The sequence below is a fragment of the Pavona decussata genome, unplaced genomic scaffold (genome assembly GCF_977016875.1).
Source record: "Pavona decussata unplaced genomic scaffold, jaPavDecu1.1 SCAFFOLD_87, whole genome shotgun sequence".
NCBI lineage: Eukaryota > Metazoa > Cnidaria > Anthozoa > Scleractinia > Agariciidae > Pavona > Pavona decussata.
The window spans coordinates 4,690,219-4,762,307 of NW_028145504.1; the positions used below are offsets into that span (position 1 = coordinate 4,690,219).

Sequence of the window (72,089 nt, forward strand, 5' to 3'; positions counted from 1 at the left end):
GGTTATCTATAGCGTGGTTAAAATAAAATAGTTTTTGGTGGTTATTTATACCGTGGTTAGGATAAAACAGTTTTTGGTGGTTATTTATAGCGTGGTTGAAAGAAAACAGTTTCTGGTGGTTATATGTACCGAGGTTAAAATAAAACAGCTTTTGGTGGTTATTTTTACCGTGGTTAAAATAAAAGAGTTTTTGGTGGTTATTTATAGCGTGGTTAAAATAAAACAGTTTTTGGTGGTTATTTATACCGTGGTTAGAATAAAACAGTTTTTGGTGGTTATTTATAGCGTGGTTAAAATAAAACAGTTTTTGGTGGTTGTTTTGTACCGTGGTTGAAATAAAACAGTTTTTGGTGGTTATTTGTACCGTGGTTAAAATAAGACAGTTTTTGTTGGTTATTTATAGCGTGGTTAAAAGAAAACAGTTTTTGGTGGTTATTTGTATCCTGGTTGAAAAAAAACAGTTTTTGGTGGTTATTTGTACCGTGGCTAAAATAAAACAGTTTTTGGTCCTTATTTATAGCCTGGCTAAAATAAAACAGTTTTTGGTGGTTCTTTATACTGTGGTTAGAATAACACAGTTTTGGGTGGTTATTTATAGCGTGGTGAAAATAAAACAGTTTTTGGTGGTTATTTATAGCATGGTTAAAATAAAACAGTTTTTGGTGGTTATTTTGTAGCGTGGTTGAAATAAAACAGTTTTTGGTCGTTATTTGTACCGTGGTTGAAGTAAAACAGTTTTTGGTCCTTATTTATAGCCTGGCTAAAATAAAACAGTTTTTGGTGGTTCTTTATACTGTGGTTAGAATAACACAGTTTTGGGTGGTTATTTATAGCGTGGTTAAAATAAAACAGTTTTTGGTGGTTATCTATAGCGTGGTTAAAATAAAACAGTTTTTGGTGGTTATTTATACCGTGGTTAGGATAAAACAGTTTTTGGTGGTTATTTATAGCGTGGTTAAAAGAAAACAGTTTTTGGTGGTTATTTGTACCCTGGTTAAAAATAAAACAGTTTTTGGTGGTTTTTTGTACCGTGGTTAAAATAAAACAGTTTTTGGAAGTTATTGATTGCGTGGTTAAAATAAAACAGTTTTTGGTGGTTATTTATACCGTGGTTAAAATAAAACAGTCTTTGGTGGTTATCTATAGCGTGGTTAAAATAAAATAGTTTTTGGTGGTTATTTATACCGTGGTTAGGATAAAACAGTTTTTGGTGGTTATTTATAGCGTGGTTGAAAGAAAACAGTTTCTGGTGGTTATATGTACCGAGGTTAAAATAAAACAGCTTTTGGTGGTTATTTGTACCGTGGTTAAAATAAAACAGTTTTTGGTGGTTATTTATAGCGTGGTTAAAATAAAACACTTTTTCGTGGTTATTTATACCGTGGTTAGAATAAAACAGTTTTTGGTGGTTATTTATAGCGTGGTTAAAATAGAACAGTTGTTGGTTGTTGTTTTGTACCGCGGTTGAAATAAAACAGTTTTTGGTGGTTATTTGTACCGTGGTTAAAAGAAAACAGTTTTTGGTGGTTATTTATAGCGTGGTTAAAAGAAAACAGATTTTGGTGGTTATTTGTACCCTGGTTAAAAATAAAACAGTTTTTGGTGGTTATTTATAGCATGGTTAAAATAAAACAGTTTTTGGTGGTTATTTTGTAGCGTAGTTGAAATAAAACAGTTTTTGGTGGTTATTTGTACCCTGGTTGAAATAAAACAGTTTTTGGTCGTTATTTGTACCGTGGTTGAAGTAAAACAGTTTTTGGTCCTTATTTATAGCCTGGCTAAAATAAAACAGTTTTTGGTGGTTCTTTATACTGTGGTTAGAATAACACAGTTTTGGGTGGTTATTTATAGCGTGGTTAAAATAAAACAGTTTTTGGTGGTTATCTATAGCGTGGTTAAAATAAAACAGTTTTTGGTGGTTATTTATACCGTGGTTAGAATAAAACAGTTTTTGGTGGTTATTTATAGCGTGGTTAAAATAAAACAGTTTTTGGTGGTTATTTGTACCGTGGTTAAAATAAGACAGTTTTTGGTGGTTATTTATAGCGTGGTTAAAAGAAAACAGTTTTTGTGGTTATTTGTACCCTGGTTGAAAAGAAACAGTTTTTGGTGGTTATTTTGTAGCGTGGTTGAAATAAAACAGTTTTTGGTGGTTATTTGTATCGTGGTTGAAGTAAAACAGTTTTTGGTCCTCATTTATAGCCTGGCTAAAATAAAACAGTTTTTGGTTGTTCTTTATACTGTGGTTAGAATAACACAGTTTTGGGTGGTTATTTATAGCGTGGTTAAAATAAAACAGTTTTTGGTGGTTATCTATAGCGTGGCTAAAATAAAACAGTTTTTGGTTGTTATTTATACCGTGGTTAAGATAAAACAGTTTTTGGTGGTTATTTATAGCGTGGTTGAAGTAAAACAGTTTTTGGTCCTTATTTATAGCCTGGCTAAAGTAAAACAGTTTTTGGTGGTTCTTTATACTGTGGTTAGAATAACACAGTTTTGGGTGGTTATTTATAGCGTGGTTAAAACAAAACAGTTTTTGGTGGTTATCTATAACGTGGTTAAAATAAAACAGTTTTTGGTGGTTGTTTTGTACCGTGGTTGAAATAAAACAGTTTTTGGTGGTTATTTGTACCGTGGTTAAAATAAGACAGTTTTTGGTGGTTATTTATAGCATGGTTAAAATAAAACAGTTTTTGGTGGTTATTTTGTAGCGTGGTTGAAATAAAACAGTTTTTGGTCCTTATTTATAGCCTGGCTAAAATAAAACAGTTTTTTGTTGTTCTTTATACTGTGGTTAGAATAACACAGTTTTGGGTGGTTATTTATAGCGTGGTTAAAATAAAACAGTTTTTGGTGGTTATCTATAGCGTGGTTAAAATAAAACAGTTTTTGGTGGTTATTTATAGCGTGGTTAAAAGAAAACAGTTTTTGGTGGTTATTTGTACCCTGGTTGAAAAAAAACAGTTTTTGGTGGTTATTTGTACCGTGGCTAAAATAAAACAGTTTTTGGTCCTTATTTATAGCCTGGCTAAAATAAAACAGTTTTTGGTTGTTCTTTGTACTGTGGTTAGAATAACACAGTTTTGGGTGGTTATTTATAGCGTGGTTAAAATAAAACAGTTTTTGGTGGTTATCTATAGCGTGGTTAAAATAAAACAGTTTTTGGTGGTTATTTATACCGTGGTTAGGATAAAACAGTTTTTGGTGGTTATTTATAGCGTGGTTAAAAGAAAACAGTTTTTGGTGGTTATTTTTACCGTGGCTAAAATAAAACAGTTTTTGGTCCTTATTTATAGCCTGGCTAAAATAAAACAGTTTTTGGTTGTTCTTTATACTGTGGTTAGAATAACACAGTTTTGGGTGGTTATTTATAGCGTGGTGAAAATAAAACAGTTTTTGGTGGTTATCTATAGCGTGGTTAAAATAAAACAGTTTTTGGTGGTGATTTATAGCGTGGTTAAAAGAAAACAGTTTTTGGTGGTTATTTGTACCCTGGTTAAAAATAAAACAGTTTTTGGTGGTTTTTTTTACCGTGGTTAAAATAAAACAGTTTTTGGTAGTTATTGATTGCGTGGTTAAAATAAAACAGTTTTTGGTGGTTATTTATACCGTGGTTAAAATAAAACAGTCTTTGGTGGTTATCTATAGCGTGGTTTAAATAAAATAGTTTTTGGTGGTTATTTATACCGTGGTTAGGATAAAACAGTTTTTGGTGGTTATTTATAGCGTGGTTGAAAGAAAACAGTTTCTGGTGGTTATATGTACCGAGGTTAAAATAAAACAGCTTTTGGTGGTTATTTGTACCGTGGTTAAAATAAAACAGTTTTTTGTGGTTATTTATAGCGTGGTTAAAATAAAACAGTTTTTGGCGGTTATTATTTAGCGAGGTTAAAATAAAACAATTTTTTGTGGTTGTTTATAGCGTGGTTAAAGAAAACAGTTTTTGGTGGTTATTTATAGCGTGGTTAAAATAAAACAGTGTTTGATGGTTATTTATAGCGTGGTTAAAATAAAACAGTTTTTGGTGGTTATTTATAAAGTGGTTAAAATAAAACAGTTTTTGGTGGTTCTTTGTACGGTGGTTAGAATAAAACATTTTTTGGTGGTTATTTATAACGTAGTTACAGTAAAACAGTTTTTAGTAGTTATTTATACCGTGGTTGAAGTAAAACAGATTTTGGTGGTTATTTGTACCATGGTTAGAATAAAAGAGTTTTTGGTGGTTATTTTTACCGCGGTTCAAATAAAACAGTTTTTGGTGGTTATTTGTCCCGTAGTTAAAATAAAAGTTTTTGGTGGTTATTTGTACTGTCGTTGAAATAAAACAGTTTTTGGTTGTTATTTATACCGTGGTTAAAACAAAACAGTTTTTGGTGGTTATTTGCACTGTGGTTAAAATAAAACAGTTTTTGGTGGTTATTTGTACCGTGGTTGAAATAAAACAGCTTTTGGTAGTTATTTATACCGTGGTTAGAATAAAACAGTTTTTAGTGGTTATTGATACCATGGTTAGAATAAAAGAGTTTTTGGTGGTTATTTATACCGTGGTTAAAATAAAACAGTTTTTGGTGAATATTTGTACCATTGTTGAAATAAAAGTTTTTAGTGGTTATTTATACCGTGGTTGAAATTAAACAGTTTTTCGTTGTTATTTGTACAGTGGTTAGAGGAAAACAGTTTTTGGTGGTTATTTATAGCGTGGTTAAAATAAAACAGTCTTTGGTGGTTATTTATACCATGGTTAAAATAAAACAGTTTTTGGTAGTTATTGATTGCGTGGTTAAAATAAAACAGTTTTTGGTTTTTTATACCGTGGTTAGAATAAAACAGTTTTTGGTGGTTATTTATAGCGTGGTTAAAATAAAACAGTTTTTGGTGGTGATTTATAGCGTGGTTAAAATAAAACAGTTTTTGGTGGTTATATGTACCGAGGTTAAAATAAAACAGCTTTTGGTGGTTATTTGTACCGTGGTTAAAAGAAAACAGTTTTTGGTAGTTATCTATAGCGTGGTTAAAATAAAACAGTTTTTGGTGGTTATTTATACCGTGGTTAAAATAAAACAGTTTTTGGTGGTTATTTATAGCGTGGTTAAAAGAAAACAGTTTTTGGTGGTTATTTGTACCCTGGTTAAAAATAAAAGAGTTTTTGGTTGTTTTTTGTACTGTGGTTAAAATAAAACAGTTTTTGGTAGTTTATTGATTGCGTGGTTAAAATAAAACAGTTTTTGGTTGTTATTTTGTACCGTGGTTGAAATAAAACAGTTTTTGGTGGTTATTTATAGCGTGGTCAAAATAAAACAGTTTTTGGTGGTGATTTATAGCGTGGTTAAAATAAAACAGTTTTTGGTGGTTATATGTTCCGAGGTTAAAATAAAACAGTTTTTGGTAGTTATTTATAGCGTGGTTAAAATAAAACAGTTTTTGGTGGTTATTTATACCGTGGTTAGAATAAAACAGTTTTTGGTGGTTATTTATAGCGTGGTTAAAATAAAACAGTTTTTGGTGGTTGTTTTGTACCGTGGTTGAAATAAAACAGTTTTTTGTGGTTATTTGTACCGTGGTTAAAATAAAACAGTTTTTGGTGGTTATTTATAGCATGGTTAAAATAAAACAGTTTTTGGTGGTTATTTGTACCCTGGTTGAAATAAAACAGTTTTTGGTGGTTATTTGTACCGTGGTTGAAGTAAAATAGTTTTTGGTCCTTATTTATAGCCTGGCTAAAATAAAACAGTTTTTGGTGGTTCTTTATACTATGGTTAGAATAACACAGTTTTGGGTGGTTATTTATAGCGTGGTTAAAATAAAACAGTTTTTGGTGGTTATCTATAGCGTGGTTAAAATAAAACAGTTTTTGGTGGTTATTTATACCGTGGTTAGGATAAAACAGTTTTTGGTGGTTATTTATAGCGTGGTTAAAAGAAAACAGTTTTTGGTGGTTATTTGTACCCTGGTTAAAAATAAAACAGTTTTTGGTGGTTTTTTGTACCGTGGTTAAAATAAAACAGTTTTTGGTAGTTATTGATTGCGTTGTTAAAATAAAACAGTTTTTGGTGGTTATTTATACCGTGGTTAAAATAAAACAGTCTTTGGCGGTTATCTATAGCGTGGTTAAAATAAAATAGTTTTTGGTGGTTATTTATAGCCTGGCTAAAATAAAACAGTTTTTGGTGGTTCTTTATACTGTGGTTAGAATAACACAGTTTTGGGTGGTTATTTATAGCGTGGTTAAAATAAAACAGTTTTTGGTGGTTATTTATACCGTGCTTAAAATAAAACAGTCTTTGGTGGTTATCTATAGCGCGGTTAAAATAAAATAGTTTTTGGTGGTTATTTATACCGTGGTTAGGATAAAACAGTTTTTGGTGGTTATTTATAGCGTGGTTGAAAGAAAACAGTTTCTGGTGGTTATATGTACCGAGGTTAAAATAAAACAGCTTTTGGTGGTTATTTTTACCGTGGTTAAAATAAAAGAGTTTTTGGTGGTTATTTATAGCGTGGTTAAAATAAAACAGTTTTTGGTGGTTATTTATACCGTGGTTAGAATAAAACAGTTTTTGGTGGTTATTTATAGCGTGGTTAAAATAAAACAGTTTTTGGTGGTTGTTTTGTACCGTGGTTGAAATAAAACAGTTTTTGGTGGTTATTTGTACCGTGGTTAAAATAAGACAGTTTTTGTTGGTTATTTATAGCGCGGTTAAAAGAAAACAGTTTTTGGTGGTTATTTGTATCCTGGTTGAAAAAAAACAGTTTTTGGTGGTTATTTGTACCGTGGCTAAAAGAAAACAGTTTTTGGTCCTTATTTATAGCCTGGCTAAAATAAAACAGTTTTTGGTGGTTCTTTATACTGTGGTTAGAATAACACAGTTTTGGGTGGTTATTTATAGCGTGGTTAAAATAAAACAGTTTTTGGTGGTTATCTATAGCGTGGTTAAAATAAAACAGTTTTTGGTGGTTATTTATATCGTGGTTAGGATAAAACAGTTTTTGGTGGTTATTTATAGCGTGGTTAAAAGAAAACAGTTTTTGGTGGTTATTTGTACCCTGGTTAAAAATAAAACAGTTTTTGGTGGTTTTTTGTACCGTGGTTAAAATAAAACAGTTTTTGGAAGTTATTGATTGCGTGGTTAAAATAAAACAGTTTTTGGTGGTTATTTATACCGTGGTTAAAATAAAACAGTCTTTGGTGGTTATTTATAGCGTGGTTGAAAGAAAACAGTTTCTGGTGGTTATATGTACCGAGGTTAAAATAAAACAGCTTTTGGTGGTTATTTGTACCGTGGTTAAAATAAAACAGTTTTTGGTGGTTATTTATACCGTGGTTAGGATAAAACAGTTTTTGGTGGTTATTTATAGCATGGTTAAAAGAAAACAGTTGTTGGTGGTTATTTGTACCCTGGTTAAAAATAAAACAGTTTTTGGTGGTTTTTTGTACCGTTGTTAAAATAAAACAGTTTTTGGTAGTTATTGATTGCGTGGTTAAAATAAAACAGTTTTTGGTGGTTAAATATACCGTGGTTAAAATAAAACAGTTGTTGGTAGTTATCTATAGGGTGGTTAAAATAAAATAGTTTTTGGTGGTTATTTATACCGTGGTTAGGATAAAACAGTTTTTGGTGGTTATTTATAGCGTGGTTGAAAGAAAACAGTTTCTGGTGGTTATATGTACCGAGGTTAAAATAAAACAGCTTTTGGTGGTTATTTGTACCGTGGTTAGAATAAAACAGTTTTTGGTGGTTATTTATAGCGTGGTTAAAATAAAACAGTTTTTGGTGGTTATTTATACCATGGTTAGGATCAAACAGTTTTTGGTGGTTATTTATAGCGTGGTTAAAAGAACACAGTTTTTGGTGGTTATTGGTACCCTTGTTAAAAATAAAAAAGGTTTTTGGTGGTTTTTTGTACGGTTAAAAATAAAACAGTTTTTGGTGGTTATCTATAGCGTGGTTAAAATAAAACAGTTTTTGGTGGTTGTTTTGTACCGTGGTTGAAATAAAACAGTTTTTGGTGGTTATTTGTACCGTGGTTAAAATAAGACAGTTTTTGGTGGTTATTTATAGCGTGGTTAAAAGAAAACAGTTTTTGGTGGTTATTTGTACCCTGGTTGAAATAAAACAGTTTTTGGTGGTTATTTGTACCGTGTTTAAAATAAAACAGTTTTTGATGGTTATTTATAGCATGGTTAAAATAAAACAGTTTTTGGTGGTTATTTTGTAGCGTGGTTGAAATAAAACAGTTTTTGGTGGTTATTTGTACCCTGGTTGAAATAAAACAGTTTTTGGTCGTTATTTGTACCGTGGTTGAAGTAAAACAGTTTTTGGTCCTTATTTATAGCCTGGCTAAAATAAAACAGTTTTTGGTGGTTCTTTATACTGTGGTTAGAATAACACAGTTTTGGGTGGTTATTTAAAGCGTGGTTAAAATAAAACAGTTTTTGGTGGTTATCTATAGCGTGGTTAAAATAAAACAGTGTTTGGTGGTTATTTATACCGTGGTTAGAATAAAACAGTTTTTGGTGGTTATTTATAGCGTGGTTAAAATAAAACAGTTTTTGGTGGTTGTTTTGTACCGTGGTTGAAATAAAACAGTTTTTGGTGGTTATTTGTACCGTGGTTAAAATAAGACAGTTTTTTGTGGTTATTTATAGCGTGGTTAAAAGAAAACAGTTTTTTGTGGTTATTTTTACCCTGGTTGAAATAAAACAGTTTTTGGTGGTTATTTTTACAGTGGTTAAAATAAGACAGTTTTTGGTGGTTATTTATAGCGTGGTTAAAAGAAAACAGTTTTTTGTGGTTATTTGTACCCTGGTTAAAAATAAAACAGTTTTTGGTGGTTTTTTTTACCGTTGTTAAAATAAAACAGTTTTTGGTAGTTATTGATTGCGTGGTTAAAATAAAAGAGTTTTTGCTTATTATTTATACCGTGGTTAAAATAAAACAGTTGTTGGTAGTTATCTATAGGGTGGTTAAAATAAAATAGTTTTTGGTGGTTATTTATACCGTGGTTAGGATAAAACAGTTTTTGGTTGTTATTTATAGCGTGGTTAAAAGAAAACAGTTGTTGGTTGTTATTTGTACCCTGGTTAAAAATAAAACAGTTTTTGGTGGTTTTTTGTACCGTTGTTAAAATAAAACAGTTTTTGGTAGTTATTGATTGCGTGGTTAAAATAAAACAGTTTTTGGTGGTTAAATATACCGTGGTTAAAATAAAACAGTTGTTGGTAGTTATCTATAGGGTGGTTAAAATAAAATAGTTTTTGGTGGTTATTTATACCGTGGTTAGGATAAAACAGTTTTTGGTGGTTATTTATAGCGTGGTTGAAAGAAAACAGTTTCTGGTGGTTATATGTACCGAGGTTAAAATAAAACAGCTTTTGGTGGTTATTTGTACCGTGGTTAGAATAAAACAGTTTTTGGTGGTTATTTATAGCGTGGTTAAAATAAAACAGTTTTTGGTGGTTATTTATACCATGGTTAGGATAAAACAGTTTTTGGTGGTTATTTATAGCGTGGTTAAAAGAACACAGTTTTTGGTGGTTATTGGTACCGTTAAAAATAAAAATAGTTTTTGGTGGTTATCTATAGCGTGGTTAAAATAAAACAGTTTTTGGTGGTTATTTATACCGTGGTTAAAATAAGACAGTTTTTGGTGGTTATTTATAGCGTGGTTAAAAGAAAACAGTTTTTGGTGGTTATTTGTACCCTGGTTGAAATAAAACAGTTTTTGGTGGTTATTTGTACCGTGGTTAAAATAACACAGTTTTGGGTGGTTATTTATAGCGTGGTTAAAATAAAACAGTTTTTGGTGGTTATTTATACCGTGGTTAGAATAAAACAGTTTTTGGTGGTTTTTTATAGCGTGGTTAAAATAAAACAGTTTTTGGTGGTTGTTTTGTACCGTGGTTGAAATAAAACAGTTTTTGTTGGTATTTTGTACCGTGGTTAAAATAAGACAGTTTTTGGTGGTTATTTATAGCGTGGTTAAAAGAAAACAGTTTTTGGTGGTTATTTGTACCCTGGTTGAAAAAAAAACAGTTTTTGGTGGTTATTTGTACCGTGGTTAAACTAAAACAGTTTTTGGTAGTTATTGATTGCGTGGTTAAAATAAAACAGTTTTTGTTGGTTAAATATACCGTGGTTAAAATAAAACAGTTGTTGGTAGTTATCTATAGGGTGGTTAAAATAAAATAGTTTTTGGTGGTTATTTATACCGTGGTTAGGATAAAACAGTTTTTGGTGGTTATTTATAGCGTGGTTGAAAGAAAACAGTTTCTGGTGGTTATATGTACCGAGGTTAAAATAAAACAGCTTTTGGTGGTTATTTGTACCGTGGTTAGAATAAAACAGTTTTTGGTGGTTATTTATAGCGTGGTTAAAATAAAACAGTTTTTGGTGGTTATTTATACCATGGTTAGGATAAAACAGTTTTTGGTGGTTATTTATAGCGTGGTTAAAAGAACACAGTTTTTGGTGGTTATTGGTACCGTTTTTAAAAATAAAAAAGGTTTTTGGTGGGTTTTTGTACCGTTAAAAATAAAAATAGTTTTTGGTGGTTATCTATAGCGTGGTTAAAATAAAACAGTTTTTGGTGGTTATTTATACCGTGGTTAAAATAAGACAGTTTTTGGTGGTTATTTATAGCGTGGTTAAAAGAAAACAGTTTTTTGTGGTTATTTGTACCCTGGTTGAAATAAAACAGTTTTTGGTGGTTATCTATAGCGTGGTTAAAATAAAACACTGTTTGGTGGTTATTTATACCGTGGTTAGGATAAAACAGTTTTTGGTGGTTATTTATAGCGTGGTTAAAAGAAAACAGTTGTTGGTGGTTATTTGTACCCTGGTTAAAAATAAAACAGTTTTTGGTGGTTTTTTGTACCGTTGTTAAAATAAAACAGTTTTTGGTAGTTATTGATTGCGTGGTTAAAATAAAACAGTTTTTGGTGGTTAAATATACCGTGGTTAAAATAAAACAGTTGTTGGTAGTTATCTATAGGGTGGTTAAAATAAAATAGTTTTTGGTGGTTATTTATACCGTGGTTAGGATAAAACAGTTTTTGGTGGTTATTTATAGCGTGGTTGAAAGAAAACAGTTTCTGGTGGTTATATGTACCGAGGTTAAAATAAAACAGCTTTTGGTGGTTATTTGTACCGTGGTTAGAATAAAACAGTTTTTGGTGGTTATTTATAGCGTGGTTAAAATAAAACAGTTTTTGGTGGTTATTTATACCATGGTTAGGATAAAACAGTTTTTGGTGGTTATTTATAGCGTGGTTAAAAGAACACAGTTTTTGGTGGTTATTGGTACCGTTGTTAAAAATAAAAAAGGTTTTTGGTGGGTTTTTGTACCGTTAAAAATAAAAATAGTTTTTGGTGGTTATCTATAGCGTGGTTAAAATAAAACAGTTTTTGGTGGTTATTTATACCGTGGTTAAAATAAGACAGTTTTTGGTGGTTATTTATAGCGTGGTTAAAAGAAAACAGTTTTTGGTGGTTATTTGTACCCTGGTTGAAATAAAACAGTTTTTGGTGGTTATTTGTACCGTGGTTAAAATAACACAGTTTTGGGTGGTTATTTATAGTGTGGTTAAAATAAAACAGTTTTTGGTGGTTATCTATAGCGTGGTTAAAATGAAACAGTGTTTGGTGGTTATTTATACCGTGGTTAGGATAAAACAGTTTTTGGTGGTTACTTATAGCGTGGTTAAAAGAAAACAGTTGTTGGTGGTTATTTGTACCCTGGTTAAAAATAAAACAGTTTTTGGTGGTTTTTTTTACCGTTGTTAAAATAAAACAGTTTTTGGTAGTTATTGATTGCGTGGTTAAAATAAAAGAGTTTTTGCTTATTATTTATACCGTGGTTAAAATAAAACAGTTGTTGGTAGTTATCTATAGGGTGGTTAAAATAAAATAGTTTTTGGTGGTTATTTATACCGTGGTTAGGATAAAACAGTTTTTGGTGGTTATTTATAGCGTGGTTGAAAGAAAACAGTTTCTGGTGGTTATATGTACCGAGGTTAAAATAAAACAGCTTTTGGTGGTTATTTGTACCGTGGTTAGAATAAAACAGTTTTTGGTGGTTATTTATAGCGTGGTTAAAATAAAACAGTTTTTGGTGGTTATTTATACCATGGTTAGGATAAAACAGGTTTTGGTGGTTATTTATAGCGTGGTTAAAAGAACACAGTTTTTGGTGGTTATTGGTACCGTTGTTAAAAATAAAAAAGGTTTTTGGTGGGTTTTTGTACCGTTAAAAATAAAAATAGTTTTTGGTGGTTATCTATAGCGTGGTTAAAATAAAACAGTTTTTGGTGGTTATTTATACCGTGGTTAAAATAAGACAGTTTTTGGTGGTTATTTATAGCGTGGTTAAAAGAAAACAGTTTTTGGTGGTTATTTGTACCCTGGTTGAAATAAAACAGTTTTTGGTGGTTTTTTGTACCGTGGTTAAAATAACACAGTTTTGGGTGGTTATTTATAGTGTGGTTAAAATAAAACAGTTTTTGGTGGTTATCTATAGCGTGGTTAAAATAAAACAGTGTTTGGTGGTTATTTATACCGTGGTTAGGATAAAACAGTTTTTGGTGGTTACTTATAGCGTGGTTAAAAGAAAACAGTTGTTGGTGGTTATTTGTACCCTGGTTAAAAATAAAACAGTTTTTGGTGGTTTTTTTACCGTTGTTAAAATAAAACAGTTTTTGGTAGTTATTGATTGCGTGGTTAAAATAAAAGAGTTTTTGCTTATTATTTATACCGTGGTTAAAATAAAACAGTTGTTGGTAGTTATCTATAGGGTGGTTAAAATAAAATAGTTTTTGGTGGTTATTTATACCGTGGTTAGGATAAAACAGTTTTTGGTGGTTATTTATAGCGTGGTTGAAAGAAAACAGTTTCTGGTGGTTATATGTACCGAGGTTAAAATAAAACAGCTTTTGGTGGTTATTTGTACCGTGGTTAGAATAAAACAGTTTTTGGTGGTTATTTATAGCGTGGTTAAAATAAAACAGTTTTTGGTGGTTATTTATACCATGGTTAGGATAAAACAGTTTTTGGTGGTTATTTATAGCGTGGTTAAAAGAACACAGTTTTTGGTGGTTATTGGTACCGTTGTTAAAAATAAAAAAGGTTTTTGGTGGTTTTTTGTACCGTTAAAAATAAAACAGTTTTTGGTGGTTATCTATAGCGTGGTTAAAATAAAACAGTTTTTGGTGGTTATTTATACCGTGGTTAGAATAAAACAGTTTTTGGTGGTTATTTATAGCGTGGTTAAAATAAAACAGTTTTTGGTGGTTGTTTTGTACCGTGGTTGAAATAAAACAGTTTTTGGTGGTTATTTGTACCGTGGTTAAAGTAAAACAGTTTTTGGTGGTTATTTATAGCATGGTTAAAATAAAACAGTTTTTGGTGGTTATTTTGTAGCGTGGTTGAAATAAAACAGTTTTTGGTGGTTATTTGTACCCTGGTTGAAATAAAACAGTTTTTGGTCGTTATTTGTACCGTGGTTGAAGTAAAACAGTTTTTGGTCCTTATTTATAGCCTGGCTAAAATAAAACAGTTTTTGGTGGTTCTTTATACTGTGGTTAGAATAACACAGTTTTGGGTGGTTATTTATAGCGTGGTTAAAATAAAACAGTTTTTGGTGGTTATCTATAGCGTGGTTAAAATAAAACAGTGTTTGGTGGTTATTTATACCGTGGTGAGAATAAAACAGTTTTTGGTGGTTATTTATAGCGTGGTTAAAATAAAACAGTCTTTGGTGGTTGTTTTGTACCGTGGTTGAAATAAAACAGTTTTTGGTGGTTATTTGTACCGTGGTTAAAATAAGAGAGTTTTTGGTGGTTATTTATAGCGTGGTTAAAAGAAAACAGTTTTTGGTGGTTATTTGTACCCTGGTTGAAATAAAACAGTTTTTGGTGGTTATTTGTACCGTGTTTAAAATAAAACAGTTTTTGATGGTTATTTATAGCATGGTTAAAATAAAACAGTTTTTGGTGGTTATTTTGTAGCGTGGTTGAAATAAAACAGTTTTTGGTGGTTATTTGTACCCTGGTTGAAATAAAACAGTTTTTGGTCGTTATTTGTACCGTGGTTGAAGTAAAACAGTTTTTGGTCCTTATTTATAGCCTGGCTAAAATAAAACAGTTTTTGGTGGTTCTTTATACTGTGGTTAGAATAACACAGTTTTGGGTGGTTATTTAAAGCGTGGTTAAAATAAAACAGTTTTTGGTGGTTATTTATAGCGTGGTTAAAATAAAACAGTTTTTGGTGGTTATTTATACCGTGGTTAGAATAAAACAGTTTTTGGTGGTTATTTATAGCGTGGTTAAAATAAAACAGTTTTTGGTGGTTGTTTTGTACCGTGGTTGAAATAAAACAGTTTTTGTTGGTATTTTGTACCGTGGTTAAAATAAGACAGTTTTTGGTGGTTATTTATAGCGTGGTTAAAAGAAAACAGTTTTTGGTGGTTATTTGTACCCTGGTTGAAAAAAAACAGTTTTTGGTGGTTATTTGTACCGTGGTTAAACTAAACCAGTTTTTGGTGATTATTTATAGCCTGGCTAAAATAAAACAGTTTTTGGTGGTTCTTTATAGTGTGGTTAGAATAACACAGTTTTAGGTGGTTATTTATAGCGTGGTTAAAATAAAACAGTTTTTGGTGGTTATCTATAGCGTGGTTAAAATAAAACAGTGTTTGGTGGTTATTTATACCGTGGTTAGAATAAAACAGTTTTTGGTGGTTATTTATAGCGTGGTTAAAATAAAACAGTTTTTGGTGGTTGTTTTGTACCGTGGTTGAAATAAAACAGTTTTTGGTGGTTATTTGTACCGTGGTTAAAATAAGACAGTTTTTGGTGGTTATTTATAGCGTGGTTAAAAGAAAACAGTTTTTTTTTGGTTATTTGTACCCTGGTTAAAAGAAAACTGTTTTTGGTGGTTATTTGTACCGTGGTTAAAGTAAAACAGTTTTTGGTGGTTATTTATACCATGGTTAGGATAAAACAGTGTTTGGTGGTTATTTATAGCGTGGTTAAAAGAAAACAGTTTTTGGTGGTTATTGGTAGCGTTATTAAAAATAAAAAAGGTTTTTAGTGGTTTTTTGTACCGTGGTTAAAATAAAACAATTTTTTGTTGTTATTTATAGCGTGGTTAAAATAAACGTTTTTGGTGGTTATTTTGTACCGTGGTTAGGATAAAACAGTTTTTAGTGGGTATTTATAGCGTGGTTAAAAGAAAACAGTTGTTGGTGGTTATTTGTACCGTCGTTAGGATAAAACAGTTTTTGGTGGTTCTTTTTACTGTGGTTAAAATAACACAGTTTTGGGTGGTTATTTATAGCGTGGTTAAGATAAAACAGTTTTTGGTGGTTATCTATAGCGTGATTAGAATAAAACAGTTTTTGGTGGTTATTTATAGCGTGGTTAAAATAAAACAGTTTTTGGTGGTTGTTTTGTACCGTGTTTGAAATAAAACAGTTTTTGGTGGTTATTTGTACCGTGGTTAAAATAAGACAGTTTTTGGTGGTTATTTATAGCGTGGTTAAAAGAAAACAGTTTTTGGTGGTTATTTGTACCCTGTTTGAAATAAAACAGTTTTTGGTGGTTATTTGTACCGTGGTTAAAATAAAACGGTTTTTGGTAGTTATTTATAGCATGGTTAAAATAAAACAGTTTTTGGTGGTTATTTTGTAGTGTGGTTGAAATAAAACAGTTTTTGGTGGTTAGTTGTACCCTGGTTAAAAATAAAACAGTTTTTGGTGGTTTTTTGTACCGTGGTTAAAACAAAACAGTTTTTGATAGTTATTGATTGCGTGGTTAAAATAAAACAGTTTTTGGTGGTTTTTTATACCGTGGTTAGAATAAAACAGTTTTGGGTGGTTATTTATAGCGTGGTTAAAATAAAACAGTTTTTCGTGGTTATATGTACCGAGGTTAAAATAAAACAGCTTTTGGTGGTTATTTGTACCGTGGTTAAAATAAAACAGTTTTTGGTAGTTTTTTATAGCGCGGTTAAAATAAAACAGTTTTTGGTGGTTATTTATACCGTGGTTAGAATAAAACAGTTTTTGGTTGTTATTTATAGCGTGGTTAAAATAAAACAGTTTTTGGTGGTTGTTTTGTACCGTGGTTGAAATAAAACAGGTTTTGGTGGTTATTTGTACCGTGGTTAAAATAAGACAGTTTTTGGTGGTTATTTATAGCGTGGTTAAAAGAAAACAGTTTTTGGTGGTTATTTGTACCCCGGTTGAAATAAAACAGTTTTTGGTGGTTATTTGTACCGTGGTTAAAATAAAACAGTTTTTGGTGGTTATTTATAGCATGGTTAAAATAAAACAGTTTTTGGTGGTTATTTTGTAGCGTGGTTGAAATAAAACAGTTTTTGGTGGTTATTTGTACCCTGGTTGAAATAAAACAGGTTTTGGTCGTTATTTGTACCGTGGTTGAAGTAAAACAGTTTTTGGTCCTTATTTATAGCCTGGCTAAAATAAAACAGTTTTTGGTAGTTCTTTATACTGTGGTTAGAATAACACAGTTTTTGGTGGTTATCTATAGCGTGGTTAAAATAAAACAGTGTTTGGTGGTTATTTATACCGTGGTTAGAATAAAACAGTTTTTGGTGGTTATTTATAGCGTGGTTAAAATAAAACAGTTTTTGGTGGTTGTTTTGTACCGTGGTTGAAATAAAACAGTTTTTGGTGGTTATTTGTACCGTGGTTAAAATAAGACAGTTTTTGGTGGTTATTTATAGCATGGTTAAAATAAAACAGTTTTTGGTGGTTATTTTGTAGCGTGGTTGAAATAAAACAGTTTTTGGTGGTTATTTGTACCCTGGTTGAAATAAAACAGTTTTTGGTCGTTATTTGTACCGTGGTTGAAGTAAAACAGTTTTTGGTCCTTCTTTATAGCCTGGCTAAAATAAAACAGTTTTTGGTGGTTCTTTATACTGTGGTTGGAATAACACAGTTTTGGGTGGTTATTTAAAGCGTGGTTAAAATAAAACAGTTTTTGGTGGTTATCTATAGCGTGGTTAAAATAAAACAGTTTTTGGTGGTTATTTATACCATGGTTAGAATAAAACAGTTTTTGGTGGTTATTTATAGCGTGGTTAAAATAAAACAGTTTTTGGTGGTTGTTTTGTACCGTGGTTGAAATAAAACAGTTTTTGGTGGTTATTTGTACCGTGGTTAAAATAAGACAGTTTTTGGTGGTTATTTATAGCCTGGTTAAAAGAAAACAGTTTTTGGTGGTTATTTGTACCCTGGTTGAAATAAAACAGTTTTTGGTGGTTATTTGTACCGTGGTTAAAATAAAACAGTTTTTGATTGTTATTTATAGCATGGTTAAAATAAAACAGTTTTTGGTGGTTATTTTGTAGCGTGGTTGAAATAAAACAGTTTTTGGTGGTTATTTGTACCCTGCTTGAAATAAAACAGTTTTTGGTCGTTATTTGTACCGTGGTTGAAGTAAAACAGTTTTTGGTCCTTATTTATAGCCTGGCTAAAATAAAACAGTTTTTGGTGGTTCTTTATACTGTGGTTAGAATAACACAGTTTTGCGTAGTTATTTAAAGCGTGGTTAAAATAAAACAGTTTTTGGTTGTTATCTATAGCGTGGTTAAAATAAAACAGTGTTTGGTGGTTATTTATACCGTGCTTAGGATAAAACAGTTTTTGGTGGTTATTTATAGCGTGGTTAAAAGAAAACAGTTTTTGGTGGTTATTTGTACCCTGGTTAAAAATAAAACAGTTTTTGGTGGTTTTTTGTACCGTGGTTAAAATAAAACAGTTTTTGGTAGTTATTGATTGCGTGGTTAAAATAAAACAGTTTTTGGTGGTTATTTATACCGTGGTTAAAATAAAACAGTCTTTGGTGGTTATCTATAGCGTGGTTAAAATAAAATAGTTTTTGGTGGTTATTTATACCGTGGTTAGGATAAAACAGTTTTGGGTGGTTATTTATAGCGTGGTTGAAAGAAAACAGTTTCTGGTGGTTATATGTACCGAGGTTAAAATAAAACAGCTTTTGGTGGTTATTTATAGCGTGGTTAAAATAAAACAGTTTTTGGTGGTTATTTATACCATGGTTAGGATAAAACAGTTTTTGGTGGTTATTTATAGCGTGGTTAAAAGAAAACAGTTTTTGGTGGTTATTGGTACCGTTGTTAAAAATAAAAAAGGTTTTTAGTGGTTTTTTGTACCGTGGTTAAAATAAAACAGTTTTCGGTTGTTATTTATAGCGTGGTTAAAATAAAAGTTTTTGGTGGTTATTTTTTACCGTGGTTAGGATAAAACAGTTTTTCGTGGGTATTTATAGCGTGGTTAAAAGAAAACAGTTGTTGGTGGTTAGTTGTACCGTGGTTAGGATAAAACAGTTTTTGGTGGTTCTTTTTACTGTGGTTAAAATAACACAGTTTTGGGTGGTTATTTATAGCGTGGTTAAAATAAAACAGTTTTTGGTGGTTATCTATAGCGTGGTTAAAATAAAACAGTTTTTGGTGGTTATTTATACCGTGGTTAGAATAAAACAGTTTTTGGTTGTTATTTATAGCGTGGTTAAAATAAAACAGTTTTTGGTGGTTATATGTACCGAAGTTAAAATAAAACAGCTTTTGGTGGTTATTTGTACCGTGGTTAAAATAAAACAGTTTTTGGTGGTTGTTTTGTACCGTGGTTGAAATAAAACAGTTTTTGGTGGTTATTTGTACCGTGGTTAAAATAAGACAGTTTTTGGTGGTTATTTATAGCGTGGTTAAAAGAAAACAGTTTTTTTTGGTTATTTGTACCCTGGTTAAAAGACAACATTCTTTGGTGGTTATTTGTACCGTGGTTAAAGTAAAACAGTTTTTTGTGGTTATTTATAGCATGGTTAAAATAAAACAGTTTTTGGTGGTTATTTTGTAGCGTGGTTGAAATAAAACAGTTTTTGGTGGTTATTTGTACCCTGGTTGAAATAAAACAGTTTTTGGTCGTTATTTGTACCGTGGTTGAAGTAAAACAGTTTTTGGTCCTTATTTATAGCCTGGCTAAAATAAAACAGTTTTTGGTGGTTCTTTATACTGTGGTTAGAATAACACAGTTTTGGGTGGTTATTTATAGCGTGGTTAAAATAAAACAGTTTTTGGTGGATATCTATAGCGTGGTTAAAATAAAACAGTGTTTGGTGGTTATTTATACCGTGGTGAGAATAAAACAGTTTTTGGTGGTTATTTATAGCGTGGTTAAAATAAAACAGTTTTTGGTGGTTATTTTGTAGCGTGGTTGAAATAAAACAGTTTTTGGTGGTTATTTGTACCCTAGTTGAAATAAAACAGTTTTTGGTCGTTATTTGTACCGTGGTTGAAGTAAAACAGTTTTTGGTCCTTCTTTATAGCCTGGCTAAAATAAAACAGTTTTTGGTGGTTCTTTATACTGTGGTTGGAATAACACAGTTTTGGGTGGTTATTTAAAGCGTGGTTAAAATAAAACAGTTTTTGGTGGTTATCTATAGCGTGGTTAAAATAAAACAGTTTTTGGTGGTTATTTATACCGTGGTTAGAATAAAACAGTTTTTGGTGGTTATTTATAGCGTGGTTAAAATAAAACAGTTTTTGGTGGTTGTTTTGTACCGTGGTTGAAATAAAACAGTTTTTGGTGGTTATTTGTACCGTGGTTAAAATAAGACAGTTTTTGGTGGTTATTTATAGCCTGGTTAAAAGAAAACAGTTTTTGGTGGTTATTTGTACCCTGGTTGAAATAAAACAGTTTTTGGTGGTTATTTGTACCGTGGTTAAAATAAAACAGTTTTTGATTGTTATTTATAGCATGGTTAAAATAAAACAGTTTTTGGTGGTTATTTTGTAGCGTGGTTGAAATAAAACAGTTTTTGGTGGTTATTTGTACCCTGCTTGAAATAAAACAGTTTTTGGTCGTTATTTGTACCGTGGTTGAAGTAAAACAGTTTTTGGTCCTTATTTATAGCCTGGCTAAAATAAAACAGTTTTTGGTGGTTCTTTATACTGTGGTTAGAATAACACAGTTTTGCGTAGTTATTTATAGCGTGGTTAAAATAAAACAGTTTTTGGTTGTTATCTATAGCGTGGTTAAAATAAAACAGTTTTTGGTGGTTATTTATACCGTGCTTAGGATAAAACAGTTTTTGGTGGTTATTTATAGCGTGGTTAAAAGAAAACAGTTTTTGGTGGTTATTTGTACCCTGGTTAAAAATAAAACAGTTTTTGGTGGTTTTTTGTACCGTGGTTAAAATAAAACAGTTTTTGGTAGTTATTGATTGCGTGGTTAAAATAAAACAGTTTTTGGTGGTTATTTATACCGTGGTTAAAATAAAACAGTCTTTGGTGGTTATCTATAGCGTGGTTAAAATAAAATAGTTTTTGGTGGTTATTTATACCGTGGTTAGGATAAAACAGTTTTGGGTGGTTATTTATAGCGTGGTTGAAAGAAAACAGTTTCTGGTGGTTATATGTACCGAGGTTAAAATAAAACAGCTTTTGGTGGTTATTTATAGCGTGGTTAAAATAAAACAGTTTTTGGTGGTTATTTATACCATGGTTAGGATAAAACAGTTTTTGGTGGTTATTTATAGCGTGGTTAAAAGAAAACAGTTTTTGGTGGTTATTGGTACCGTTGTTAAAAATAAAAAAGGTTTTTAGTGGTTTTTTGTACCGTGGTTAAAATAAAACAGTTTTCGGTTGTTATTTATAGCGTGGTTAAAATAAAAGTTTTTGGTGGTTATTTTTTACCGTGGTTAGGATAAAACAGTTTTTCGTGGGTATTTATAGCGTGGTTAAAAGAAAACAGTTGTTGGTGGTTAGTTGTACCGTGGTTAGGATAAAACAGTTTTTGGTGGTTCTTTTTACTGTGGTTAAAATAACACAGTTTTGGGTGGTTATTTATAGCGTGGTTAAAATAAAACAGTTTTTGGTGGTTATCTATAGCGTGGTTAAAATAAAACAGTTTTTGGTGGTTATTTATACCGTGGTTAGAATAAAACAGTTTTTGGTTGTTATTTATAGCGTGGTTAAAATAAAACAGTTTTTGGTGGTTATATGTACCGAAGTTAAAATAAAACAGCTTTTGGTGGTTATTTGTACCGTGGTTAAAATAAAACAGTTTTTGGTGGTTGTTTTGTACCGTGGTTGAAATAAAACAGTTTTTGGTGGTTATTTGTACCGTGGTTAAAATAAGACAGTTTTTGGTGGTTATTTATAGCGTGGTTAAAAGAAAACAGTTTTTTTTGGTTATTTGTACCCTGGTTAAAAGACAACATTCTTTGGTGGTTATTTGTACCGTGGTTAAAGTAAAACAGTTTTTTGTGGTTATTTATAGCATGGTTAAAATAAAACAGTTTTTGGTGGTTATTTTGTAGCGTGGTTGAAATAAAACAGTTTTTGGTGGTTATTTATACCCTGGTTGAAATAAAACAGTTTTTGGTCGTTATTTGTACCGTGGTTGAAGTAAAACAGTTTTTGGTCCTTATTTATAGCCTGGCTAAAATAAAACAGTTTTTGGTGGTTCTTTATACTGTGGTTAGAATAACACAGTTTTGGGTGGTTATTTATAGCGTGGTTAAAATAAAACAGTTTTTGGTGGATATCTATAGCGTGGTTAAAATAAAACAGTGTTTGGTGGTTATTTATACCGTGGTGAGAATAAAACAGTTTTTGGTGGTTATTTATAGCGTGGTTAAAATAAAACAGTTTTTGGTGGTTGTTTTGTACCGTGGTTGAAATAAAACAGTTTTTGGTGGTTATTTGTACCGTGGTTAAAATAAGACAGTTTTTGGTGGTTATTTATAGCGTGGTTAAAAGAAAACAGTTTTTGGTGGTTATTTGTACCCTGGTTGAAATAAAACAGTTTTTTGTGGTTATTTGTACCGTGTTTAAAATAAAACAGTTTTTGATGGTTATTTATAGCATGGTTAAAATAAAACAGTTTTTGGTGGTTATTTTGTAGCGTGGTTGAAATAAAACAGTTTTTGGTGGTTATTTGTACCCTGGTTGAAATAAAACAGTTTTTGGTCGTTATTTGTACCGTGGTTGAAGTAAAACAGTTTTTGGTCCTTATTTATAGCCTGGCTAAAATAAAACAGTTTTTGGTGGTTCTTTATACTGTGGTTAGAATAACACAGTTTTGGGTGGTTATTTAAAGCGTGGTTAAAATAAAACAGTTTTTGGTGGTTATTTATAGCGTGGTTAAAATAAAACAGTTTTTGGTGGTTATTTATACCGTGGTTAGAATAAAACAGTTTTTGGTGGTTATTTATAGCGTGGTTAAAATAAAACAGTTTTTGGTGGTTGTTTTGTACCGTGGTTGAAATAAAACAGTTTTTGTTGGTATTTTGTACCGTGGTTAAAATAAGACAGTTTTTGGTGGTTATTTATAGCGTGGTTAAAAGAAAACAGTTTTTGGTGGTTATTTGTACCCTGGTTGAAAAAAAACAGTTTTTGGTGGTTATTTGTACCGTGGTTAAACTAAAACAGTTTTTGGTGATTATTTATAGCCTGGCTAAACTAAAACAGTTTTTGGTGGTTCTTTTTACTGTGGTTAGAATAACACAGTTTTAGGTGGTTATTTATAGCGTGGTTAAAATAAAACAGTTTTTGGTGGTTATCTATAGCGTGGTTAAAATAAAACAGTGTTTGGTGGTTATTTATACCGTGGTTAGAATAAAACAGTTTTTGGTGGTTATTTATAGCGTGGTTAAAATAAAACAGTTTTTGGTGGTTGTTTTGTACCGTGGTTGAAATAAAACAGTTTTTGGTGGTTATTTGTACCGTGGTTAAAATAAGACAGTTTTTGGTGGTTATTTATAGCGTGGTTAAAAGAAAACAGTTTTTTTTTGGTTATTTGTACCCTGGTTAAAAGAAAACTGTTTTTGGTGGTTATTTGTACCGTGGTTAAAGTAAAACAGTTTTTGGTGGTTATTTATACCATGGTTAGGAAAAAACAGTGTTTGGTGGTTATTGGTAGCGTTATTAAAAATAAAAAAGGTTTTTAGTGGTTTTTTGTACCGTGGTTAAAATAAAACAATTTTTGGTTGTTATTTATAGCGTGGTTAAAATAAACGTTTTTGGTGGTTATTTTGTACCGTGGTTAGGATAAAACAGTTTTTAGTGGGTATTTATAGCGTGGTTAAAAGAAAACAGTTGTTGGTGGTTATTTGTACCGTCGTTAGGATAAAACAGTTTTTGGTGGTTATTTTGTAGTGTGGTTGAAATAAAACAGTTTTTGGTGGTTAGTTGTACCCTGGTTAAAAATAAAACAGTTTTTGGTGGTTTTTTGTACCGTGGTTAAAACAAAACAGTTTTTGATAGTTATTGATTGCGTGGTTAAAATAAAACAGTTTTTGGTGGTTTTTTATACCGTGGTTAGAATAACACAGTTTTGGGTGGTTATTTATAGCGTGGTTAAAATAAAACAGTTTTTGGTGGTTATATGTACCGAGGTTAAAATAAAACAGCTTTTGGTGGTTATTTGTACCGTGGTTAAAATAAAACAGTTTTTGGTAGTTTTTTATAGCGCGGTTAAAATAAAACAGTTTTTGGTGGTTATTTATACCGTGGTTAGAATAAAACAGTTTTTGGTTGTTATTTATAGCGTGGTTAAAATAAAACAGTTTTTGGTGGTTGTTTTGTACCGTAGTTGAAATAAAACAGGTTTTGGTGGTTATTTGTACCGTGGTTAAAATAAGACAGTTTTTGGTGGTTATTTATAGCGTGGTTAAAAGAAAACAGTTTTTGGTGGTTATTTATAGCGTGGTTAAAATAAAACAGTTTTTGGTGGTTATTTATAGCGTGGCTAAAATAAAACAGTTTTTGGTGGTTCTTTTTACTGTGGTTAGAATAACACAGTTTTTGGTGGTTATTTATAGCGTGGTTAAAATAAAACAGTTTTTGGTGGTTATTTAAGCGTGGTTAGAATAAAACAGTTTTTGCTGGTTATTTATACCGTGGTTAAAATAAAACAGTTTTTGGTGGTTAATTATACTGTGGTTGGAAGAACACAGTTTTTGGTGGTTATTTATAGCGTGGTTAAAAAAACCAGGTTTTTGTGGTTATTTATAGCGTGGTTAAAATAAAAAAGATTCTGATGGTTATTTGTACCTTGGTTGAATTAAAACAGTTTTTGGTGGTTATTTGTACCATGTTTAAAATAAAACAGTTTTTGGTGATTAGTTCTAGCGTGGTTAAAATAAAACAGTTTTTGTGGTTTTTTATACGGTGGTTACGATAAAACAGTTTTTTGTGGTTATTGATAGCATGGTTAAAATAAAACAGTTTTTGGTCGTTTTTTTTGTACCGTGGTTGAAATAAAACAGTTTTTGCTGGTTATTTGTACCGTGGTTGAAGTAAAACAGTTTTTGGCGGTTATTTATAACGTGGCTAAAATAAAACAGTTTTTGGTGGTTCTTTATACTGAGGTTATGATAACAGTTTTTGGTGGTTATTTATAGCGTGTTTAAAATAAAACAGTTTTTGGTGGTTATTTATACCGTGGTTAGAATAAATCAGTTTTTGGTGGTTATTTATACCGTGGTTAGAATAAAACAGTTGTTGGTGGTTAATTATACTGTGGTTGGAATAACACAGTTTTTGGTGGTTATTTATAGGGTGGTTAAAATAAAACAGTTTTTGGTGGTTATTTCTTATCGTGGTTGAAATAGAACACTTTTTGGTTGTTATTTGCACCCTGGTTGAAATAAAACAGTTTTTGGGAGTGACGTGTACCGTGGTTATTTATAGCGTGGTTAAAAGAAAACAGTTTTTGGTGGTTATTTGTACCCTGGTTGAAATAAAACATTTATTGGTGGTGATTTGTACCGTGGTTGAAGTAAAACAGTTTTTGGTGGTTATTTATAGCGTGGCTAAAATAAAAGAATTTTTGGTGGTTCGTTTTACTGTGGTTAGAGTAACACAGTTTTTGGTGGTAATTTATAGCGTGGTTAAAATAAAACAGTTTTTTGTAGTTATTTATAGCGTGGTTAGAATAAAACAGTTTTTGCTGGTTATTTATAGCGTGGTTAAAATAAAACAGTTTTTGGTGGTTAATTATACTGTGGTTGGAATAACACAGTTTTTGGTGGTTATTTATAGCGTGGTTAAAATAAAACAGTTTTTGGTGGTTATTTATACCGTGGTTAGGATAAAACAGTTTTTGGTGGTTATCTATAGCGTGGTTAAAATAAAACAGTTTTTGGTGGTTATTTATACCGTGGTTAGGATAAAAGAGTTTTTGGTGGTTATTTAACCGTGGTTAGAATAAAACAGTTTTTGCTGGTTATTCATAGCGTGGTTAAAATAAAACAATTTTTGGTGGTTAATTATACTCTGGTTGGAATAACACAGTTTTTGGTGGTTATTTATACCGTGGTTAGGATAAAACAGTTTTTGGTGGTTAATTATACTGTGGTTATAAAAAACAGTTTTTGGTGGTTATTTATACCGTGGTTAGGATAAAACAGTTTTTGGTGGTTATTTATAGCGTGGTTAAAATAAAAAAGATTCTGGTGGTTATTTGTACCTTGGTTGAATTAAAACAGTTTTTGGTGGTTATTTGTACGGTGGTTAAAATAAAACAGTTTTTGGTGGTTATTTATACCGTGGTTAGGATAAAACAGTTTTTGGTGGTTATTTCTACCCTGGTTGAAATAAAACATTTATTGGTGGTGATTTGTACTGTGGTTAAAGTAAAACAGTTTTTGGTGGTTAGTTATAGCGTGGCTAAAATAAAACAGTTTTTGGTGGTTCTTTTTACTGTGGTTAGAATAACACAGTTTTTGGTGGTTATTTATAGCGTGGTTAAAATAAAACAGTTTTTGGTGGTTTTTTTTACTGTGGTTAGAATAACACAGTTTTTGGTCGTTATTTATAGCGTGGTTAAAATAAAAAAGTTTTTGGTGGTTATTTAACCGTGGTTAGAATAAAACAGTTTTTGCTGGTTATTTATAGCGTGGTTAAAATAATACAGTTTTTGGTGGTTAATTATACTGTGGTTGGAATAACACAGTTTTTGGTGGTTATTTATAGCGTGCTTAAAATAAAACAGTTTTTGGTGGTTATTTCTTATCGTGGTTGAAATAGAACACTTTTTGGTTGTGATTTGCACGCTGGTTGAAATAAAACAGTTTTTGGGAGTGACGTGTACCGTGGTTATTTATAGCGTGGTAAAAAGAAAACAGTTTTTGGTGGTTATTTGTACCCTGGTTGAAATAAAACATTTATTGGTGGTGATTTGTAGCGTGGTTGAAGTAAAACAGTTTTTGGTGGTTATTTATAGCGTGGCTAAAATAAAAGAATTTTTGGTGGTTCGTTTTACTGTGGTTAGAGTAACACAGTTTTTGGTGGTAATTTATAGCGTGGTTAAAATAAAACAGTTTTTGGTAGTTATTTATAGCGTGGTTAGAATAAAACAGTTTTTGCTGGTTATTTATACCGTGGTTAAAATAAAACAGTTTTTGGTGGTTAATTATACTGTGGTTGGAATAACACAGTTTTTGGTGGTTATTTATAGCGTGGTTAAAATAAAACAGTTTTTGGTGGTTATTTATACCGTGGTTAGGATAAAAAAGTTTTTGGTGGTTATTTAACCGTGGTTAGAATAAAACAGTTTTTGCTGGTTATTTATAGCGTGGTTAAAATAAAACAGTTTTTGGTGGTTAATTATACTGTGGTTGGAATAACACAGTTTTTGGTGGTTATTTATAGCGTTGTTAAAATAAAACAGTTTTTGGTGGTTATTTATACCGTGGTTAGGATAAAACAGTTTTTGGTCGTTAATTATACTGTGGTTAAAAAAAACAGTTTTTGGTGGATATTTATACCGTGGTTAGGATAAAACAGTTTTTGGTGGTTATTTATAGCGTGGTTAAAATAAAAAAGATTCTGGTGGTTATTTGTACATTGGTTGAATTAAAACAGTTTTTGGTGGTTATTTGTACCGTGGTTAAAATAAAACAGTTTTTGGTGGTTATTTATAGCGTGGTTAAAATAAAACAGTGTTTGGTGGTTATTTAAGCGTGGTTAGAATAAAACAGTTTTTGCTGGTTATTTATACCGTGGTTAAAATAAAACAGTTTTTGGTGGTTAATTATACTGTGGTTGGAATAACACAGTTTTTGGTGGTTATTTATAGCGTGGTTAAAAAAACCAGGTTTTTGTGGTTATTTATAGCGTGGTTAAAATAAAAAAGAGTCTGATGGTTATTTGTACCTTGGTTGAATTAAAACAGTTTTTGGTGGTTATTTGTACCATGGTTAAAATAAAACAGTTTTTGGTGATTAGTTCTAGCGTGGTTAAAATAAAACAGTTTTTGTGGTTTTTTATACGGTGGTTACGATAAAACAGTTTTTGGTGGTTATTGATAGCATGGTTAAAATAAAACAGTTTTTGGTCGTTTTTTTTGTACCGTGGTTGAAATAAAACAGTTTTTGCTGGTTATTTGTACCGTGGTTGAAGTAAAACAGTTTTTGGCGGTTATTTATAACGTGGCTAAAATAAAACAGTTTTTGGTGGTTCTTTATACTGAGGTTATGATAACAGTTTTTGGTGTTTATTTATAGGGTGGTTAAAATAAAACAGTTTTTGGTGGTTATTTATACCGTGGTTAGAATAAATCAGTTTTTGGTGGTTATTTATACCGTGGTTAGAATAAAACAGTTGTTGGTGGTTAATTATACTGTGGTTGGAATAACACAGTTTTTGGTGGTTATTTATAGGGTGGTTAAAATAAAACAGTTTTTGGTGGTTATTCTTATCGTGGTTGAAATAGAACACTTTTTGGTTGTTATTTGCACCCTGGTTGAAATAAAACAGTTTTTGGGAGTGACGTGTACCGTGGTTATTTATAGCGTGGTTAAAAGAAAACAGTTTTTGGTGGTTATTTGTACCCTGGTTGAAATAAAACATTTATTGGTGGTGATTTGTACCGTGGTTGAAGTAAAACAGTTTTTGGTGGTTATTTATAGCGTGGCTAAAATAAAAGAATTTTTGGTGGTTCGTTTTACTGTGGTTAGAGTAACACAGTTTTTGGTGGTAATTTATAGCGTGGTTAAAATAAAACAGTTTTTTGTAGTTATTTATAGCGTGGTTAGAATAAAACAGTTTTTGCTGGTTATTTATAGCGTGGTTAAAATAAAACAGTTGTTGGTGGTTAATTATACTGTGGTTGGAATAACACAGTTTTTGGTGGTTATTTATAGCGTGGTTAAAATAAAACAGTTTTTGGTGGTTATTTATACCGTGGTTAGGATAAAACAGTTTTTGGTGGTTATCTATAGCGTGGTTAAAATAAAACAGTTTTTGGTGGTTATTTATACCGTGGTTAGGATAAAAGAGTTTTTGGTGGTTATTTAACCGTGGTTAGAATAAAACAGTTTTTGCTGGTTATTTATAGCGTGGTTAAAATAAAACAATTTTTGGTGGTTAATTATACTCTGGTTGGAATAACACAGTTTTTGGTGGTTATTTATACCGTCGTTAGGATAAAAAAGTTTTTGGTGGTTAATTATACTGTGGTTAAAAAAAACAGTTTTTGGTGGTTATTTATACCGTGGTTAGGATAAAACAGTTTTTGGTGGTTATTTATAGCGTGGTTAAAATAAAAAAGATTCTGGTGGTTATTTGTACCTTGGTTGAATTAAAACAGTTTTTGGTGGTTATTTGTACCGTGGTTAAAATAAAACAGTTTTTGGTGGTTATTTATACCGTGGTTAGGATAAAACAGTTTTTGGTGGTTATTTCTACCCTGGTTGAAATAAAACATTTATTGGTGGTGATTTGTACTGTGGTTAAAGTAAAACAGTTTTTGGTGGTTAGTTATAGCGTGGCTAAAATAAAACAGTTTTTGGTGGTTCTTTTTACTGTGGTTAAAATAAAACAGTTTTTGGTGGTTATTTAAGCGTTGTTTAATGCTCCCAACCCATGAAAATATCGAACAAGATAACAACAACAAATGTATGAGAGAAAGGGGGTAGGGGATGAAGTGCTCGAGTTGCCAATATTATTGGAATCTTACAAGATGAGACAGGTACAATGTAAGGTGGTTGGGAACGAGAGGAGTCACACAATAATAACATTTGTCACACAACAACAACCAGGCTAAAGAGAGGTCCTAATCCTCTCTCTGGAGTCCTAATCCCCAGGCCATGAGAGGTGGTAATCCTCTCCCTCTTTTTCATGAGTCCATCAAGTCCCCAGGCTACAGAGAGGTCCTAATCCTCTCTCTGGGATCCTAATTCCCAGGCCCCCTGGGGACAACCACAACAACAACAAAGGTTTAGCTCATTGTTACCATGATAAGAAGTTCATTGTTACCATGGTAACAAGGATATATGGGGGGCCCATTCTGCCACCAAAACTGACCATGTGAGTCTATGGGGCAAAGGGGCGACCTGTATGGAGCACTTCATCCCCTTCCCACAGTTTATTTACTTCAAACGAGAAACAATTATAAATGTTGTTCTAGGCATGTGAGCTAGCCGATGGGCGGCCATGTCTATTGCAACCAAAAGCGAACAACAAAATATTTGAATTAGCTAATGCTACTAACAGAGTCCAAGTGTTCAAACAGCACTACGCTTGACACTAACAGTAACAGTTTTTACCAATATAGTTGATAACATTATACTTAAAAATTACACTGCTCACAGAGAGCGAAACAATAACAATAACAATTATAGAATGTCTCAATGAGCAAACACACTGCTCAAGTCCAACAGCACTGGGCTGGATAATTAGAACATTAATTTGTACCAATAAAGATAGAACCAACTACAAAGCGGTATGAATTATGTCTAGCAGTATTTAGTTGATAAAACTATACCTACTTAAAAATTTACACCGCTCACATAGAGCCAACGATAACAGTAACAATATTAATTAGAAAATTGTCTCAATAAGGAAAGACATTGCCCAAGACCAACAGCACTGGGCTTGATAACTATAATACTTGAAACCAGAATGATAGGTAAAGGAACCCTCTACATAACAGTAGGTTTTTTCCAACACAGTAAATGCCATACTTAAATGTTTACAAGGTAAGGCCCTTGGAAAGCCTAAGAGGGTTGGGTGGGTGGGAATTTCTCAAACAGTCTCTGGGAGGTCAGAGAACTTGAAGTGAACTACAGTGTGAAGATACGGCCGCATGGTCTTTGACTGACATGAAGGAAAAGCATGAATGTGATTGGTCTAGAGCTAACGCGTCACGAGGGGAAAAAGAGAATCTTGTCACGGTGGAATATTGCGTGACAAACAGTTTGTTTCAGAAGGGTAGCTCATCTCAATTCTCTGACCTCCCTTTCATGGTTGTTTGCATTAACTTAAATTTATATTACTTATAAATTGGCTTTAATGCTCCCAACCCATGAAAATATCGAACAAGATAACAACAACAAATGTATGGGAGAAAGGGGGTAGGGGATGAAGTGCTCGAGTTGCCAATATTATTGGAATCTTACAAGATGAGACAGGTACAATGTAAGGTGGTTGGGAACGAGAGGACTCACACAATAATAACATTTGTCACACAACAACAACCAGGCTAAAGAGAGGTCCTAATCCTCTCTCTGGAGTCCTAATCCCCAGGCCATGAGAGGTGGTAATCCTCTCCCTCTTTTTAATGAGTCCATCAAGTCCCCAGGCTACAGAGAGGTCCTAATCCTCTCTCTGGGATCCTAATTCCCAGGCCCCTGGGGACAACCACAACAACAACAAAGGTTTAGCTCATTGTTACCATGATAAGAAGTTCATTGTTACCATGGTAACAAGGATATATGGGGGGCCCATTCTGCCACCAAAACTGACCATGTGAGTCTATGGGGCAAAGGGGCGACCTGTATGGAGCACTTCATCCCCAAAAATACACAAAGTGTATTCCCCATAGACGAACAATAAGAAGAAAATAAGCTCATAAAATCAATCTAGAATATACAAGACTGCAAATGGAATTCGGCCATCGGAAAGTGGCCGACTAATGCTGTTGGTAAGTTTCGGGAAAAATCTTGGAACCCGGGCCCCTTTGTATCCAATATCTGCACCATACCTAAGACTGTTACATAAACTCAAGACAAATAAATGGTCTGGGTGGTCAATAAGCACCCTCTCTAGGTTATTGACATTAATAGGAGTGGGTAAGGACCCAGTGAATGCTTCACTTTCTCCGGGAAGGGTTGGAGTGAAGGGTTTCCTTGTGTCCATCCCTTGCAGTGTCTCGATCGTGTTCCCTGGGCTCTCGTAGTTTCCCTGGAAGTTTGGGGCAGTCACGTCCCGGGTGTGCCCCTGCACACTTGTTACAGACATGTTTGAAACTACAGGGGTCCCTGTTGCACCACCCACTACGGTTGAAGTTATGGCAAGTGCCTCTGCGCTCGGCCCCAGTTGAGACACTACTAGTTTGGGGTCCATTTGAAAAAAGAGGATACTCCTCCTTTAGCACAGATGGTGCCACCGTAAATATCGTAAGCCATAGCTGCTGATCAAATTCCGACCACACACGGGTCTTATGTTGACCAGCTTTTTGGCGGAATTTATAATCATAAATTGCCCATCCTAGACCCTTATGTACCCGTGCAGCATACCTAATCAAGCTAAGGTACTGTAATAGCTCTTGGGAACGCAGAGGGAACTTCTGCGTGAAAACGCTCATATACGTCGTGAACGCGGTGGTCCACTGATCAATTTCTGTGATAGAGGTGGATGTTTTGCCTTTCTTTGAGACTCGAACAACTGAATTGTCAAGGGTGAGCACCAGAGTATCATCCTCATTGAACTCTGCTAGACTTTTTGGAAGGAGCTTTGATAACTCAAAGAACTCACCGGACTGTATATCCTTCACGTATTGCGCAGGGATGTCCTGGAATGGCGCCGCATGTTGACATACATTCGATGGAGTTGCTGTTTGCTGTAGTGTGACAGGCTCGATGGCTGGTGTGGCGGGAATGGGATTTGAAGCTGTTTGCGAGGAACTTGGCTGCAAAACCTGAACAGCGGCCAGAGCTGCTTCGTTGGCGAGTTCCCTCGAGGCAGCAGCGATAGACTCCTGAACCAGTTGGCGAATTGTATTTAATTGTCCTTGCGAGAAGGTGGCATCGTTCGCATTTGCGTTGACCACATGGTCTTGGGAATTTACCCCCACGTTGTTTGGTAGATTTGGTTCTCGCAGATTTGCGTTTGAAGCCGTGACTTGGGGACCAGAACCTCTTAGCCGGTTCAAAAGAGTGGCCCTGTTGCCGGTGGAAGCAATCTTCTTTTGTCGGCACAAGTTTCTTAGTTGTTGGACCGAAAAACTGTTCAGAAGTGCGGCATCGGCGACCACATTCCTCTCTTGAACGCGGGACTTTCGACGAAGCGGCGGCATTGTCCTTGTCTGTGTACGTAAACTTGAACGGAAGTTCGTAGAAACAAACCAAAACACACTAAAAAACTCCGCTAGAGCGAAGTTCAGACGAGTAATAACGGCAAAAATTCACAATTAGCTACAATTTCTCAAACAGTCTCTGGGAGGTCAGAGAACTTGAAGTGAACTACAGTGTGAAGATACGGCCGCATGGTCTTTGACTGACATGAAGGAAAAGCATGAATGTGATTGGTCTAGAGCTAACGCGTCACGAGGGGAAAAAGAGAATCTTGTCACGGTGGAATATTGCGTGACAAACAGAAGGGTAGCTCATCTCAATTCTCTGACCTCCCTTTCATGGTTGTTTGCATTAACTTAAATTTATATTACTTATAAATTGGCTTAGAATAAAACAGTTTTTGCTGGTTATTTATACCGTGGTTAAAATAAAACAGTTTTTGGTGGTTAATTATACTGTGGTTGGAATAACACAGTTTTTGGTGGTTATTTATAGCGTGGTTAAAAAAACCAGTTTTTGGTGGTTATTTATACCGTGGTTAGGATAAAACAGTTTTTTGTGGTTATTTATAGCGTGGTTAAAATAAAAAAGATTCTGATGGTTATTTGTACCTTGGTTGAATTAAAACAGTTTTTGGTGGTTATTTGTACCATGGTTAAAATAAAACAGTTTTTGGTGATTAGTTCTAGCGTGGTTAAAATAAAACAGTTTTTGTGGTTTTTTATACGGTGGTTACGATAAAACAGTTTTTGGTGGTTATTGATAGCATGGTTAAAATAAAACAGTTTTTGGTCGTTTTTTTTGTACCGTGGTTGAAATAAAACAGTTTTTGCTGGTTATTTGTACCCTGCTTGAAATAAAACATTTATTGCTGGTGATTTGTACCGTGGTTGAAGTAAAACAGTTTTTGGTGGTTATTTATAACGTGGCTAAAATAAAAATGTTTTTGGTGGTTCTTTATACTGAGGTTATGATAACACAGTTTTTGGTGGTTATTTATAGCGTGTTTAAAATAAAACAGTTTTTGGTGGTTATATATACCGTGGTTAGAATAAATCAGTTTTTGGTGGTTATTTATACCGTGGTTAGAATAAAACAGTTTTTGGAGGTTAATTATACTGTGATTGGAATAACACAGTTTTTTGGTGGTTATTTATAGCGTGGTTAAAATAAAACAGTTTTTGGTGGTTATTTTGTATGGTTGTTAAAATAAAACAGTTTTTGGTGATTATTTGTACCCTGGTTGAAATAAAACAGTTTTTGGTAGTGATGTGTACTATTGTTATTTATAGCGTGGTTAAAACAAAACAGTTTTTGGTGGTTATTTATAGCGTGGTTAAAATAAAACGGTTTTTGGTGGTTATTTGTCCCGTGGTTGAAATAAAACAGTTTTTGGTGGTTATTTATAGCGTGGTTCAAATAATACAGTTTTTGGTGGTTAATTATATTGTGGTTGGAATAACACATTTTTTCGTGGTTATTTATAGCGTGGTTAAAATAAAACAGTTTTTGGTGGTTATTTTGTATCGTGTTTGAAATAAAATAGGTTTTGGTGGTTATTTGTACCCTGGTTGAAATAAAACAGTTTTTGTTAGTGATGTGTACCGTTGTTATTTATAGCGTGGTTAAAACAAAACAGTTTTTGGTGGTTATTTATAGCGTGGTTAAAATACAACAGTTTTTGGTGGTTATTTATAGCGTGGTTAAAATAAAACAGTTTTTTTGTGGTTATTTATAGCGTGGTTCAAATAATACAGTTTTTGGTGGTTAATTATACTGTGGTTGGAATAACACAGTTTTTGGTGGTTATTTATAGCGTGGTTAAAATAAAACAGTTTTTGGTGGTTATTTATAGTGTGGTTAAAATAAAACAGTTTTTGGTGGTTATTTTGTACCGTGGTTGAAATAAAACAGTTTTTGGTGGTTATTTGTACCCCCTTGTTGAAATAAAACAGTTTTTGGTGGTGATTTGTACCGTGGTTGAAGTAAAACAGTTTTTGCTGGTTATTTATAGCGACGCTAAAATAAAACAATTTTTGGTGGTTCTTTATACTGTGGTTACAATAACACAGTTTTTGGTGGTTATTTATAGCGTGGTTAAAATAAAACAGTTTTTGGTGGTTATTTATACGGTGGTTAGAAAAAAACCGTTTTTGGTGGTTATTTATTGCGTGGTTAAGATAAAACAGTTTTTGGTGGTTAATTATACTGTGGTTGGAATAACACAGTTTTTGGTGGTTATTTATAGCGTGGTTAAAAGAAAACAGTTTTTGGTGGTTATTTTGTATCGTGGTTGAAATAAAAAAGTTTTTGGTGGTTATTTGCACCCTGGTTGAAATAAAACAGTTTTTGATGGTTATTTTTACCGTGGTCGAAATAAAACAGTTTTTGGTGGTTTTTTGTACCCTGGTTGAAATAAAACATTTATTGGTGGTGATTTGTACCGTGGTTGAAATAAAACAGTTTTTGGTGGTTAATTATAGCGTGGTTAGAATAAAAGAGTTTTTGCTGGTTATTTATAGCGTGGTTAAAATAGAACAGTTTTTGGTGGTTAATTATACTGTTGTTGGAATAACACAGTTTTTGGTGGTTATTTATAGCGTGGTTAAAATAAAACAGTTTTTGGTGGTTATTTAGACCGTGGTTAGGATAAAACAGTTTTTCGTGGTTATTTATAGCCTGGTTACAATAAAAAAGGTTCTGGTGGTTATTTGTACCTTGGTTGAATTAAAACAGTTTTTGGTGGTTATTTATTGCGTGGTTAAAATAAAACAGTTTTTGGTGGTTATTTATTGCGTGGTTAAAATAAAACAGTTTTTGGTGGTGATTTGTACCGTGGTTGAAATAAAACAGTTTTTGGTGGTTAATTATAGGGTGGTTAGAATAAAAGAGTTTTTGCTGGTTATTTATAGCGTGGTTAAAATAGAACAGTTTTTGGTGGTTAATTATACTGTTGTTGGAATAACACAGTTTTTGGTGGTTATTTATAGCGTGGTTAAAATAAAACAGTTTTTGGTGGTTATTTAGACCGTGGTTAGGATAAAACAGTTTTTGGTGGTTATTTATAGCCTGGTTACAATAAAAAAGGTTCTGGTGGTTATTTGTACCTTGTGTTACGAGTTCGTTTTGTGAGTGGCGAGTAGTTCGTAGTCTAAACAGAACGCAGGGTTGTCGGAACAACAACAAGGTTATTTATTCCAAATGAGCGTAGCAAATTCAACACAAAACTTCACAACAAGCACACGCTAGGCTTGTAAATTACAGTTCGACCTCTTTCACACTTGAATAAACACGGCCTCTGCCAAATATACACACGACCTCTGTCACACTTCAATAAACACGGCCTCTGCCAAACTTTACACGTGACCTTTGTCACACTACAATAAATACGTACTCTCTTTGCATAAACAACAACCTCTCTAAAAGCTAAACCGATTTCCTTATATACTAATGAGCGTAAGATTCTAGAACTTTCCGACGCAACTAAATAAAGTAACATTACAATATAAATCTATTTACAGGATCACACGTAAACGGCTTCAGAAACTGCTTAGTCACTATGATGCAAAACTACTTAAATATGCGAGAATATTCTAGACTAAATTAGCATACAGTCACGCAACAATTTTTCGTAACATAACCCCCTCTTGAGAAGAAATTTCTTAAATTTCTACTAACAACGAAAAATTAATTAAATAGTGCAAAGAGAGGAGGTAGTCCAATGTCTCTAAAGTTATTCCTCTAATCTGCTCAGATAATCTGCTCCTACATTCTCGGATCCCTTGATAGCCTCAACTCTAAAGTTGTAGCTCTGAAGAAACATAGCCCAACGCATGAGCCGTCCATTAGCGAACTTCGCACTGTTGATATACTTCAGTGGTTCGTGATCAGTTTGTAGTACAAAGGGAACTCCGTATAAATACAGGTGAAACCTTTTGAATCCCCACACAATGGCTAAACACTCTTTCTCAATGGTTGAGTAATTACGCTCCGCACTTGATAATTTCTTGCTACCGTAGCAAACGGGGAACAGCTTGCCATTATGTTCCTGCATTAGTACAGCACCAATACCACTGTCGGAGGCATCAGACCGCAGAAAGTAGGTTTTCTCTGGATCTGGCAGCCGCAGGATTGGTTCTTTTGTGAGGAGGGCCTTAATACTTTGATAGGCTTTCTCTTGTGCCTCGCCCCATTCGACTTTGTGCGGTTGACCTTTGCGCGTGAGGTCTGTCAGCGGGGCAGCTAAGGCTGCGAAGTTGGGAATAAAATCTCGATAATATCCGGCTAAACCCATGAACGATCTTATCTGCTTCTTTGTAGTAGGTCTTGGAACATCTCTAATCTTTGTCACGTTGTCTTGATGAAGACCAATTAAACCTCCCTCCAAACGATGACCGAGAAAGTCAACAGCGTTAACTCCAAAAAGACATTTAGTCGGTCTTATGGTCATTCCGGCTGCTAATAATCGTGTAAACAACTCTTGTAGTATCTTGATGTGTTCTTCCCACGTACGGGTGTGAACCAAAATATCATCCCAGTAAAACTCAACGTTATCCATTCCATGCAATAGCTTCTTCATGGCTCTCTTTAAGGTCGCTGCGGAGTTGATCATACCAAACGGCATCTTCAGGAATTCATATGATCCGTCAGGCGTCACAAAAGCGGTCTTCGGTATGTCTTCCTCAGGTATAGAAATTTGCCAGTAGCCCTTACTCAAATCAATTCTTGTGAAATACTTGTCACCATTCAACTTCTGGAACAAATGCTCGGCAGTCGGCATAGGTTCAGGGTCAAACACAGTTAATTTGTTCAATTTCCGGTAGTCCACGCATATCCTATTTGTGTTGTCTTTTTTCTTAACAACCACGACAGGTGAGGCATATGGTGAACTTGACTCTCTTATAACTCCCATCTTCATCATGTCTGTAATATCCTTCTTCAGCGATTCTCTCAGGCTATACGGTACTGGGTAAGGTCTTGATCTGACTGGTTGATCGGATGTAAGTTTTATATGATGTTGAGCCAAGCTTGTAGTACCTGGTGCTTCTGTAAACAAGCTTTGAAACTGACTTGCAAGGTCTTTGAACTCTGCTCTTTGCTCGTCAGTAAGGTTATCTCCAGTAGCCACATCTTTGATTGACTCTTTAGCGACATATCCACCAATTTCTAAAAAATCAACACCATCCACAGGATCAACTTCTTCTGCTTCATTTTTAGCATGTCCGCTCTTACTAATGTCAGCGTTCACTTCGACAGCCACTGCTCCAACGGGTACAGAATCCTCTCGTTCAAAATACCTCTTTAGCAGGTTGGCATGGTAAACTCTCTCCTTTCCTTTGACACACACCTTATAATCGCTGAGACCCACTACTGCACTAACCTCAAATGGACCTTTCCACTGCATTAGAAGCTTGTTATGGTCGGTCGGTAGCAGTATTAATACTTTATCTCCCTGTGCAAACCTTCTGACTTTAGCCTTACGATCGTAGTAATGCTTGCCTTTGTGCTGGGCTTTCTGAAGTTCAGTATGCGCAAGCTTGAGAGTATCTTCCAGCTTCTCACGTAGCTCAAACACATACTGGTAGCTGTTCTTTACTTCAGGTTCCTCCAACTCTTTCGTCCAGAGCTCTTTAAGAATAAACATCGGCCCTCTGACAGCTCTTCCATACAGCAACTCAAACGGCGAAAAACCAGTAGACTCCTGAGGAACTTCACGATACGCAAACAATAAAGCGTTGATGTAACGATTCCACTGTCTCGGCTGCTCGCTGCACAATCTCTTTAACATACTCTTCATGGTTCCATTAAACTTCTCCGTCAGGCCATTACACATAGGGTGATAAGGAGTCGTAGTGAGCTGTTTAATGCTCAACAACCGTGTCACTTCCTTCATACACTCAGATACAAATTGCGTGCCGAGGTCACTCAAGATCTCTTCAGGCACTCCTAAACGACTAAAGATATCCACCAACGCTTCCGCCACAGTCTCCGTATCAATGTTTTTGAGCGGGACAGCTTCAGGATAACGGGTTGCAAAGTCGACCAACGTCAATATGTATCTATGACCGTCTTCACTCGGGGGGCCAATAGGCCCAACCAGATCGATTGCTACTCTCTTGAACGGCTTGTCAATTAATGGCATCTTCTCCAGGGGAACCTTCGGTACAGAACCCTTGTTAACCGTCTTCTGACATACATCACATGACTTGCAGTAACGAGTCACGTCCCCTTGAATACCTGGCCAATAGAATGCGCTTTGAATCTTATCAGCCGTCTTCTTTATTCCCATGTGACCTCCCATGAGCGATCCGTGAGCTAGTTCCATGATCCGACTTCTCAGCTGCACAGGAACCATAACTTGCTTCAGGGGTTTACCATTATTCACGTAAGGGTGTTTGTAGACGCGGTACAAAACTCCACCTTTCACTTCAAATGAAATCTCAGCCTGGCCTCTCACAACTACATCATTTCGCTCCCAATATTTCTGCAAGCTCTCGTCATCATTTTGCATTTGTTTGAGCTTTTCTCTATCAACTACAGGACTTTCTTTAGTAGTCGGTACCTTCAATGGGATACGTTCTCCGGCCTTCTTTGCTTGACCTCTCGTGGTTACAGCACACGCCTCTTGCACATGATCTTGCCAGCTTGGATCTGGGTCGTCAGCAGCTCTCGCGCCTGGTACATTACCAACAATTAAGTCATAAACAGCATCGGGAAGACACTGCGCTTCCACTTGGCCCTTGAGATAAGGTGTATCAACGTCAATCTTTGCAATGGGCACTTTCCTTGCCGTGTTGTCGATGAGCAGCATAACATTAAAGTCGCCAGTGAACTGATCCTCAGACACAAGATCCTTCTTTACTACTATTCCGCTACAGCCAGTGTCTCTCAGGACATCAACAGACTTCTCTCCAACTCTACCTTTCACTACAGGCATTTTACTTCTCACTCCAGACAAAGGTTCAACACAGGCGCTACTCAATAATGGGATCTTCTTACCACAGGCTAACAGCAGCTTCTCATCTTTAATACAGGACTTAACTTCTTCCGCTGTGGGTTTACTCTCAGTCTGCTGGACTAAGCAACTGGCGCTCACTTGACCACGTTGCACAGGGTTACCATCCTTACTTTGTCCTCCGGATCTCCGTCCACCTGATCGACAGTTTCTAGCTTCGTGTCCTTGCTTGCCACACAGAAAACACCTTTTTCCTATGGTTGGGCAGTTGGCGGCTCTATGACCACGAGCGTTACACCTAAAGCACTGGAGGGCTGTTGAATTAGACTGTGTGTTCTTGGCTTCCTCCCTCTCAGGCGGTAATACCGGCTTTCTGCTCACTGGGCTAAACAAATGCTTACCATGGGCCTCTAAGTACTGGTCAGCGATCTTCGCAATCTGTGCTAGGGTTTCAGGTGCCCTTTCTCGTAGGTGAATGGCCAAATCCTTAGGGCAGGAATCAATAAACTGTTCTTTCACTATCAAGTCCTTTAGACCGTCAAAGGTTCGCTCAGTATCCGAAAGCTCTAGCCACCGTAACAGGTACCTGTCCAGTCGCACGATAAACTGGTCCGGACTTTCGTCAACTTCCGGCTTAGACGCTCTGAATTTACGACGATAGCCGTCTTCTGTGAGATCATATCTCTTCATCAGCGCAATCTTGACTTTACCGTAATCTTTAGCTGCTTCTTCAGATAGGCGTGAGTACACTTCGAGTGCCCGTCCAGACAACAGAGCACTGAGCTTTGATGCCCATCCAGTTCTATGCCACTTGGCTGTATCTGCAAATCTCTCGAACCTCTGCAAATATGCGTCCAAATCATCTTTACCATCCACGAACGCTGGAAGTTTCGGCGCTTTAGCTCTATCATCTCTCTCTGCGGTACGACCATCACCATTCGTTGCTGCTAACCTAGCAAGTTCCAACTCATGTTCTCTCTTGGCGGCCTCAGCAATTTCCTTCTGTCTCATGAGGTCAGCTTCATGTTGTAATTTCCTAATTTCTCTTTCCTGACGTCTCGCTTCCCTTTCTTCATCCTGGCGTCTGCGTCTCTCTTCCCTCTCTTCTTCCTCACGTCTCTGCCTTTCTGCTTTCTCTTCTTCCTCACGTCTTTGCCTTTCTGCTCTCTCTTCTTCCTCGAGCTTCTGCTCCTTTACTAACTGCCTTTGTTTTTCTGCTCTCTCTTCTTCCTCAAGCTGCTGCTCCTTTACTAACTGCCTTTGTTTTTCTTCTTTCTCTTCTTCCAACTTCTGTTGTTCACGCACAAATTCAAGTAACTTTTCACCTTCCAGCCCAAACTCTTTACCAAGTTGCATAAGTTTCTCCATTTCACAGCGTTAGAATTCCAAGGCTCTTTTACTTGCTACCACTTGTTTCCACGGCACAGTTACTTCCTTCCGAGTTGCGATCCTTTCCTGGTTATCGGTAGACAACAAACAGTTCCTTGAATTCCACTCTCCAGCGACAGGCCCCCAATGTTACGAGTTCGTTTTGTGAGTGGCGAGTAGTTCGTAGTCTAAACAGAACGCAGGGTTGTCGGAACAACAACAAGGTTATTTATTCCAAATGAGCGTAGCAAATTCAACACAAAACTTCACAACAAGCACACGCTAGGCTTGTAAATTACAGTTCGACCTCTTTCACACTTGAATAAACACGGCCTCTGCCAAATATACACACGACCTCTGTCACACTTCAATAAACACGGCCTCTGCCAAACTTTACACGTGACCTTTGTCACACTACAATAAATACGTACTCTCTTCGCATAAACAACAACCTCTCTAAAAGCTAAACCGATTTCCTTATATACTAATGAGCGTAAGATTCTAGAACTTTCCGACGCAACTAAATAAAGTAACATTACAATATAAATCTATTTACAGGATCACACGTAAACGGCTTCAGAAACTGCTTAGTCACTATGATGCAAAACTACTTAAATATGCGAGAATATTCTAGACTAAATTAGCATACAGTCACGCAACAATTTTTCGTAACACCTTGGTTGAATTAAAACAGTTTTTGGTGGTTATTTGTACCGTGGTTAAAATAAAACAGTTTTTGGTGGTTATTTATTGCGTGGTGAAAATAAAACAGTTTTTGGTGGTTATTTATACCGTGGTTAGGATAAAACAGTTTTTGGTGGTTATTTGTACCCTGGTTGAAATAAAACATTTATTGGTGGTGATTTTTACTGTGGTTGAAGTAAAACAGTTTTTGGTGGTTAGTTATAGCGTGGTTAAAATAAAACAGTTTTTGGTGGTTATTTATACCGTGGTTAGGTCAAAACAGTTTTTGGTGGTTATTTATAGCGTGGTTAAAATAAAACAGTTTCTGGTTGTTATTTGTACCTTCGTTGAAATAGAACAGTTTTTGGTGGTTATTTGTACCGTGGTTAAAATAAAACAGTTTTTGGTGGTTAGTTATAGCGTGGTAAAAATAAAACAGTTTTTGGTGGTTATTTATACCGTGGTTAGGAAAAACAGTTTTTGGTGGTTATTTATGGCGTGGTTAAAATAAAACAGTTTTTGGTGGTTATTTTTTTACCGTGGTTGAAATAAAACAGTTTTTGGTGGTTATTTGTACCCTGGTTGAAATAAAACATTTATTGGTGGTGATTTGTACCGTGGTTGAAGTAAAACAGTTTTTGGTGGTTCTTTATACTGTGGTTAGAATAACACAGTTTTTGGTGGTTATTTATAGCGTTTTTAAAATAAAACAGTTTTTGGTGCTTATTTATACCGTGGTTAGAATAAAACAGTTTTTGGTGGTTATTTATAGGGTTGTTAAATTAAAACAGGTTTTTGTGGTTATTAATAGCATGGTTAAAATAAAACAGGTTTTGGTTGTTTTTTAAAGTGTGGATAAAATAAAACGGTTTCTTGTGGTTATTTATAGTGTGGTTAAAATAAAACACTTTTTGGTGGTTATTTATTGAGTGTGGTTAAAACAAAACAGTTTTTGGTGGTTTTTTCAAGTGTGGTTAAAATGAAACACTTTTTAGTTGTTATTTATAGTGTTTAATTAACTATAAAAATGAGCGAAAAAACGGAACGACGTTTCGATGTCATCCTGCACCATTTTCAAGTAAAGAGTGGAACAGAAAAGATAATTTATACGTAAAGTAAAGGTGTGAAATAGAATAAATTAAATTTAAAAGTAAAAGTAACTGTCCGGTGTTCATTCAGAAGGTGTCATAAAGTGGGAGATTTGTCCGTTAGACAAATAGTTTTGCACGAATGGAGTCTGACTGGGTGTTTAGACTCGGTCTCTTCTTTCTGATCCAAAGCATTTCGAATATTAAACAATTAAGCTTTCCCTGACATTTCTTTAACGAGACACGCTACCGACGCCTCAAACTGAAAACATTCATCGGATAGTCTTACCATTCAAAGACCAGAGGTCAGCTGACATGGTAAAGAAACATCTTTCTGACTTAAGCAACAAAATTGACCACATTCTTCAGCCAGTTTTCAGTAGCCGTAAACTTAGTGACGATCTTAAAGTGCAGGAGCCTAAGCCACCCTTGATCAATCAACAGTGTGTTGTGTATCACTTTGTATGTGATCTGTGTGATGCAGATTACGTCGGCTATACCAGCCGTCACCTTCACCAACGCATTGATGAACATCGGTTCTCGGCCGTCGGGAAACACCTAAAATATACTCACCAAGTCGACACAATTGGCGACCTGACAAGTAACTTCACAATCTTAAAGAAATGTCAGGGAAAGCTTAATTGTTTAATATTCGAAATGCTTTGGATCAGAAAGAAGAGACCGAGTCTAAACACCCAGTCAGACTCCATTCGTGCAAAACTATTTGTCTAACGGACAAACCTCCCACTTTATGACACCTTCTGAATGAACACCGGACAGTTACTAAATTTAATTTTAAATTTAATTTATTCTATTTCACACCTTTACTTTACGTATAAATTATCTTTTCTGTTCCACTCTTTACTTGAAAATGGTGCCAGGATGACACCGAAACGTCGTTCCGTTTTTTCGCTCATTTTTATAGTTAATTGTATTTCTAAATTTAATCTTATAAGTATTTATAGTGTGGTTAAAATAAAACAATTTTAGGTGGTTATTTATTCAGTGTGGTTAAAACAAAACACTTTTTGGTGGTTTTTTCAAGCGTGATTAGAATAAAACAGTTTTTGGTGGTTATTTTGTATCGTGTTTGAAATAAAATAGGTTTTGGTGGTTATTTGTACCCTGGTTGAAATAAAACAGTTTTTGTTAGTGATGTGTACCGTTGTTATTTATAGCGTGGTTAAAACAAAACAGTTTTTGGTGGTTATTTATAGCGTGGTTAAAATACAACAGTTTTTGGTGGTTATTTATAGCGTGGTTAAAATAAAACAGTTTTTTTGTGGTTATTTATAGCGTGGTTCAAATAATACAGTTTTTGGTGGTTAATTATACTGTGGTTGGAATAACACAGTTTTTGGTGGTTATTTATAGCGTGGTTAAAATAAAACAGTTTTTGGTGGTTATTTATAGTGTGGTTAAAATAAAACAGTTTTTGGTGGTTATTTTGTACCGTGGTTGAAATAAAACAGTTTTTGGTGGTTATTTGTACCCCCTTGTTGAAATAAAACAGTTTTTGGTGGTGATTTGTACCGTGGTTGAAGTAAAACAGTTTTTGCTGGTTATTTATAGCGACGCTAAAATAAAACAATTTTTGGTGGTTCTTTATACTGTGGTTACAATAACACAGTTTTTGGTGGTTATTTATAGCGTGGTTAAAATAAAACAGTTTTTGGTGGTTATTTATACGGTGGTTAGAAAAAAACAGTTTTTGGTGGTTATTTATTGCGTGGTTAAGATAAAACAGTTTTTGGTGGTTAATTATACTGTGGTTGGAATAACACAGTTTTTGGTGGTTATTTATAGCGTGGTTAAAAGAAAACAGTTTTTGGTGGTTATTTTGTATCGTGGTTGAAATAAAAAAGTTTTTGGTGGTTATTTGCACCCTGGTTGAAATAAAACAGTTTTTGATGGTTATTTTTACCGTGGTCGAAATAAAACAGTTTTTGGTGGTTTTTTGTACCCTGGTTGAAATAAAACATTTATTGGTGGTGATTTGTACCGTGGTTGAAATAAAACAGTTTTTGGTGGTTAATTATAGCGTGGTTAGAATAAAAGAGTTTTTGCTGGTTATTTATAGCGTGGTTAAAATAGAACAGTTTTTGGTGGTTAATTATACTGTTGTTGGAATAACACAGTTTTTGGTGGTTATTTATAGCGTGGTTAAAATAAAACAGTTTTTGGTGGTTATTTAGACCGTGGTTAGGATAAAACAGTTTTTGGTGGTTATTTATAGCCTGGTTACAATAAAAAAGGTTCTGGTGGTTATTTGTACCTTGGTTGAATTAAAACAGTTTTTGGTGGTTATTTATTGCGTGGTTAAAATAAAACAGTTTTTGGTGGTTATTTATTGCGTGGTTAAAATAAAACAGTTTTTGGTGGTGATTTGTACCGTGGTTGAAATAAAACAGTTTTTGGTGGTTAATTATAGGGTGGTTAGAATAAAAGAGTTTTTGCTGGTTATTTATAGCGTGGTTAAAATAGAACAGTTTTTGGTGGTTAATTATACTGTTGTTGGAATAACACAGTTTTTGGTGGTTATTTATAGCGTGGTTAAAATAAAACAGTTTTTGGTGGTTATTTAGACCGTGGTTAGGATAAAACAGTTTTTGGTGGTTATTTATAGCCTGGTTACAATAAAAAAGGTTCTGGTGGTTATTTGTACCTTGGTTGAATTAAAACAGTTTTTGGTGGTTATTTGTACCGTGGTTAAAATAAAACAGTTTTTGGTGGTTATTTATTGCGTGGTGAAAATAAAACAGTTTTTGGTGGTTATTTATACCGTGGTTAGGATAAAACAGTTTTTGGTGGTTATTTGTACCCTGGTTGAAATAAAACATTTATTGGTGGTGATTTTTACTGTGGTTGAAGTAAAACAGTTTTTGGTGGTTAGTTATAGCGTGGTTAAAATAAAACAGTTTTTGGTGGTTATTTATACCGTGGTTAGGACAAAACAGTTTTTGGTGGTTATTTATAGCGTGGTTAAAATAAAACAGTTTCTGGTTGTTATTTGTACCTTCGTTGAAATAGAACAGTTTTTGGTGGTTATTTGTACCGTGGTTAAAATAAAACAGTTTTTGGTGGTTAGTTATAGCGTGGTAAAAATAAAACAGTTTTTGGTGGTTATTTATACCGTGGTTAGGAAAAACAGTTTTTGGTGGTTATTTATGGCGTGGTTAAAATAAAACAGTTTTTGGTGGTTATTTTTTTACCGTGGTTGAAATAAAACAGATTTTGGTGGTTATTTGTACCCTGGTTGAAATAAAACATTTATTGGTGGTGATTTGTACCGTGGTTGAAGTAAAACAGTTTTTGGTGGTTCTTTATACTGTGGTTAGAATAACACAGTTTTTGGTGGTTATTTATAGCGTTTTTAAAATAAAACAGTTTTTGGTGCTTATTTATACCGTGGTTAGAATAAAACAGTTTTTGGTGGTTATTTATAGGGTTGTTAAATTAAAACAGGTTTTTGTGGTTATTAATAGCATGGTTTAAAACAGTTTTTGGTGGTTATTTATAGGGTTGTTAAAATAAAACAGTTTTTGGTGGTTATTAATAGCATGGTTAAAATAAAACAGGTTTTGGTTGTTTTTTAAAGTGTGGTTAAAATAAAACAGTTTCTTGTGGTTATTTATAGTGTGGTTAAAATAAAACACTTTTCGGTGGTTATTTATTGAGTGTGGTTAAAACAAAACAGTTTTTGGTGGTTTTTTCAAGTGTGGTTAAAATAAAACACTTTTTAGTTGTTATTTATAGTGTTTAATTAACTATAAAAATGAGCGAAAAAACGGAACGACGTTTCGATGTCATCCTGCACCATTTTCAAGTAAAGAGTGGAACAGAAGAGATAATTTATACGTAAAGTAAAGGTGTGAAATAGAATAAATTAAATTTAAAAGTAAAAGTAACTGTCCGGTGTTCATTCAGAAGGTGTCATAAAGTGGGAGTTTTGTCCGTTAGACAAATAGTTTTGCACGAATGGAGTCTGACTGGGTGTTTAGACTCGGTCTCTTCTTTTTGATCCAAAGCATTTCGAATATTAAACAATTAAGCTTTCCCTGACATTTCTTTAACGAGACACGCTACCGACGCCTCAAACTGAAAACATTCATCGGATAGTCTTACCATTCAAAGACCAGAGGTCAGCTGACATGGTAAAGAAACATCTTTCTGACTTAAGCAACAAAATTGACCACATTCTTCAGCCAGTTTTCAGTAGCCGTAAACTTAGTGACGATCTTAAAGTGCAGGAGCCTAAGCCACCCTTGATCAATCAACAGTGTGTTGTGTATCACTTTGTATGTGATCTGTGTGATGCAGATTACGTCGGCTATACCAGCCGTCACCTTCACCAACGCATTGATGAACATCGGTTCTCGGCCGTCGGGAAACACCTAAAATATACTCACCAAGTCGACACAATTGGCGACCTGACAAGTAACTTCACAATCTTAAAGAAATGTCAGGGAAAGCTTAATTGTTTAATATTCGAAATGCTTTGGATCAGAAAGAAGAGACCGAGTCTAAACACCCAGTCAGACTCCATTCGTGCAAAACTATTTGTCTAACGGACAAACCTCCCACTTTATGACACCTTCTGAATGAACACCGGACAGTTACTAAATTTAATTTTAAATTTAATTTATTCTATTTCACACCTTTACTTTACGTATAAATTATCTTTTCTGTTCCACTCTTTACTTGAAAATGGTGCCAGGATGACACCGAAACGTCGTTCCGTTTTTTCGCTCATTTTTATAGTTAATTGTATTTCTAAATTTAATCTTATAAGTATTTATAGTGTGGTTAAAATAAAACAATTTTAGGTGGTTATTTATTCAGTGTGGTTAAAACAAAACACTTTTTGGTGGTTTTTTCAAGCGTGATTAGAATAAAACAGTTTTTGGTGGTTATTTATAGCATGGGTAAAATATAACAGGTTTTGGTGGTTATTTATACCGTGGTTAGAATAAAGCAGTTTTTGGTGGCTATTTATAGTGTGGTTAAAATAAAACAGTTTTTGGTGGTTATTTATACTGTGGTTAAAACAAAACAGTTTTTTGTGGTTGTTATAAGTGTGGTTAAAATTAAAGAGTTTTTCGTGTTTTTTTTTTTTTTTGTAGTGTGGTTGAAATAAAAGTTTTTTGTGGTTTTTTGTAGTATGGTTAAAATAAAACAGTTTTAATTGGTCATTTATACCGTGGTTAAAATAAAAACAGCTTTGGGTGGTTATTTATACCGTGGTTAAAATAAAGTAGACGTGTAAACTGCAAAGGACGGCAAACGATAATGCTGCTAGTTGACGTAAGATCCAAAAGAGACCTAATCAGCCAGAAATAAACTGTAACACAAACTGCAAGGCTGATACTACGTTAAAGAGTTTACTTTGCGAGATAACGACCCGAAAGAAATCGACAAAACAGGGCTGCAACCGTGGACAGCTGTTTCGTTCTTATGGAACTCGTCAGCAAGGTGTAGCAGTTCTATATGAAACCAGTAACAGATCCAGCTTAAATAAAATGCAACAAAACCCATGCCCTATCAAGTTTCGTACTTTCAACCTGCCCGCCCGCCCCCCCCCCCCCCCCCCCCCGAATCACGCGTCGCCACATCACGTGCCTTAGCGAGAAAGCAGGCAAACAGTTTTTGGTGGTTTTTTCTATTTGTTGTTAAAATAAAAAAGGGTTTTGGTGGTTTTTTATACCGTGGTTAAATTAAAACAGTTTTTGGTGGTTTTCTCAAGTGTGGTTAAAATGAAACAGTGTTTGGTGGTTTTTTTCAAGTGTGGTTGTAATAAAACAGTTTTTGGTCGTTAGTTATACCGTGGTTAAAATAAAACCAAACATCATGTCAGCGCATGATGTTATTTATGTCGATTCATTGACCAATTGTATTCTAGGCACATATTTGTATAAAGGACTGGTCGCATTGGCAAGAACTCCCTCTTGCTTTTACCATCACAGCGAGTATATCTCCTGGCGAACACAATTTTGCCGCCCTCCGCTCCCTTATCACCATCTTTCGGATTATCATTTATGCTTTGTACTTTCGCTTACCAGCTGTGGGGCGCCTTTTTCGCCCCACCTTTTTCTGAAAATGATATTTTAATTACCATTGGCATTGTAAACAATTCACTTTTATCTGAGTTTCAATTAAAACCGCCACAGTATTTAAGTGGCCAAGAAATGCCAAATCTGGACTTGTTCATTTGTTGGACATCATATCATCTTCAGCAAACTAGTGCGTCCCGCACAGAGCTCCCGAATTCCGTTCAGTACATTGTATCGGCATAAAACAGTTTTTGGTGGACATTAATGCAGTGGTTAAAGTAAAACAGTTTTTGGTGGTTATTTTTTCTTTGGTTAATATAGGACAGGTTATTTGTACGGTGGTTAAAATAAATCAGTTTTCGAAGGTTTTTATACCGTGGTTACAATAAAACAGTTTTTTGTGGTTATTTATACCGTGGTTACAATAAAACAGTTTTTAGTTGTTATGAATACAGCGGTTAAAATAAAACAGTTTTTCGTATTTATTTTTACGGTGATTAAAACAAAATAGTTTTTGGTGTTTATCAATGCGGTGGTTAAAATAAAAACATTTTTGGTCGTTGTTTATGCGGTGGTTATCATAAAACAGTTGTTAGTTGTTATTTATAGGGTGGTTAAAATAAAATAGGTTATAGTGGTTATTGGTATTAGTAGTAAGACTATTATTGAATAGTCTTTCGGTCGAAACCCATATCAGATCTTTTTCAAAGAATGTTTATAACAGGCTTTTTATATGCTTTTTTAAGTTAAATATTGTATTTTAAAACTGCTTTTATTTTTAACATTTCAAAACTATATGGTAAATTGGAAGTATTTTAAAAAACAGTATTAACATTGCCTATTTGAAACAATTTTACACTCGGTCAGTAGCTGAGGTGTGAAAACAGATTTCAAATAGTCTATTTTGAACACTGTTTGTAATAATCTAAGTAGTTTTGTTCCCAAAATACATTTAAAATATTAATCATGTTTTGTTTTGCATGAAATACTTTCACAATCAACAGAAAAAACCCTATCCGTGTTATGAAATACAGTTTAACTATATTTCAAACAGGTATCAAAATTTGAACATTTATGTAAAATAGCATTAAAATACATGATGATGCCTTCAAAATAGTGTTTGAATCATCCAATTGCGTTTTTCGCGAGAGAGAAACATCACTACAATGATTGTAAGAAAATATGGAGGCCCTCAAATACTGTTGTTGTTCAGTCCTCTCTGAAATACAAGGACTACCAACTTGAAATCAACTGACCAGAATTTCCAAAAAGTTTCTTTTTTCGATTCTTAAGGGAAAGTGTCAAGGAAATTCAAATTCAAATTATTTTAGCTTCACGTGCTTAAGAGGGATACTACTTTTTGTTTTTTGTGCCTGCGTGCATCCACGTGCTAAGTCTCAACACCTGAAATGTCTACAGCTTCCCTCTTTGAACTTTAGACGACAGATTATGAGTGTTTTTCTAACTCTGATGCCATTATAGGGACTTGAAAAACTCATTTAATTCATTTATCAACCAGCCTCGTTTTAATGCTGCACTTTCTGTGCTCCATTAATGAGTCGGTAATTGCTGTACCGGCAGATTGCTGAAGTGCCAACATTTTTCTCTTCATTTAGGGTCTCCTTCACGTGTCTAGACAGGTGGTTTGCTTTGACCACAAAATTCTCACGGGCCTTTTGTTCATGACATATATGTGATATTTTTAACATTGGTGTTGGTGTTGATCACAATTCAGGTGTCTCCAATTGCCCTCTTTACTTTGGCGTCGAACATAAATTGTTTCCATTATTTTGAACGCCACTTGTTGACTTGTTGGCGTTGTAATTATATTAATTTTTGGTTTCGTCGTTTGTACCCAAATGGAGGTGGGTTGTGCTTTTATTTGGAATACATCTTGTTTTGGTGTGTACGGTATAAAGCAATCGGCAAAATGTGACCGCTGCATTCAGAAAGTTTTTCTTTTTTTGCATTGGTTTTGGTTACTGTTTGGTCAACTTATCAAAGTTTTCAGAATGTCAAAAAATACAACATGGCTACTATTTGGAAACTATGTCGTCATTTCCAAGTCACTTGATTTCATTTTCTCGCGTCATAATATGACTGAAAACCTCTAGGATCAGGAAACGATTGAACCGCATAAGGAGCTCGTTGACTTGCTTCCCGTGTGGCAAGTGCTGACCTATTTTTGTTTATGAACCGAAAAATGGATAACTTTGCAGGCCAGGCAGCAGACTTGGAGTGCATTCAAATATTTTGGGGTAAAAATAAATGCAGATGAAATAACCTTCAGGTATCTCATTTTAGCTAAAATTGGTAAGAATTTGACAGCACATGACATTCAAGGGCCATATTGTATGTTAATAACTTCAAACACCTCTGATATGCATGAGGGAGGTTTGGTAATCATTCGTATTCAAAAATACGGTCAATCGAACGCACCCTTGAGCTACCCTAGCGAGCATGCACGTGGTTACGTGTCATCCAAAACTTAGAATTTATTCAGGACTTGGAAAGGACGACTGCGTTCAGTCTTCTCTCTTATCGAGGACTATCAGAATGCTCGGTGTTCGGAGATTTCGAAAATCAACGAAATCTACCCGGAGATTGAAGTTACGTAACCGAAAAATGGATAAAGTTTGCAGGCCAGCCAGCAGACTTGGGGTGTATTCAATTATTTCTGGATAAAAATAAATGCAAATGGAATAACCTCCGGGTATCTCGTTTTAGGTAAAATTGGTAAGAATTGGACAGCACATGACATTCAAGAGCCGTATTGTATGCCGATAATTTCAAACACCTGTGGTATGCATTGCGGAGGTTTGGTAATCATTGCATGTATTCGTATTCAAAAATACGGTCAATCAAACGCACCCTTGAGCTACGCTAGCGAGCATGCACGTGGCTACGTGTCATCCAAAACTTGCGAATTTATTCAGGACTTGGAAAGGACGACTGCGTTCAGTCTTCTCTCTTATCGAGGACTATCAGAATGCTCCGTTTTCGGAGATTTCGAAAATTAACGAAATCTACCCGGAGATTGAAGTTACGTAACCGAAAAATGGATAAAATTTGCAGGCCAGCCAGCAGACTTGGGGTGTATTAAATTATTTCTGGATAAAAATAAGTGCAAATGGAATAACCTCCGGGTATCTCGTTTTAGGTAAAATTGGTAAGAATTTGACAGCACATGACATTCAAGAGCCGTATTGTATGCCGATAATTTCAAACACCTGTGGTATGCATGGCGTAGGTTTGGTATTCATTGCATGCATTCGTATTCAAAATACGGTCAATCGAACGCACCCTTCAGCTACATGAGCGAGAATGCGCGTGGTTACGTGCCATCCTTGGTCACTACAAAACTTGTGAATTCATTTATGACTTTAAAAGGACGACTGCTTTCACTCGTTTCTTATCGCGGACTGTCGAAATGCTCTGTCTTCGGAGAATCCGAAAGTCAACGAAATCTCCCCGGAGATTGAAAAAACTTAGCTTACAAGCCGAGCGTAACTTACGTAACGCTCCGAACGTTGTAACCGGCCCATATCAACCGCACGTGCAACGCGCGAGCACTGCAATAGTTTAAAAATACATACAAGAATATACAAGCTCAAAATAACTCAATCAATTAAAAAGTCTTTAAAGTTCTCTCGTTACATGAGTTTTCATATATTTTACTGAAGCAGAAATGTAGTACCTTCATAGTATAGGGAATAAACCCTAATTAGATGCGTTTCCTCAACCCTAATTAAGTGTACCATTAATTTCCGCAATGATAATTTGAACCTTTTTTATTCACCGAAAATTCCGAATCCTGTGCTGAATAGGTGACTTTCTTTGTGCATCATATTCCAGTTTCTAAGTACAATTTCAAGTTGACGTTTGGTTGTCTTCCTCATTGTCAGTTCTTGTTTGCTCGACAAAATATTTTTGAGATCGTAGCACCATTTTCCTTGACAAAATACGAAGTCCAGTTCTCGCTTGATTTAAGTAACACTCAACACTTCGTCTAGGTGTTTGGAAATCGGATGAAACACTCGTTCAAAAGTGATTTATGTAGCTTCTCAAACTACTAATAATTCTTGGAGAAATTCCAGGCAAAAGTTCAAATTTTATGATTATTAAGATCACATTTCCAAGCCTCCCAGGCCTCCTTCGAGCGAGCGAGCGAGCGAGCTTGTGGGCTAGCAGGTTTAACCGGTATTAACGTTCTCGATCATACAAGTTTTTAGATCATTGCTAGATCACCTTTGTGTGCCAAGGTCTTGTTATTACCAAAGACGTACCATATAACAAAAACTGCACTTGTGAACGATATGTCGCTCTCGAAACAGCATACCCTGCGAGCAGAGGCCCTTCGATCTTCGTAGATAAGTCGACTTATCTAGGAAGATCGAAGGGCCTCTGCTCGCAGGGTACAAACAGCATAGGTTTGAATGAAACACAACCGAGTAAAGAACGTTTATTGCATGATACATTTTTAAGATTACAGAGCCTTAACAGACAGGACTTCATTAGGTGAGCGGTGACCTAACTCAAAGGCCAGAACTAGAAATAAGCCAAATGACACAAACCCAAATTTATCCCTACATTGTTCGGTAGAAGGCGATTATGAAAGGGCGTACAGTGACGATTGATCAAACGTTTTCCCTCCAATGCTGTTTCCGTTGTCAAAAAAATGAACATTTGTCACATGTTTTTGTTGTCTAGCCTGCAACATTTTCGACAACAGAATTGCTATGCCTCTGCGCCCACATGAACCAATTAAAACGAAAATCGTCTGTACTGTAATAAGCTTAGCATAAGAAGCTCCTGCTATAATACTCTGTGTTTGGCAATTGCTGCCATTGATTTTATGCTGATCAAAGAAGCATTTACTACAAAAGCATTTGACTCACAGTAAGATCAGGTCACAGTGATCAGTTTTGTGACAGTGTGTATTACCGATACCCACAAATGAGTGCGAACTCTGCAGTGGTTGACCAAAAAACTCAAAACTTTTATCAAGGTTATATTTCATTGTGCCAGGTTTGTTTACAAGGTACTGGGGGGAAATTTGCAAAAGCGAGTTATATTCAACAGCTTAACCACCTTCACTTGTTTTTTTTTTTTCCTTTAGTTGTTCAGTTCTTAATTAGTAATTCGCCGATTTTTAACAAACGCAACGAGTAGAACGAAAACAACTGACGTGGCAAGTGTCCCTCAACCGAACTCGATCGGCAAAGACTACTTTTTTTAATTTTAACTTCTCAGCAGTATTTTGGCAAAATTTCAATACAGTTTTCACAATTGTAACGTTTTTGAGAGAAATGTGGAGGCGTATTAGAGCATCGATGACATTCGCTGATAAGACAGTTTTAGTGAAGAGAGGTGTTTTTTTAATAGGTGCGAATAATTGGAAATTTGCGATAAAAGGCTGATGTCGCCGCCATATGTCATCTTCTAATGAGTCATACCAAAAATTTACGTTTAATTTCGCGGCCCCATTTCTTCCTTCCAAAACGTGACAATAGCGTTTCTTACGCAAACTGAATTAAGTTGTCGTTGCGTGTGGTTAGAAAAGTCTTTTACGCTGGCTTAATTAATGAAAAGCTCGTATGAGATGGATAGGAGAATGCTGGTTTATGCGTTTGTGCAGTTATTAAAGAGTTCAACCATGACTAAATAAAAGTGGTAATTTAATAGTTGGGCACATGAGAGTGACGATTAAAGAAGGCTTTTAATGCTCAAAGCTTTGCATTTGCTTTGAGTTATAGGGGTCGAGAGGGATTTCTTCTGCAGCGCAGTAATAAGACAGTAATTGGATGGACTTGAATGGCGAACTTTTTGTCCGAAACCAGACCATGCACTTAAAAAGCACTTAAGCCTGTGGCTTTGAGGAACAAGAAATGGCATGTACTTTCTGCCACAGTTTCGATTTGTTTTCAAGCAAGTGACGAGAGCATAAAAATCATGAACTTCAGTGTGATTTTTCCGTGTTAAAAATGTGAGACAGATTAATTCTTCAGCCTACCTTTACTGAGAGGCAAAAGTAAACATTGGTAAAATAAGCATTTTGAAGGTTTATGTGGACTTTGACTTGATCTTGTAAACCGATTAGGGGCCACAACAAAAGCGTTTCCGTGCCAGACGGAATTACCATCTGATGAAGTGGAATTAAAATGTTGAGCATATTGCTCGTAACTTAAATTTTCTCTTCAGGGATTGTTGCGGGCGCTACAAAGTAAAACAATATGAAGGTATTGACGTCAATCAGTGTTTCCTCCTGCCGGCTATAAAAAGGAATGTGTTTAAAAAAATTGAAGTTAAAAACAACTTCACACACACTGTGGATATTCAGTTTATTGATAAGTGAAGAAATCAACACTTCCGTCAAGAGAAGTTTCGTGGCTTTGATACTCTTCACTCATTCCCACTTATTACGATTGAAAGGTGCATCAAGATAAGACAGAGGAATTACAGCATGCAGAAAATAACTCTTCTTTTCTTAACCATCATCTTCACGTCAGTCATTGTGCAGTTCAGTTCGGGAAGAATAACTGTAATCATGCATGGAACCCGCATACGGGCTCCTCCTACACAAAGGCGGCAAAATCCTGCTACAGAGAAGCCAGATCAACAGCGTGTGCAAGACAGTAACAACTCAAACACCTCAAGAAACAGAAGAAGGAAGGAAAAATCCAAATCCAAGGTAAGCATCAACACTCCAAATGTTTGTTATCTTGTATCAGGGGAACCCAATGGATATCCCTTCGGTTCAATATCTGGTCTGATAGTTTTGAAGAAAAACTCAGTAGTGTTTTCTTTGGTAAAGGGTCACCTAAATTTCGTAGCGCAGAGAAAGCTAATTTCTTTTCGGAGGGTTAATTTGAGCGAAGTAACTGCGAAATGAGGCTAACTAGCATGATCGGGAAAGCGACGACAGCGCGGAAATTGGGGGAATAACCTTCCGTTCTTGAAACTTTGTGCGACTAAAATTTTCAAATAAAGGAACCGATCAGATCAAACCGTATTGGCTTAAGGAAATGTTGTTTGAAAGGCAAAAAACACGTAGTTCGTGAATCATAGAAAACGACATTTAAGGTATTTTGCTTTAATGTTTTCGTTGGATGTTCCTGATCTAATAACCCTCCATTTCCTCAGCAGTCAGATAAACTAAAACTTTCACAACTCTTTTTGTTTTCCTTTTGAGTAAAAATTGAAAACCACATATATCTTCGGCCTCTACAAGAGTTTAGTAGTCACACTAGAGGATTTTATTCACAGACTCGAAAGAATGAGTGTTTGGACCAAATAACATGATTCGTGCTGTAGAGTTGAAAAGGATGTTTTAAACTGTTGTTTTACATCGTCAGTCAGTTTGAGTATAAATCGTGCTTGTCAAACACTGAACGCAGTGAAAATTGTTTACGCAGTAAAGAATAGTTATACTTGAAAAATAAATGTATATTTTTCTTTTCAGAAATACAACAGATGGTTCGAGTCACCACTATGGATGATCGACTGATTTCATTTGAACTGTCTTTCACGTTGAAAACCTTCCGGCTGTATAAAAAGGCTTTGTTTAACGGAAAAGTTGTTTTCGTGGATTTGGAGAACAATTGTAACACTGCAGATGGGAAATTAGAAACTTAGCGTTTCTCGTGACATCGTGGCTCGTGCGGCGAACGTTAAAACCTATTCACTCTCAAGATAACCAAACAATCATTTAATTTTCCAAGTCATAGAAAACTAGATGGCACTATTCAAGATAGAACTGCTCAGTAGCTTTAATTGAAATGGCCTCAAACCTTAGAACCATCTTGTACAGTATAGTAAACAACGTGAGTACCCGCACAGGAAAGTTCTGCTCAATACTTTCATTTAAATGTTAACACTTGAGCATTTCTTGCACGGGGTGCGGCTCTAAGAGTGTATGAAAGCGTTAAAAAGACCCTTGTACACGTCTGCGATTGTTTGTACAGTTTTGAATTTTGGCTTAGAGGGTTATGTTAGATTAGTCGGCTTGCGGAGAACATTCTTGAAGTGAACAGTACAAAAGGCTATTAAGTACAATAGTCTAAGCTGTACTTAATACTGTTGACCCTTCTCGCTTCAAGTTCAATGTCATCTCCAGAAATATTTGAAGAAGACAGCACCAGTCTGGAAGCCGTTGAAGACAATAGAATAGCTCAGCAGTTTTCATTTTATAAAGGGCACTTTAGGAATTGATCCATTGAAGATGACAATGAACGTTGGGTTCAACATAGCTTTATAATATTACCAAAGTCAAGACATGTAATGATAGATCGCCTGGCTATTTCAGGAGGACCTTTACACCAGAGCTTAACAAAGTGTTTATTGAACGTTGCTGTAACTTTGTATTATATTATTGTAAACTTAAAAGGACTTCTATTCGTTTATATAAATAAAACGAGCAGGATTTTTGAAAGTTAGGTCGCCAATATTCTTCGCCCTTACATACAAACTTTTACCTGAGGGATGGACCATTTATTTTTGAGGACGGCGGGAAAGACGGGGGCGGAGGGGCGGGAAGGGATGGAGTAGTGGGTTGGGGCAAATACAAAAACAAAAGTTTGTACAAAGCTGTTGGTCACGAAATCGTTTGGGCTGGCATAAAAGCCCAAGGATCCCCCCCCCCACCATTTCAAAAATAAAATGGTCCGTCCCTAGCGCATCTCTTGTTTTCAGCGAATAATTATTTTGCAGTGTTTTCATCTGTCAACAACAAAAACGAATATAGAGGAAAACGTGCAGCCACGAGGAGTCGTTTTAAGGTCACGTTTGCAAATTTTATTCCAAATAAGGGCAACAAAAGAGAGAAGGGAAAATAAAAGGAAACGAGCTGATAAAACTTTAAGGAATAAACAGCATCGTAGGAAAGGACAGCTCATAAAGCTTTTATTTTGGATGGTCATTTTTCGGGACACAGTCCATGAACAAAACTTTGGCTCTGGGAGAGTTTGGACAAAAAGGGGGTCTTAAAGAATCTTTTAGGTTTCGTGCATTCTACTCTTTTCTCGATACCTTTTTTCAAAAGCTTTATAACCTATTAAATTGTCGAGATCAACTGCTCTGCAGAGGGGAAGTTTTGTGCAACCCATGGATCGAGCCAAATATCTACTCTAATGGGGTACATTTTTTCACGTGTATGTCTCCTGCAACGCAAAATATACGATTGGAATGACTAAAAATAGAAGGCGACCGTTTCTGGGGTCAATGTGGTTTGTGTCTCGGGCTTAAGCAGCTAACATTGACACGTATCACTACAAGAGATTGAGAGCAGAGTTTCAACAACTGAAGTACCTTGTTTATAATTGATACCGGATACAAGGAGAGCATCGCAGCACTGGGCTATTTCTTAATTGATTTTACAGAAAGATTAATGCAACAATTAATTATCCGCTAGCATCATAATAACTGGTTGTCAATAAGCTGCATCAGTAAAACCGCATCCGTGCCGAAAGCGTGCCTTTTTCGACTGTCGCCCGATCCTTGCGTGCCCTGAATCGGCTTTAACGTACGCCCAACGCCAGTCCCTAGTATTTTTTTTCTTTGCAGACCATGAATGTTCTGTCTATTGGTACAAGTTTGTTGTGATTGCCAAGGATGTTTGCCAGATGTTTCCAAAAAAAGACCTGGTATGAATTTGCCAAAAGTCCCAAAATATTTTTTAGAAAACAGGAAACACCTAATTTGCATTTACTTTCAACAATAATCCCAAAATATTTCCAGCTGAAATATTATTTAATGTGCAATAAGGATATTTATCAATATATTCGATTTCGGCTATTTGACTTTGAAAGTTAGATACTGAAATCGTTGAAACCTATAAAACTATAGATGCTCGACTGCGCACAACACTACCGTCACCAGATACATGTAGAAACCTTATCGAAGGGCGCTTTCCATGTCAGTATCCCGCCAGACCGGTCCTGAGTTCGTAAACGGAGCCGTGTGCCAATTTTAAGGATAAGTTTTATCCTAGTCCTCCAAATTTTTCCAAAATAGCGCCTACCAGTTTCGGAGTGATTATTTTTCAAGATCTTGCAGCACCATCCCTTCAAAATGACGCTTTCGATCTACAGACTGGCCAGCCAGTTCTGACAATGGAAACTAGCAATCGAAGATTCATTGGGCTCGAAATGCCTTCGGGACGTCTGAGAAACTCACGCCAGGCCGGTAGCCCTATTTCAAGCTCTCTTATTTTATAAAAGAATTGAGTTGAGAAGGCAACAAAGCAAAGCGGAATTCCGACTCCAACGCATCCTGAAGGCCTAAACAAGACTATCCACCCTATCGCAAAGGTTGCACGGAGTGCATTCATAACCTCCACCGCCTTATATAGTTCGCTAACCTCAGTTTTGCCCAGTAAACCACATTTCCATTCACTAAAAGCCACATTTCCTATCCTCCCGCGCATTAAACACAATTACTATTTTCGTATTTCGTGATTTTTCCCGAGAGCTCGGTTAAAGTTTACAAGGTTAATACAATTCTTGGCAATACCTGCCTTGGCGACCGATATCGTGAGCCTGGAGTAGAGTGTTTATCATGTTTAGATGATACGGTAGAGGGACTTTCGTATGAAGTCTTTTCTAAATTTGCCGTTGTTGTATCTTCCTTGCCACGAAAAATGCCTCGCTTTGCAGTTGAACTGTCTAAAGCTTTCTCTCCGTTTCTATTCCCATAATGGTCCTGAACATCTCGGCCTAGCGACCGCCACATTTTGTTATATTGCACCGGTTCCGTGTTTTGCCTCCATCTCTTCGGCGAATGGATGATTTTCTCTTTCAAAATACTTTCAATTGGCGAAGACGACTGACTCAGTTGCTTGAACGTCACACTCCTCTGTCTATAAGCAGTGGCATTCTGCAATGCTATTTCTGTTACTCGCAAATCGGAAATGTTTCTTAATCCTCTCTGATCACCAGTTGAACTTTCTCTCACGTTCTTGTGGTAGTCTTTTGCGCTAAAGCAGTCTCGTTGTAGTGCATTCATTACACGCCGCAAACATAATGGTCTCTGTTTCGAATAAACCCTATATGGCTTCTTACCGATTTCTTGAACACTGTCAACTTTAAACACAATCCTGTTCGCCGTATGATCCATTCTGGAAATGTGTTTCCAAAAATTGATGCCCGCACTATTCAGCTTTATCTAAATCGCAAACCTAAAGGACTGAGTACGCTTCAGTGGCCATAATATAAGCGACTGCTTGTCAACCCAAGGAATAGCAATGTTTTTTTGACTTCTGACTAGCTGGCTTTACGTAAAGCCTTTGTGAAGTTTGACTAAATCCCTGTATCAACGTGGCTTAGCTTAACGATAAACAAGAAGCTACCGATCTTAAACTACACAACACTAAAACCTTTAAACTGTTGAAGTGTGGGTGAAATTGTGCAATTAAACCCCAGTTGCAAATAGTAGTCATTATTTTTAAGTGATTGCAAAAATTTAGTCACTAATGAGTGCAAGACGCTGTTGTATTGTTTCGCCTCTATTGTTCCCGTTGAGTGGTATTTTAGATAATTTGTAAACACAAAAAGAGTGCCTATTCATAAGTTTTAATTACAAACTTGGCGACCGTCGTTAATTGTTGTTGAGTTACCAAGGTTTTAGAATACACTAGAACAAATCCCCAAAAATATCGGTTGCTCAGTAAAGCTGAAAGATCATCATCGCAAAAAGAGGGTTTGAGGGAAATCGGCTGCGAGGTACCTGTTCGTAGAATTGCGCAAACTCTATCTTTGAAATACTCCTAATATTGAAGATCCCAAGAGAATCTTAATTATAATCACAATTCTCCCAAAAGTTATTTCACAATTGAAATACAAACAGTCCGCAATATTTCGGACATTCGATGCTAACCAGAAGTTATTTCGACATAAGGGTTTAATTCCTTTTAATCTACCCCTACACAAGTCAGTTCTTACTAAGTGGATTTCTTGTGACTAACTAATAAGATATTGCCCCGGTGTAAACGAAACTCCGAAATGTGCTTTCGGCAAACGAAAAGCCGCCAAAAACTGAGAGCGGTGCGATTTAATACTCGGTTAAAATAGTTTGAATTGTATCTACCCATTCTCCGATTAAGCACAAGTTTTTTTTTCCTATGTTGCGGCTGAATTTCTCTGTTCTGCGTTTTAGTAGATTTGCAAGATGACAAATCCACATTATAGTCTTTGCTTTTGTGGATTAAACGCGCAGAAGTAGATGTGTACGATTCTTCTGATTGGGATTGTCCTATTCTAAGCCTGTAGTTTCCAATGTAGTCATCAATTTAGCCAAAAGATCTTTCAAGTAACAAGTCTCCGACAGTAAGGTTCTTCTGATGCTGCTATTCTCGTATTGTACTAGTTTAGCAGTTTCCGAGTCTACGATTTACACTGATATAGATCCTTAATCTAAGAAGCCTCCAATTCAAGAAGTACACGTTTCTTCCATTGGACGACTGTCCTTCTTCTGATAAGGCTCCGATCGTAGGATTCTCTTATTTTACGAGTTAAACTTTAGACTCTCCGCTTTTCCAAGTCCTTTTTCATGACAGGTTTCCAATTGCACGATACGTCCGATCCTGTGCTTCTTCTATTCAGTTATGAGTGTAGTTTCCAATTCCGCAAAAGAGCCTTCAACTGAGAAGTCTCCGATTGCACCATTCTGCTACTTTTCCGAAAGATCCTTCTTAATCGTAATAAGTATCCAATTGTACGATTCTCTAGCTTATTCTACTCTCCGCTCGCCAAATACTGATGAGTCCATGGCCTGTTAGATGAAACAATAAAAAGGCCCCTCTCCTCTATACCAAAAATAACTTCTAAAAAGTCCATTGAACTTATGCCAGGAGATTTCATGGAGAATTTTACGCTAACAATTGACTCTTCGACTTTTTGGCCATGCATCTCTCAAAGTGAAGTACTTCTTTTATCGGCATTAGATTTAAGTTAAGAATTGTTCTTCATTTTTCAACCTCTTTAAGATTATTTTTAAGCACCGTTTCCTGTCAGTAACGGTGCCAAAAATGTCTCACTTTACTTTGAGAGGCGATTAGGCAGAGTTCAATTTTTTTTACTTGAATAGTTACACTATAGACACCATGACCCTTACACAGAGTTCTTATCCACAAAAGTGCCTTAATGTTACAGTTTGTTTACGAAAAAATATAAATCGTCCCTCAAGATGTCTAATGATTCGCAGGTAACTCCAAAGAAACTTTTTCTCTTCAAAGAGCTTTTATTGGGCACTGCATGCAAGGTTTAAGAGGTTGAAAATTTCAGACCACTAATTTACCGACAAGTCTTTTCCGAAATCAAACGCTTCCGAAGTATTTGGACTCTCATGTCGCAGCTACAGACCCTTCAAAATAAGGGAAACGAAAATCTTTCTCAGTTTTTAATACTGGATTAGAGCTAGAGTAAATCGGCTTTCAAACATCCGGCCTACCGTGAAGTCTAACGAGACATTTGAAAGCTGTCATCTTTTCGCTGCCTAAGTCTTAAATCTGTTTAATCAAGGTCTCCCGCAAAACGCCCTTTTTGAGATTGGTGATGACAGCTGGTGAATGGCTGTTTGTAAAGTCAAAAGGAATCAAAAGGTTCATTCACACAAATTGGGCGGATTTTTTTAATTGGAATAAACACATTTTGAGCCTTTAAGACCTTTAGGCTTTGTTTCCAGAAACCAGGGATTATTTTGTTATCAGATTGATTCTGCGTAAAAAATCGTTATTGCCGCTAAAGCGAGATTTGAAGTCCAAATTACCGGTGATCAATTATTTCACACACTTCTCTACCATTACTGTATTCGTTACGGATTGAAAAGCGACTAAAATAAACATCAAACTGTCAAAATTGAATAGAGGACTATACGAGTTTAAGAGGAGCTAGGTTGAACAGTGTCCAACATTCAGGCCAATTCAAAAGGCAAAAATGCAAAATCCACATACACCATCCCTTGTCGTCAACGTTTTTAATTAATGAATACGTAATAATAGTGAGTAGAAACTCCCATTCCACAAGTAAATTTTTCTTTACGGGGAAAACGTTCTCAACATTTCCACAGTTCCAACAAATTTACATTGAATCCTCTGAACAGGAATAAAAGATACATGTCCTGACAGCTTTGGAAAGTTCTTGCACAAATTTCAGTGGTGTCACAGTGACGCATGGCTGTACCCGTCTGGATGTTTCTGGAACCAGGTTACCCGGGCAATGATAAGGGTTCTTTATATTCCATCGAGGCAAATATTCTGCTTCAAATAGTAGTAGATTACTCCAGGCATTGCATCATAGGTGGTTGGGGTTTGCGCCTAAATGATCCAACTAAAAGGGAAGAGATCATGGGAAGATCAATAAAAATAGATAGGTGTGTTTTTAATTTTAACTAGTCTTACCGGGTGTATGTATTTTTATCTTGTTGTATTTGTTTCAACTGTAGCTTTTTGTCACGCAATATCGTAAAATCCATTCGTCTGCGAGGAGTTGTTATGTTAACAAAGATTGGCCAGAAATTTTTTGGTCAATCAAAAGCGGGGATTTCAAATGCTTCTGGAACTGGTTCTGGCCAATCAAAAGCGGGGAATTTAAATGCTTCTGGAAAGAGTAATTGCCCAGGGGCTCTCCCGTTCTTACAGTAAACTTTCGCCCACGAAAATTCCTTCTACCCGACTAACTACCTCTGGGTCTCCGAGAATGTCCTCCAACATGACCGCTGCGATCACCCTCTATATTAATTAAAAGTTCTCTGAATCTTATAAACTGTTAAAAAAATTCGACTAACAGCTCTCTCTTAATGGCAGCCCCTCCAAATAATTTATTTTATCGAGAGCCTTTATGCTGTCCAGTAGCTCGTTCCGTGGAGTTACTGCTGGGATTTAAAAAACAACGATAACCAGCGACGGATCTGTAGAGTGGAATGCCTAACATGTTGTTATGTCTTGTGTTACGACGGTGTACCAGAGATCTCAAAGTAAACATCTGCTGCATAGGTTTGAGGGAGCCAAACCTTTTAGTCATTTGAAAGTCAAAACGACGTCCTTAAACCTCTACGTGGTGTACCGTCAGCTACTGAAAAAAAATGGGCTTACATAAGGTCACACTCTACTGTTAACGTTGTTTTCACGTACACGTACACTGTAGCTAACTTTGACACATGGCCTTGTCGAAAGTGAAGATCATACAAAGTACGTTGTTTCGGGGCAAGAAGTCAGTGGCAGGTTTTACTTATGGAAGCAACAAATAGAAGTGACCAGATTCAAGACTTAAAAGAGTAATGATCTTTACTGTGGAATTCAGAATAGCGATGAACTTTGATTTTCCCAAATATTTGCCCACACACTTTACCCTCAACGGATTAAACCTTGATCGGATAGCTTTATAGGGCCATCACAACTCTTGGTCGCTGACAACAACAGTCAGGCGTTATCGCCCTAATGAGGGGGTCTGGGTCATAATGCCTTACAAAATATGCCACATGACTGTTGATAGGGAACGGAAAGATTTCCGCACCGCGTCATATATTAATTATATATTTACCACTGTCATACTAATACTCTTTCAAAACTGCCGGCGAAAATAGTAGAGTTTGAGTCTCGAAATGAGTACACAATTAATGTATGGCTGTGCTGAAATTTAGCTGGTTTATTTAAATTACTTAGGTGGTTTATAGCCTTGAAACAGTTAGTAAGTAAAACGTGCATTTTCAGAACCGCTTTCTTCAGTAAAAAGCAGTATTAAACTGTGTTTAGAAGGACCACAGCGACAAAATAAAAGTACTGGATCCTGTTGTAAAGGATCTAATCAGCAACAAATTACAGAACAAATAATGGAAAAAACGAGCAAGGCTGCAACGGTCAGGGAAATTTATTTTCTCAATATTTCAAAAAATCAATATTTCAAAAATATTATTTTCTCAATATTTCAAAAGGTATGGCCCAGTTGCAATTAGGTACCATAACAGGAAGCTGTTTCCAGCTTATACTCGGGCCATATTTGACTGTGCGGTACGTAAAGCCTACAATCTTTTAACAGTGATAACCTCCAGCATCGCCAATTCCCCCAAATAGATAGCCTGCGAGCAAGGTCTCCTGGGGGTGGATCCTCTTTCCCCCTCCCACCCCCCACCCCCAAGAGAGCTTGCTCGCAGGCTACCAAATAGATAGATACAGAGATATAGTGAGGCGATAAGTAACCACCAGATAGAATTGCATTTCTCGCAGTCAGAATGAAATACAGGGGAAAACGACATTTGTCATACGAATGCTCTTTATAATCCCCGCGCTTTAATCCTTACGTTTTCACCTTTCGTTTAGAGACAGAAACCATTTGTACGGTCCTAAGATGTATGTGACGCCGGGTCAATGACGGATCGTAATTTTTTCATACTTACTGAGATTTACAGCTAGAATTGATCTGTTGAAAACCCGGTTCGGAAATTCTCGCAGCCAATGGCAACAGCGAAACGACTTTCTCACACGTGGGAAATCCGTTTCGTTCAATCAGAAAGCAGCAGTCAAAACGCATCATATTTTCAATGAATGAATAAACGTGGTAGCTTTGGCGTATCTTTGTCGATTGCGCTAGCTTTTCTACGGCTCTAAATTTCTCGCTTGCCAGGATTTCGGCTTTTTCGCAGGACATTTCTAGACGAGTTTAAAACATGCTGATAAACAACTACTGGTGGCTGAATGTTCTGGCACTGGTTGCTGAATGTTCTGACAGTAGGTTCAAACCTTTGGATAAACTTATCCTGCGGAGAATATATTACCGACTAAGAAACAAAACACTCGAGCAAAAACGTAGCGGGATGTGAAGCTAGTTACCGCATTTCTGCTGGAGAAAAACGAACAAAGAAAAATTGAAGAAATTTAACCAGAAGAGCTCAACCGCTACGTTAGTGAATTCATTGTTGATGTGAAAAGAAAAAATGGCCAAGATTTTGAACCATTAAGCTTTCGACGATTGTTTTCAAGAGTTTAACCGGTATTTAAAAGGAAACAAGCACTCAGCGAGTACTGATTATCGAAGACATTGCGTTTGATCAAGCAAGAAAATCCCTTTACGAAAAGAATTTACTCGGAACAGGGCCGTAGCCAGACTCCAGAACAAGACGAGGCAAGTTTCCAGCGCCGAAGGCGCGAGCCGCTTGCGGGGTGGGGGGGCATGCCCCCCAGAAAATTTTGAAATCTAGAGGCTCAGAAATGCTCTTGTAAGCATTTTCCGTGGCATTTTTCTTCAGAAAAGTCAATTTTGGGCAAGTGTAGAAGTTCACTTTTCCATTGCTTAGCGATAATGGTGCCAAGTTAATGACCATCTGCATTTTAATCTGCATTTTAATACCCGTATGCGAAATCTTGACTTGCTTCCCGCTTTAAAATTTCACTGTACCAACTAGATGGAAGTTGTGGAAGAGATAAACCGTATCCGTGACGATCGCCTAAATTTCCTGGAAACCTTTGAAAAACATCAAAAGGCATTGCTGCATGTCTTGAAAAACACCTCTGCGATAACCGCGGCTGCACTGGGAGAAGATTATTTACGACGGATAGTAGAAATCTATTTTGGTCTGAGGGACAACGTCACCTCAATGGTAGACAGTATGGATGTTTTAGGGGCAAAACTGTGCTAGCTCCGTCAAAATTAAGTTTTGAAATGCCTCTCTTACGCCAATCAAATGCAAAGGGCTCTTTTAAGAGCCATTACAAGCGAGATAGGCTTGATCCACAAATCTTTTAAAATCTATTCTTTTACATTTTCTTTTCGCTGAAACGTTTAATATTATAATGTTTGCAATAAATCGATTGCCAGTACTGCAAACGACCTTTTGTTCTTTTACAACAGTTATATAAGTAAAGAAAGCTCCCACACCGGCTCTCAGCCATCGCAGATAAGACACGGGAATAATGGTGACCTTTGATGTCACATGGCCTGTCACGGTTATGTCACGATGCGTCTCCTTAATGCCTTAAATCATTTGAAAAACCGCTACTCACAGCTCACATGAAACGAGTTAACCTCATTAAAATGCTTTTCCCCGGCTCAATTTATCCACTATATTAGCTGGTTTTATCTTAACCAATCCAATTTTTTTCTAGGGATTATTTTCTCAATTGAACGTTTTTTTTGCAAAAAAAAAAAAAAGGAAAGGCCAAAATCAAGACGAGGCAACTGCCTCGTCTTGCCTCATGCTAGCTACGGCCCTGCGGAATCTCAAATGCCGAAGCTTTGCCAAACACAGTGTGGCTTTTCAATTCGGTACATTTTGGCTTGATGTGAAGAACATCGGCAGATGACTTGGGGCGACGTGCAACTTCACATGAAAGCTGACGGAACTGAATACTTAGAGTATTCTGAACGGCGAACGAAGACTAGAACGGGAACTGAACCTCGTAATGTCAGAGCTGTTAGACCGAAGGCTTTCTCACCATCAAACGGTCCACCCGAAAGAGATCAAGTTGCCGTTCAATCACAGCACTCGAAAACGCATTTTTGAAATAACGTGATATTTTCGCGTACTTTCATTATAACAAAAAACACTTGTGAGCTATGTGTACATGTTTACCAAACCTGTTCAGCACGGCAAAATCTCAGTATGTATAAAATAAACAAATTACAGCATGGAAAGTGCTTTGTACGGTGTTTACGCACTCGTTGTTTTGTATCAGAAATCTCACTCGTTCGCTGCGCTCACTCGTTCGATTTCTGATACGTCAGCAACTCGTGCGTAAACACCGTACGCGCGCACTTTCCATGAAGTAATCTATATATACATCTAAATCTTTTTCTATCAAGAACCTTCTAGAAAAACAGGATAGAAAAGTATTTAGCAAGGTATGGCATAGACCGACACCCTCTAAGGGAATATTACCCAAGAAGAAAGTATCGACTTACAATTTAAGGAATCAAACAAGTCAGTATCCGAAAGTTAATACAGATAGATTCAAGAACTCTTACGTTGATCGCCTAATTTTTAAATACAACTTGGCAATATGAACGTATTTTAACCCTTTAACATTTTTTATTCGATTTATCGTTCGCCGGCGAACGATAATTTTACTCACTCGGTACAAGAGGAGAATAGCCTATGTTGGAAAACAAACAACGCCAGATACAACGTTTGATTGAAGAGGTTTCTGGCATTGGCAGGTCTAAAGTAGTACCTTTAACTTTCTCTGGCAATTTCTAGTAAACTTTGTACTCTCAAGGTACTTAAATGCAAGAAAAAATAGGTTAAAAATGCGACATGTTCATATCTGCCTGTAAAACAAATCATTCATTGCATGCAACCCACATTCTGCCAGTTGTAGTGAAATATCGTGCCGTAGATGTGGTGGGCAATAAAAGGTTCCCAGCTTAAATTCTCAAGCTACAGCCTGGCAACATAATGCATTTTTCCTAGTTTAAGGACCAAAAAATGTGGAATATTTGACCTTGTAACCCCACGGGGGGGCCAACTATCAATGCAAACACAGAAAGAAATGCAAAGGTCTCTCGCTGTTCTTAAAAACGATGTGTTGTTGTTGACAGTTCCTGTCGCTATAATATTACAAAATCAACCCAGAACAAGGCGAACTCAAAAACATGAAAATAAAAAGAAAGTTTAAAGGGTTAATTGTAAATAACTTAGATGTAGGTACCTTTTACTCAAATAGTCAATTGTCACATGAGATATGTATTTTTTATCTTGTGAGGAAATAAAGACTTTTATTATTATTATTATTATTATTATTATTATTATTATTATTATTAAGAGACTGTTTTTCTGTAGTAAACGTGAGACATCTTTATCTATCTTGGCCCGCGAGGTCATAGACTGATTTAGTTGCCAAATTTTCGGTTAAAAACACTCCAGTTAGCCTAAATAGCACTTAGGTTAGCTTAAATAGCTCCCCGGTTAGCTATAACGGTTAGCAGTTTATGTTGGGGTTGTTCATGCCTCGCACGTCTGCCCGCATATTTTGTAAACGTAAACACTCCTCACGGCCCGGAAACAAAGAACGCGACCAAGAATTTAAAGAATTTGATAACACGACAGAAAACGTAACTCGTACCAACCGAGTACAAAAAACGAGACCGAGAACAATACCTCGTGGCCCGAAGTCTTATCTCTCGGCCCATCGCGACCCCAAAAAGAAAAAAGAATTTGATAATGCTACCGAAACCTTAACTCGGTCCGCCTTATGGCCCGAGTAATAACACAGGAACTCTGCTTTCTTAACTGTTTCCTGGTGTCAACGTCGAACGAAGTCTGATCTGAAACCCCAGGGGGGGGGGGGGGGGGTACTCGGGTATATTAGTGACGGGGACGTGCGAAGACCTTTTTTGGGTTTGACATTCTCGGCTTGGGACTTTTTTTGGGTTTGAAATTTTCTGGTGGACTTTTTTTGTTGGCGAGGACTTTTTTTGCGGTTGATGAAAATCGTGCCCTACCATTCTTGATTTTACGCAAAACGATTTCACTAACAAGTTTAAATCATGCAAATAAAATGACAAGACAAAGACAACTGTCGTTAAGATATAGCGATTTATTTGTTAACGATCAATCATCTTGTATCAGTTACATATTGTTGATTGTCGAAGATATCGCATTACACCATTATCCAACGTTTTGTACTTTTATTGTTTTTGATGCTTAAAAAATTTGGACTTTTTTTGGGTTACGTTTTTGGCTGCTGGACTTTTTTTGGGTTTTCCTTAACGTGACGGGACTTTTTTTGGGTTTCAAAATTTGGCCTCATTCGCACCTCCCCTTAACTAATATACCCGAGTACCCCCCCTGGGTCTGAAACCCTCGCAAATGACAAACCAGACAATTGAACGGTCATTCGCATTCGATGAAAAGTTGGAAGGACGAGCACGTGAGCGTCCAGCGGTTCCATAAACAAAATGTCACGTGATTAAGGGGAGTGAGTAAGGAAGTTATCCTGTTCCATTTCAGGCTTTGCGTTGAACATTTCTTTGTAAGAAAATCCCTTTTTGCTTCAGAGAAATGTGGAGAGCAGGGCTTGACACAAAAGCGATCGCTAATGATGGGGATGATGATGATTGGGAAACGGATCCAGACTTTGTGGTGAGTATTTGCGCCTCGTAGTTGCACGATATCGAATCATTCGGTGGAATGTTGGCTACAAAAATAGTTTCAAATCAGGTCAATTCATTCGATTCGGATCGTGCAATGGCTGTTGATGGTTTTGATTCACGACCCAAGCTCCCTAACATAAGTTTTTGTGCTCCTTGCACATTTAACTCCAAAGTAAAAGAGCCAACCAAGTTCTTAAAATTACTTGTCAAAAATTTCATGAGACAACATCGTACCATGTGAAAGTAAGCTTCAGCTTATAATTTGGCTTACCTCCCATCAACTTTCCCTTGAATGATCGCACTTTGGAACATTATCCATAATCAGATTTCATACCCAATTAAATTTTAATGCTGTAGTAGTGAAAGGAATAGCTCACTAGTTTAAAACTAGTTTTTTGTGGTTTCCCTGTAACCTTCTTTGGATATTATTCAAAATTTATGCAAAAGCTCATTGACACCTCCAGATTGGTCTAAGGATGTGCTTTGCAACCCAATTATCACAAAAATGGCATTGTTAACCAGTGAAAAAATGCTATCAAGAAGTTAAGAATGGAATTGTAATCTTATTTGCAAAGTGCATTCCTGTTCAGAAAGCATAATATATACATGTAAGGGTAAACCCCTTTTTCCCTTTCTTTTTTGGAGGAAATTTTTTTAAGGCCCAAAATTAAGCAAGACTTCCACACAGCCTCATACATCAATTAAGTATACTTTCTGTGACTGAAACAATATTCACGCTCGCCATTTTTGGAAGAGGTTTAGTATGACAGTGGTACATGCATAATTTTCTAATGTATGGGGCTGTAAGAAAATCTTTCCAAATTGGTTTAGATTCTATAGCATTGTCAATCCACCCGGCCTCTTCTTCCCTTTTGTACCAAGTATCCATCTTACATCAATAGTTATCTGATTTGCTGAAATTCTTTTACAGAATGACGTTTCTGAGCAAGAACAAAGATGGGGAGCTAAGACAGTGGAAGGATCTGGACATCAGGAATCTATAAGGTAAGATTTGAAATTGTAAAGTATGTATATATACATTAGGTGTTAATGAGTTTTTCTTGCTTTGTCCTAGTTCTCTCTGTTCTCATTGAAACAGGAAGTTACTGTTAATGTATTATTGTGCAGTTCCAGAAAAAATCCATACCCACCCCATGGAAGGTCATTGAAAATTCCTAGTGGGAGGGGGGTCTTAAAAGTCAAAATTTTGTAACCAAAAAAAAAGTATGAAGCTAAACTGGAATTTCCTGGGGGGACAGGAGGTGCAAAACAAAAACCTTGTGTGGGGGGAGTATGGATATTTTGTGGAAGTGCACATTAACAGTATACGCTGAATTAGCTTGTAAGTGTTCTTTTTTTGTTTTTTGTTTTTTTTTAAAGTTGCATCAAGTCAAACCATGCTCTGAACACCTCCTTGCATCTTGTGATTGCCTAGCTGCACATAAATGTATTTTCTTTCTTTCTTTCATTTTTGATGCCATTGAATATTATTGAAACAACTTTTATATTCCAAATTTTATTGTCAGGCCAATTAATTTAGAAATCATATTCTGCCCAAATTTGATTGTAAAAATTATTATTATTATTTTATCAATTTCCTAACAGAATTATTCCTTCTTACCTGTAGTATAAAAGAACTACGACAAGGTGTGGCAACGGATCATGCAAAACTGAAGCAAGGTAGGTTTCTCAAGACAATTTTTTCCTTTAATGGAATAGTATCTTGTACAAGTCAACATTCTACATGTATTTATAGGCAGCTCAAGGACCATATGAATGTGTTTCCATATTAAGGGGGCCACAACTTGGTCTTTGAAGGTGTCTCACAGTCTAGCAGAGATGTTTTTGTACAGTGTACTGTTCTCAGTCCACTCAACTGAAGGTCAAGACCTGTAGTTTGCAGAAAACCTGCCAAATCCTACACAATGGTGCACGCGGCAAGAAATATTAAATGAAGTATAAATAGCTACATTTGCACAGGTAAACCAACCAGTTTGCTGTGGGCTTTAGAACCTACAGATGGACTAATGGTTTATCCAGGGAGGAGAAGTAATGCTTGAACATTTCAAAACATTATTACCTTTTATTACATCTTGCCACTCTTAAAATATCTTATACACATAGAAGGTGTATATATTTATAATTTGCAAAAATTTCAGCTCAGTTTATGCTCCCTGTTTTAAGTTCTATACCACATTGTCTGCTCACCTCTATAATTTTAATAATTACATGTATGTAATTTTTTATTTATTTCAGAGGAACAGGAGAGTGGGTATCCTTTTAAACATGATTACTCAACTTTGAAAAGACATTTTAATTTACAGTGCATTGACTTGTACATGTATGTATGTTGATTATGTCTTAATTTAGTAATTCCACATTGAAGACAAATTGTATGCCATTAAAATAAAGAGATATGGCCATTTCCTTTACTGTAAAACCAAACATCTCATTTGCTGTGCCACAGTACTGAGTTACATGCTCATGTTCTTTGTAGAAATATTCCTGATCATATAATCTTGTAAACAT

General features: G+C 35.5%; 2 protein-coding genes and 1 long non-coding RNA gene across 3 annotated transcripts in view; 2 read left to right on the plus strand and 1 right to left on the minus strand.

Moving 5' to 3' along the window:
- Positions 1-36,071: 36,071 nt before the first annotated feature.
- LOC146474939 (uncharacterized) lies at positions 36,072-40,850 on the minus strand. Its single transcript, XM_085116863.1, has one exon. It carries the CDS (start codon positions 40,659-40,661, stop codon positions 36,072-36,074), a length of 4,590 nt encoding a protein of 1,529 aa, XP_084972989.1. The 5' UTR covers positions 40,662-40,850.
- Positions 40,851-54,292: 13,442 nt separating this feature from the next.
- LOC146474940 (uncharacterized) lies at positions 54,293-56,914 on the plus strand. The gene is made up of 2 exons (XR_014866087.1): positions 54,293-55,174; positions 55,946-56,914. It is a non-coding gene; the product is annotated as an uncharacterized LOC146474940 (long non-coding RNA).
- Positions 56,915-69,372: 12,458 nt separating this feature from the next.
- Positions 69,373-72,089, plus strand: part of LOC146474941 (uncharacterized) — a 14,516-nt gene continuing 11,799 nt past the window's right edge. The window contains exons 1-4 of the mRNA XM_085116687.1: positions 69,373-69,549; positions 70,492-70,565; positions 71,188-71,240; positions 71,817-71,832. Of these exons, the coding sequence (XP_084972813.1) occupies positions 69,469-69,549; positions 70,492-70,565; positions 71,188-71,240; positions 71,817-71,832 (224 nt within the window). The 5' untranslated portion in view covers positions 69,373-69,468. The remainder of the gene's footprint in view (positions 69,550-70,491; positions 70,566-71,187; positions 71,241-71,816; positions 71,833-72,089) is intronic.

Coding starts and splice junctions, on each gene's coding strand:
- LOC146474939 (XM_085116863.1), bottom strand. CDS start 40,661: ATGGAGAAACTTATGCAACTTGGTAAAGAGTTTGGGCTGGAAGGTGAA.